A 72089-nucleotide genomic window follows, 5' to 3' on the forward strand; every position below is an offset into this window, starting at 1 on the left:
ATACTATTCCCTATGAGGTTAAACTAAAATATACTTGCAATTGCAACTCAAAAGGAGTTGTATATATTGCTTTTAGTGACTTTTGTCCCTCATTTTATGTCAGTAAAACTGAACACACCTTAGAAAAAGAATTGGAGCTTAATAATGAGAATAATACACTTTGCAAGCCCAAGCTTAACTGTATTGGTAATAAAATGCTTTTATTTTTTTATTTTAGAAGTAGTACCATTAAATCCAAGCTGTAGTCCTTGGGAAAGTAAGCTAGAATATTATGAATTGTTGTGGCAGCTAAAGCTAGATGCAAGTACCACCCTTGGGTTGAATAATATAGTTATATTGAGCGCTGTACTTAAATTAAAGGCAGCCAAGTTATAAACACTAGATGTATTAAGATTTTAGGTGTTCCATGTTGAATTTTTTAAAGAGATTTTCATTAAATGTCATATTTATGTACATGTATATACATGTTCTTAACATATAATAAGTTTTATTTTTACATTTTAACTTTTTATTAGATTTTAAATATTGCATTGTTCTTCAGAAGTTGGCTGTATATTACACTGATTGATTGTGGGAATGTGGATCATTTGCCATGTGACTCTACATTTATAGTTTAATTAATTGAAAACACTATATAAAGGGTGTTTAAACAATGTCATTAGTTCTGATGAAGTCCCAGGACCTAATGGGATGAAAGCGCTCAACTTTTAGTTGTGAATAAACTTGTTTTGATTACTTCCATGCTGGCAGTTGCATTATAGCCTGTGTGTTTTACTTCAGCTCATTGGTGTTCTCCTTGGGATTATTCCTCAGTATACTTTTGATTCATAGGCATATTATCCACAATGAAGAAAGACTTTATTATCAGCTAATATGCATGTCAATGAATTGCAGCTGCATCATGTTAGTAGAGGCACCCCTCCCCCCTCAGTTACTCTGATATACACAGAAGCACACAGTAAAACGCACACATATCCACACAGCTCATACCCCATAGCTGTCCCTATTGTCAGAATATCCATGATGTATCTTTTTCCCCTTCCCCTCATAATTCATGGATTGTTACAGTCAGTTCTTAATGCCAGACATTAGAGTTTCATACTTCATATCCTTCAGTAAATGCATACTAGAGCAAAAGCTGTTATCTTACAAGGTTGAGAAGTGTACTTAACATTTTCTGTTCCTCTCCCTCATATCTCACAAAATGCTGTAGATATTGTCTAATGCCTGGGATCATCCATCTAACTATATCTATATCTATCTATCTATAGATGTGTGTGTGTGTGTGTGTGTGTGTGTGTGTGTGTGTGTGTGTGTGTGTGTGTGTGTGTGTAACATACTTCTCAATTGTACAGATTTTCGCAAAATGTCCAGTTTTTTGCCTCATAGTTTTGGTTGTTTTTTTTCATAAAATTTTGTTTTTTTTTCTGGCAAATTAGTGGTAAATCATTAAAGACTGAGGTTAGAAAATAATGACAGACATTTAAGTTTAAGACTTCATACCCTTCAGAAAATTCATGCTAATGCAAAACCTGCTATTCTATCAACTTTCTAAGTTTGTAAGAACAATATTTAAAAATGTTCCCTATTTTTGGGCCTTTGTCCTACTTTTATTTATGGCTTTGTCCAGGTTCCTTGCTCTAGGAGGTTGAGAGGTATAATTTTATATATATATATATATATATATATATATATATATATATATATATATATGGATCCCTACAGTATATACCTTTTCCCCACTGTAGTACAATCTTGGAGTTAGTATATATAGTTAGTGGGGGTGTGGGGGCATAGCCTCCCAAATTGCCTACCTTTTCTGTCCACTTTGTAATTCAGTATGTTGAAATTTAGCATTGTAAGATTTCAGTATTATGGGTTTCAGTCAAGTGATTTTTCAGTATTTTGAAATTTCACTCTTATGGTCTCAGTCAAATGGAATTCAGTCAAATGAAATTTCTATCATCTGATCGGGATCCATATATATATATATATATATATATATATATATATATATATATATAATAGACCAAAGCAATCCTTATAATCCAGTGATTCCAGTGACAGTACCTTCCTTCTAATAGTTTTTTGCTGACATAGCCAAAGAATTGTTGGGAATTGCAGAAGTATTCTGTATTTTCCTTCTCAGGAAACCCATCAGGAGAGACTATGCCTCCATCTTCCTTGTTCCTCTTAATATAGTACATCTTCAGTTGTTTCACAAGAATTAATTAACCTTGAAATTCATGAATACACGAGTAAAGAATGCTGCCTGTTCACACCCCTCCAACACAGATTGTTTGGGATTTGTGGAGACACACTGCATGCTTGTGCATTGTTTTTGCAGCTCTGAGCCAGTATGCAGCAATGCATTAAGTAAATATCTAAAGTGAGCAGGCAGCATTTCCATGTAAGTAGCTGTGCTCTGCTCTACACAAATGAGCAGCACAGCAAATATGCAAACAGTCATATATGTATTGGGAAACCTCCATAGAAGTACAAGTCACAATCAATAGAGAAGCTGTAATGCACTTTGCATGAATCTTCCAAGAGCTTAAAACATTACTTTACATCTTGCTGTATATCACAATAAGGTACCTATTGAGGCTATTCTTTGACAGGACAGCACAAAGCAGCTCATAACAGTAAATAGCCATGCACAAAATGCAGCTTCAGTGCTATGGGCTCCACATGCACAGACACTAACCAGGTGTATACATGTAGAGGAAAGGGGTCCATGGTTAAACAGGTAAAAGGGGAAAACAGCAAACAAAGAGAAACATAGATGGACAACATATAGGACTCTGCATGTTGGGGAAAGGCAGAGCATCCATTTTTTGAGATATAGGTTCCCCTTTTCTTTATGTAGAGAGAAGAGAATAAGGGAATGGTGATAAGAAAGTAAAGTAGATAAAGAGCATAGGTCAGTATGCTGTCTAGACAGACAGACACAGACAGAACAGCACAGGCAAACAGGTGCAGATGTGCACACACTGGAATTGGGGACTTGGGATAGACAGAAACAAGTGGAGAACTAACAACTTGTGATGGAGAGGGCTGGACAGCACACAGGGTATGTGGCTGGGAGCAATATGCAGGGAATACATCAGGCTAGGACTACGGCGGGGCACAAGCAGTACAATGAAGTCTGCACTCTGGGCATCCTACTGTGATGCATCACCTGTGATGGATCAGGACAACTGGTGGTCCCTCTGTGGTCTTACTGTCTGGGCCAGTAATGAAAGCAATTCTGTAATTTGTTGCACTAGACTTTCCACTTTGAAGAAGTGCCTGCCCAATGCTCTCTCATCTGCAGCCTCTACCACCTGTACAAGGCATGGCTGTGCCACTTTGGGGAATGGGGTCAGGCCACCTGCTGTTGAGTGGTTATGACCCCTTCCAGCAAGGCACTCCCAGCCTGACATACCATAAGTGACCCTAGCCTACATATCAAATAGATTTATACAAGACAGGTCATCATTTGTCAGTAAACTAAGTTTCCCTGGCCACTAATCTCTCCAGCCTACTGCAGTGGTCAACAAGATTTGGGTCTATATTAGAACACCGAACATTCAAAATGTCAAGTGTTCTAATATCGAACCCTACCAATTGAAAATACTAAACATCGAACATTCAGAACAGCGAATTTATTCCTAGGGAAAAAATTTGCTGTTCCAAAACACATATACACAACACAAGCATACCAAACAAACAGCAATCCACACACATACACCTAAAGTCTTACACCTAACCCAACACTAAACTATACATACACCACTAACTATCCACTTACCTCAACCCAAACCCTAACCCTAAGGTCCGCCACTATCGCACAGTCACCTCACCCGTGCCCTAACCCTAACTCACCTACCCCGCCCGAACCCTCACATCCACACAATCGCACACTTACCTGACCCATGCCCTAACCCTAACTCACCTAACCTGCCCTAACCCTCACGTACACATAATCGCACACTTACCTGAACCCGACCCGTAACTTTCCACCAGAATGCTGAAAATACCAAAGCAATAGAAATGGACTTCCGAATTCTTTCCCTAGGAAAAAATTTGGTTTTCTGTTTCTTCGATATTTTCAGCGTTCGCTGAAAATGGGTCGATATTAGAACACTCGACATTTTAAATGTTCGGTGTTCTAATATAGACCCCAAGATTCATGTCTCATTCTGTTAATGCTGAAAGAGAAAGGGTTACAACAGAGAGCTATGAAAGGTAGAAGGGAAAATATTGGAATGGCAGTTATATCCTAGGGTCCCAAACCTATGTCCCATTAGTTCCATCTCAGGCAAGAGGTGAGTGTGTGTCCCCTGTATGTCAGTTAAGAGACCTATACAGAGATGTAACTAGTATGCACAAGGATATACCAGGTACCATGTTGGCACCCTGAGATAGTTCAGCATAACCCCACCACATACCTGGTCCCTGCAAAGCACCACAATATACGTAGCTGGAATATTACACTATGGTACAACCACCACTTCCACCTGACATAAAAGCGGCATATAATAAAACCACACATACATTTTTTATGCTTTTTGAGGAGACAAAGACTTGCCAGTATGAAGAATACAGCAAGAAATTAAAGAATACATTGCATGAACACAATCAGGACATTAAAAACAAAAAGACTATGAATGCCCTTTATAGACATATTCAAGTATATAACAATCATAGGTTTGAAATGTTAGTATTGAACCCATTTTGAATGATCCTAGGGGTATGTAAATGGATGAATATCTTAACAGGAGTGAACTTAGATGGCAGTTAAGGTTCAGTGCTACTTGTTATCCAGGCCTGAATGATTCAGTGTCCATTAACCTGATACTGAAGCTGAAGCACTTATTTATTATTTATTTATTTGACATTTGTTTACCAGGGTGGTCTGACTGGGTCTACACAACCCATTTTCAGCAGAGGCCCAGGGAGAAAAGCTCCACATGCAGTACAATAGAAATACAAGTTAGATTAGAAATGCTATACAAAAATAAGTTGAAAGAACAAACTATGTTACAAGATGTTGCAAGATATTACTACACATTTAGACAATGCTATAGTTTAAACATTATAGACAATAATAGTCACTCTCACCATACATGATGTAGATAGTGTCCAAAATGTAGTACGTAGGTATTGCATTGTGTGACATTGACTGTTATAGTACATGAAAAATAGAAAGTTAGTTTCAGTTAGGAAAATAGAACGTTAGTGATGCAGGTAGACAGTGAGAGTTAAGAAGAATAGAAACAATACAGCCTGAGCAGTAGCTTAAGGATACGGTATAGAAACAGAGAAGGAGTTAGAAGAGCCTTAGGATCTTGCAGACTGTGAGGCATTGAACTGTGACAGAAGAGGATGATGAGGCTAGTGTGGAAGAAGAGGAAGACCTGAGCATTAGGCAGGCTTTATGCCGGAGCAGAGCCAGGTATATTTCAGATGATTTTTTTTAAAGACGCTTTGAAATGGGTTAGGCCAGGCATGGACCTGGTAGCTAGAGGTAGTGAATTCCAAAGTATACAGACAGAGTATGAATACAGATAGTGATCTGGTTTTCTTGTGGGTTTTGAAATAGCTAAGAGATTTTTCTCTTCTGATCATAGGGATCAATTTGGTGAGTAAGGTGTGACTAGATTGGCTAGTGCAGCGCAGGCAGTAGGCTTGAAACTAAGGTTGTACAAGGTGGATAACTGAATAAAGGTAAGTTGGTTGAGGAGTTCAAGTCAGTTTAATTATAGGAGTGGTTTACAGTGGTGTGTGTGATATTTAGAGTTTGTGGCAAACTTTGTACCTTTGTTGTAGCACTGTTCCATCTTGCTTAGGGTAGAAGTTTGTAAGTTAGTTAGGATAGGGGCACCATAAAGAAGGGAGGGAAGTAAAAATATTTTTGCAAGGGTAGTTTTGGTTGCTGTAGTAAAGAAATGTTTGCTTCTATATAAGAGTCCCAGTTTTTGATGAGTTTTCTTTACATTTTACTGTATATGGGGGACAAATGAAAGTTTATTGTCAATGATAATGCCTAGAAGTTTGGTCTCCTGCACTATTTCTATGACAGTGTTGTCAGAGGCAAGGATGTTGAAATGATCAGTGACAGTGGAGGTGTTTTGGGGATGAAAAAGTACTAATTTTGTCTTCTTTGGATTAAGAAAGAGTTGGGCATTTCTTAGCCGGGATTCGACTGCAATAAATGACTGATGAGTTTTTGAAAGTAGTTCTGGTAGTGACTGAGCAGTACAGATTATGATGGAATCATCAGCATTTTGAATGAGGGTCCCAGGGTGAGAGGTAGTGTGAAGGTTGTTTGTGAAAATGTTAAAGAGTAGGGGTCCTAGAATAGAACCTTGAGGGACTCCAGTAGGGTTGTGGAGGAAGGGTGAGAGTTCACTGGACCATTTCACAGCTTGTTTACGATCCTTGAGGTAGCTCTGAAACCATTTTACTGTGTTATGTTAAAAGCCTAAGTTAGACAGTGTGTTCAAAAGCAAGGGGTGAGCTACTGTGTCAAAGGCCTTGGAGAGATCAAATAATACTGAGGCTGTATAGCATCCTGCATCTCTGGCCTTGTTCAAGGTGTCTGTAAAAGATACTAGGGCTGAAGCTGTGCTGTGGCTAGGTCAGAAGCCATGTTGGATTTTGTTTAAAAGGTTGTTTTGCAATAGATATTGCATTACCTGCTGATGGATACCTCTCTCAAGAATGTTGGATATGGGTGACAAGATGGATATAGGATGGAAATTGGATGGATCAAAAGAGTTGCCTCCTTTGTGGATGGGGGTTATGTGAGATTGTTTCCATATGGTAGGTACTTCTGATTCAGACAAAGACCTATTTATAAGGATACTGATTGGGTAGGTGACTGAGTTAGCAGTCAGTTTGAGGTAGTGTGGTCGAAGATTATCAACTGAGGTAGAGCAGGGTTTTAGTTTTTGTAGCAGTTTCTTAATGGGTCAGTGGGTATGAATTGAAATGAGAATGGGGTTTGTATGATGGTTTGTTGAGTAGGGGGGGTAATAATGACAGGGTTAGAAGTAGTTGATGGTCTGGGGTTGGCGTCTGAATAGGTTGAAGAGTGGGGGGATCCAGCATTAGGGGTGTTAGTTAGGAGGTCAAAATTTGATTTTATGAAGTGCTTGTTAAAGTTTTCGGCAATTTCTGATGGATAGGTATCAGCTGATAAGGTGTGCTCTCCATTTCTTCCAGGGTTAAATAGAGAAGATATAGAATGCCAACATTTACTGGGATTGATTCTATGTTGAAGTTGGAGCTGAGGATAATATGACTTCTTATCTCTGTTGATTAGTTTTGTCACTTTGTTACCTAGTGTTTTGAAATTAACACAATTTTGTTCAATTTTGTTTTGTTTCCAGGTTGATCAGGCTGAGTACCTTTGCTTCCTCGGGTGTTTACATTCCTTAGAGAGCCATGGTGCTGAGATATTTTTGAATCTTTTCATATGAATGGGAGTTAGTGTATTAAGTATGTGAAGGAAGGTGTTATTAAAGTATAGTACAGCATCATTAAGGGGTAGTTGTTTAATGGGTGTCTAGTCTATTTCATGTAGGAGATTGTTGAATTTATGCTGACAAAAATTAGTTGAGTTCCTAACTGATTTTATAGTGTGTACTTTTAGGTGTTGGGAGTTTGTTCTAAGGGAATAAGGTGGTAGATGATCACTAAGGGAGCTAGACTGTGTACCAGAAGAGGGGTAATTGGCAGGGTGGGATACTAGGATCCAGTCTAGGGTGGATTGGTAGGTAAGATATTTGCTGTATCTTGTTGGAATATTGATAAGCTAAGAAAAAACATACAGATTTATACTATTTGTGTTGGAGTTGGAAGCTATGGTTTGCCAATCTATATTTACGTCTCCTAAGATTATTGTTTTGAGGTTTATTGTTTGGGATGTCCAGGATAAAATATTTTCCAACACTGGTATATTGTTACCTGGTGGGATATATATTACTATTATGCAAATTATTTTTTATATGTTGAGGTTCAAAAAAGAGATTAGTACCTCAGCATTGGAAAAGACTGGTATATTACTGGTATAGGGTGTGATGTTGAGTGTAGAAGGATATAGAAGTGCTATTCCGTGCTCTTATTTTTTAGATTTATCTCTTCATTATTGCAAAATTTGGAGGTATTATTTCTGAGTCTTTTACATTGGGGTGTAGCCATGTTTCTGCAAGGGCTAGTATGTCAGGTTTATTTTGATCAATGCAGGCATGCATTGGGGCTATTTTATTACATATACTTCTGAGACTCAGTGTAAGCATGTTTAAATCTTTGGGGTTACTCTTGTGGTTAGGATTAGAGGGTGGGCCAGTGTTAGGATTTATGACTCCACATTTGCGTAGATAGGTAATGAGGAATGAGTACCATGGGAAGTGTTTTAAATTCATAGGTCATGGTACTGGTGTCAAGTGTGGTTTCATAGGACGTGAAGAGGCCAATTTGTGGCTTGAATAATATGGGAGGGTATAGGAGGAAAGCTGGGAGGAGATACGTGAGAAGCTGTGTAGTTTATTGGGGAGAGGGTTGGAGGAGGTTGTTGATATGTGTTGGTGTGTGGGGGTATGCAAGGATATAGCTGTAGCAAGGTTGAGAACTAAGAGTAAAGAGGTTAGGCAGGTTAGGAGGAGCATGTCAACTGTGATAGTGGGTTTAAAAATAGTAAAAGTGGAATTTGTGTGTTTGAATGTGATATCAGGTGTAAATAGAGATTACGTTATCATGTGATATGTGTGCAACTGAAGGTAAGGTTGGAAATATTTTGACTTCAGAGTGGCTTTGACAATGTGGTAAGGTGTTTTGCCATGCAGTTTGTGATAAAGAGGGGTGGGGGAGATGTGATTGGTCAGTAATAAAATTATGGTGCAATGTTAGTTTGTGTGTATAGTAGAAGAGAAGGTGGTAAGCCTGTAGTTAATGTAAGATAGTTTGAGGTGGTGCACTTTGATGTGTAATTTTTTTTATTGCATATGTGCACCATTAGTTTTTATCATCATATGATGTTTTAGTGTGCTCTTTTTAAGTGTTAAGATGTTAGTGTTTTTTTAGTTCTGATGAAGTTCCTAAAAATGAAGGAACAAAAGTGCTTAACTTTGTATTGTGTTTATTAAAATAGTTATTTTACTTCATGGCTTCATCATTGGTTCCATCAGATTGAGTGATTTCAGTTGTTTTGTACCCATGTGAGGTTACTAGTTAGTATCAAGAATAGTCCCCTTTCCCAAAAGGACAATTTCCTGCAGGACAGCAGTATTACAGGCCTTAGTAGCATTGCTTACACCTTTTCACTAACCTGGCAGTGCTGGTGACTCTGGTAAACACCTCAGCCAACATATACCAGACACAAATGTTTCCTAAGTAATAACCATAGGGCTCCAGTAGTCACTCTCTGAAATGGCTGTGAAGGAGCAAAGCAAGACCTTGTTCTCCATCATGCATCTGGCAGGTGCTGTTTGCTGGGCACTTGCAGAACATGCTGTCTCCATGTGAATATCCTCAGAAAATGGTGCCACTTTTAGGAGGAATAAAGTGCTAGCATATGATCATGCCTACAATGTGATTTCTAAACAACAGGTAGCACAACTTATCTCTGCTCTGACGCACCATGTTCATGCTCATGCAGGTTATCTGCATGAGCTTATTGACATGAGGTGTCAGACAGATGCCATAGACCCTAACTGTATTTGTTGCAGATGTACAGCAGTTAAATAAAGTGATTTAATTGTCATTCCTAGTAATTGACTTAATTTTCCAACATACTGTACAAAGAGATATAAAATTGCTGTCGTTTTGTATAACTCCTATAAATTGTGAAAGTTACTTTGGAGATCTCTGCAGCCGTGTTTGGAGAAATAATAGCAGTTTATGGAATTGTAGACAATTACGAAGAGGTGTACAGTAATCTGACAGTGTGTGATATGATTTATTCATCTACATTCCTAAGGATGTGTGCTCCTGGAAGAGGAATTCAGTTTACATAAAGGAAGCAATATGAAAATGTGTGAGCCTGCATGTGTTATGCACATATAGATTGATTGTGCTGGCAAAAAGGTTGTCTATGATATTAGGACAACTTGTCAATATAAATTCCTGTCATCCCTTATGGTGAAGGTATGCCATGTGTACAGTATAAGAGACAATATAGCATAAGATAAAAGCAGTGCTTACCGATATGTATGTCTATTTTCCCAGCTATAGTTCTGTATTGCTGTCAAGCCTACAATTCCTAATGTATAATCCAAAATGTGTCACCAGGGCATACTGCATTATTTATTTTATTTATTTATTTTACATTTGTTTACCGGGAAAGTCCGACTGAACATAAATCCTTTTTCAGCAGAGGCCCAGGGAGAAAAGCTCCACAGAATGGAAATTGTAAATATTTACATATATAAGAAAAATAGTAATATGCAAGCAATTGGGCGGCCACAGTGGTGCAGTGGTTAGCATTGTTGCCTCACAGCAAGAGGCTCTCTGGTTTGACCCTTGGCTAGGGTGCCTTCTGTGCGGAGTCTGCATGTCCTCCCTGTGGTTGCGTGGGTTCCCTCCGGGTGCTCCGGTTTCCTCCCACATCCCAAAGACATGCTGTAGGTGGATTGGACACTCCAAATTGGCCCTAGGTGTGAATATGTGCATGTGTGTGCCTTCAGTGGAAGGTTGGGTGCCGGGCTGGCAACTTGACATCATAAACCTCCACTGCCAATCATGAGCAGATAGGTGATCCACTGTGGTGACCCCTAACTGGGAAAAGCTGAAAGAAGAAGTAATATGCATGCAATTACAAAGCAATACTTAAGACAATTACATATATAAGAAAAGATTTCAAAGTGAACACAATTACAGAGCAGTACTCAAATAAGCATTCTGCTAAGTATGTACAGCATATGAATACAGGACACATAGTTATGTACAGTAATTTTAGTCAGATATATGTAAGTGTTACAAATCACTAGATGAGAAAGGTCTATGTCTGTTTTGTAAATTGAGGTAATTTACATTCAGTACTGTTAGCAGAGGAAAAAAAAAGCAGGAAAAATTGTGGGGATTTTAGGTGAGAGCTAATGTTTATCCAGGGGTATTGCATGAGCATAGCCAGTATTTAAATAGATGAGCTTTAAGTATAGGTTAGTGTGTGTGTGTGTCTTTTGGCTTATCCCGGTTAGGGGTCGCCACAGCGGAACTCCGGTCCACTTATGATTGGTAGTTGATATTTACATGCCGAGTTGCCAGCCCTGATGCACAACCTTCAACGAAGGCACGCCCATTCACGCATGCCTCCACACAGAAGACGCTCTAGCTGAGAATCGAACGGGACAATGTCTTGTTGTGAGGTGACAGTAGTTATTTCAGCAGGAAGTTTATTCCAATTTCTGGCATTAAAGTTAGAGTAGAGAGAGTCACCTGCAGTATTGTTGACTTCAACTGCGGTCAATAGTGTTTTGTTCCTTGTACGTACATTGCTGTTACTAGAGCACGGGAGTAGGAGATTTTGGAGGGAAGGGGTCTTCTCTGGGTGGTTTAGAATTTTCTGGGCTGTGGTGAGTTGGTTATAGAGTACTAGCAGGAAAAGTTCTAACCAGTTAAGTTTCTTGAGTGCTATACAGTGATGTGACTTAAATGGAGAGTCTGTGGTAAACCTGGCTATTTTGTTACAGCATGATTCTTGTTTAGCTAAGTCTGACTTTCTTAGGTTGATGAGAATTGACAAGGCATACAGTAGAGTTGAAATAAGATGTGTTTGAGCACTAGTTGCTTTTGTATTATTAGTGAGATATTGTTTGCTTTTTGTATAGGGTGCCTAGCTTTTTTATGGACTTGTTATTGTTTGTGCAATATGAATGTCAAATCTTAAATTGCTATTGATAACTACTCCCAATAGCTTAGTGTGGGTCATGGGTGAAATGGTAGTGTTGTTCAAGGACAATATATTGAAAGTGGGGAGGGGCACAGTGTGCCTTGTTGGGGTTCCCCTATACATACTTGTAGGTCCTATCTGGAAGGTCAGACCCTGGAGACAAAGCATTTGTGCCAATGTGTCTCTTTGACTTCAGTATAGTATGCTCCCATATTTGTTCCTTTGACTGTGGAATGGTATATGCATGTTACTCTTATATCTATTTATCTTTATCTGTCATCCTACAAGCCCCAGCAGTATACAGTCTGCAGCTACATCTCTTGTGTTTACAGGTGTCTCTCCCTTTTTTAATTTCTACAAATCTTTTGTGTTTCTAATACCATGATGGGAATGGACCCCATTTTTAAGTCAAAGTATGATTAAAGGTCATGAAATTAGTATTGTTTCACTCTTTGGATTCAAAGATGGCTGCTGTTCTTTGAACACTGCTGAACTGCAGCTCTACTTTTGACCTGAGGAAATCAAAACCCTGAGTGGATACTATAAAGTTTTTAACATCAAAACTTCGATAAACCTATTCTAACTACACTTATTTATCCTGGATTGAGAATAAAAACCGGAAAAAAGGAATATATTTCACTGGATTACAACAGATTAGCTAGCTCTGCAGAGAGGAATACACAAAGGAACCGTGTGCTTTTTATATTGCAACTTTTTGTGTTCCAATAAGATGTCAAAAGAAGACAAAAGCATGGATATAACTACGACTAAAACAAAATTATCGGAATTGCAATCACCAGAAAAAGATATGACTACTAAATGACAAAAAATTACTAAAGCACAGGAACAACAGAAACTAGGGACTAAAACTAAAGCTGATCAAGCTTTAAATATGGAGGATATCAAAACTGCACTTCTGCCTATACAAGAAGCTTTAAAAGAACTGACTTGTCAAATACAATCATTTGAAATTTCATGTACTCAGTTGCTGGAAAGAATGGATAAGACGGAGGCTCGAATTTCTGATATTGAGGACAAATTAGTTTTACTGGAAAAAAAAAACTAATCTGCATGATGTGGATATACAGGCTATACAAAGTAAGCTTACAGACATAGAAGCAAGAACCAGGAGAAACAATATCATTGTCAGAGGGATTCCTGAATCCATTCAGTATAATGAACTAATTCCATCCATACTACAAATATTTGCAGTGCTTTTAAATGATTCTGATAGTGTGAAACAAATCATTGTGGAAAGAGCACATAGAGCTTTGAGAGAGGTACAAGCTTCTAATTTTCCTAGAACTGTGTATGTTAAACTGCTTAATTATCAAGATGTAAATAGAATACTTATTACTGCAAAACAAGGTGGAGGCTATATTATATGGAAAAACAATAAAATATCTCTGACACAGGATTTACCTATACAGATCAGACAGGCTAGACAGTCTCTGTCTCCTTACTGCAAATTTCTTATTGAGAAACAAATTAAGTTTCAAATGAAATATCCTAATATGCTTATATTTACAGTGGATGGGGTTAAACATTCTGTTTCCACCAAAAATGAGGCAAGAAATCTGTTTCTTAAAATTTTCAAGGCTTTACCTGCATCAGAGACTTGAATTGAACTTTTGCTGGGACTGGCATGTTGATGAGGCTTGATTCATTGTTTACTGTGCTTCCAGGACTGGGTAATCCTTTGTTTGCATTTGTGAAGCTTTAGGCCTTTTCCTGAGTAATAAAACTGTTTGCTTTTCCTTATCTTGATCTCCTACACTTGTTTCCTGACATTTTATGGCTTCTAAGATCTGTTTTTGACAAGGAGGAAGACATGAAGTGCTTAAAATGCTGTCAAGGGTGCAGATTTCATTGTGGCACTTCCGGGAGTCCGTCTGCAAAAGCGGTCCCCCATTGCAAGCATTTCACAGGACTTCCTGGTTTGGAAACCGAAGAGAACTGTTTTAAACACTCTCTTGTTTATTTAACATTAAATAACACTGTTCTATAGTAATTTAAGCACATAGGAACTTGTTAGAAACTTCATTTATTAACTTTTAGTCAACATTTTGTAGTTATATTATTTAGAGAGGGTGCAGGGATTTAGCAATGTTTATTTAACCTGTCAGCATAGTTTTTAATGTTTTGTGTTATTTTTATTATTTTATTTAGTTAGAAGCTTGCTTTATTATGAAACTAGTATAAGGTGAATGTATAACAAAGGATATTAACAATTTGCTGTCTATTTGCTTTAATATAGGGTTATATATTAATATGTATTTTTTTTTCTCTTTTTTAATGCATGTGGTTTATGTATAGATAGCTAATCCAACTACTAATAGTGCATTATTTTTTTTACTTTATTCTTTTTACATGTACTGTACTGTTACATTTTTAATTTGATTTCTTTAAATAGTAATTAACCAAAGAGATGTAGTTTATGGCAGTGTTTGTTAGGGAATGCTTAGTTTAGGCTTTGTCGTAGTGAAGTTAGGTTTTATAGGTCTTAATTGTGATACATGTGTGAAATTTTACATTGTGGTGTTTTTATATCTGCTTTTTCTTTTAAACCCTTTGTCATTCTATATTATACAGGACCTATACATCTCCTGGTCCGGGGTTAGAGTGGATATGCACTGGTTGAGGACGGGATATAAGGATTGCTTCCAGATTATGTATGGTTTTGAATTTACTGTTTTTTGTTTTTTCTATGCTGTCTCTCCAAAACTTTCATTTTACAGTGAATTTTTGAAATGTGGGAAGTAGATTCATGAAACGTTAAAGGGCTCCAGAGCTTGAAGAAGAGGAAACTGGTGTTACATGTATTGTTGCAGGCTAAGGCGTGGTTTATCCTACTCCAAGAAATGCATTTAATGAATGATCAATGGGGTGATGTTAAAAAAAGAAATGGATTAGAGAAGTAGTAGTATCTGAAGGTAAGTCAAATAGTGCCGGGGTAGCCATAATTATTAAAGATCAATACAAGGAAAATACATTAGATTCTAATACAGATAAAAATGGACGGTGGTGCTATGTTATTCTTTCGTCTAACTTATTTGATAAACCTATTTTACTTTTAAATATATATGCTCCCTGTAATGATCAACAATTATTCATAGCATCACTATATTCAATTTTAACACAATTTGATAGATATTATGTAATTGTTGAAGGTGATTGGAATACCTACCAGAATCCGAAGTTGGATAGACCTTGTCCACAAAGAGCATTTAACAAGCATGCTGTATTAGCGCTGAATGATCTTAAAGAAGACTTTCAATTATATGATCCATTTCACTATCTGAATAACGATAATAGTACAAGCAATTTTACCTTTTATTCCCCATGTCACAAAATGTGGTCCAGAATTGATTTCTTCCTCATATCAAGAGTATTGATCAATCTAGAACCTACAGTTATTGTACATGCCCATTATATATCAGACCATTCTAAAATTTTGTTGAGATTTACTAAGGGGGTAAAGGATACTTTGAGACAAAGAGGTTATAATTGGTCTCTTAATCCAAATTTATTGAATAAGGAGGATATAATACTGGAAATTACACAGTACCTGAAAGACTTATTGATTGGTTTAGGGAAACAACAATTTGCCCCAGATATTGAATGGGCAACAGTTAAAGCTCAAATAGAGGGACACTTGCAAAAAGCATCTTATTATAAAAAGATATTAAACAAAGATATTCAAACTTGAGAAATAAAAATTAAATTACTTGATCAAGAACTGATTAGGGATTTTCGTGAGCAAACAGAGAAGGAACTGATTAAATGTCAAAAGGATCTCTTTTTACTTCAGAATAGTAGATTAACATTTGAAGAACACAAGACGTTAGTGAGGTATGCCAGTCATGTTCAAACACCATTGAGAGCGTTAGCTAGGATCATTAATCAAACAAAACCAACCGTGCGGATTTCGGAAATACAATTTAATAATAAAATATATTCTAAAACTGAGGATGTTCTTAATATCTTTGAGAAAATATACACTAATATTTATGCTGGACAAAAGGATATGACCCCTAACAGGAATTATGAACAATTTCTACATTCAATTAAGTTTCCAACAATAGGAAAGGACATTCAAAATGACTTGGTTAAACCGATATCTGAAGAAGAAATAGTATATGTAATTCAGCATATGACATCACATAAATCACCAGGTCCTGATGGCTTGACAGTGGAATTTTATAAAAAGTTTGCAGATATTTTCGGTAATATACTTTCAGTTGTGTTTAACTACATAATTAGGAATAAAATTAATGATCCACATCTTAACGCCTCAAAAACTATTTTTATACATAAAGCCAATTCAGATCCTCAAAATCCGGATAATTATAGACCGATATCATTAATAAATGTAGACATGAAAATTCTAACCTCTATTATAGCATCTAGACTGAAGAGAATCATGACTCATATCATTTCCAAAGAACAGACTGGTTTTATGGCAGGTAGACAAACCAGTGATAATACACTCACATTACATACTATGTTAGAGCATGCTAAGCAAAATAATTTAAATATTTATGCCCTTATAATTGATGCCCAGAAAGCCTTTGATAGGGTTGATACAAATTTATTGTTTGATCTTTTACCATATTTTAATATATCACATGAGTTTGTCCAAATGTTACAAATATTATATAGTAATCCCTATACTACATTGTATATTAATAAAAACTTCTCTAAAAGAATACAGATTAAGAATGGAACACGCCAGGGTTGCCCTTTGTCCCCTTTATTATTTAATATCTATCTTGAACCATTGTTTTTATATATTAAACAAAATGTTTATCATAATGTCCCAATAATTTATAGAACTAAAATATTAATGGCAGCTTTTGCTGACGATCTTAGCATTTATTGTGCATCTCCATTATCAGATACTGAAAAATTATTGCAGGCTGTTAATGAGTTCTCAAAAGTCTCTAATTATAAAATTAACTTGGAAAAAAAAACAATATCTTCCCTTTAAAGACACCTAAACCCTTTTCGTTATTGCCCTTAGTGGGACAGGTATCATTTAAAGAAAATATTAAATATCTAGGTATTGAGTTCTCTACAGATAATAAAGACTTTTACAATAATAATATTAAAGCAATCTGGGAACAAATAATTTCGGATTTTGGGAGATGGAAAAATTTATGACTGCCAATGTTAGCAAAAGTTTCAATTATCAAAATGAACATATTACCATGATTATTGTATATTTTTAGGTCAGCCGATTTATTACTTTTGAAGACATTTTTTAAAAAGATTCATAAAGAATTGGCTAAATTCATTTGGGAGCCAAAGAAAACCAGGATATCTTATGATAAATTAATGACCCCAAAAAATAGAGGAGGACTGGAATTACCTAATTTTGAAATGTAGTATTTAATTGTAAATTCTAATAGAATTTTAAGAATTAGGTTCATAGGTTCATAGGTTCATAGGTTCATACTAGGCTATCTGCCCTAGGGCATTTATAAGCCTAGCCAGAGTGTGTGTGGCTTTCACCACCCCTTAGGATGAGAATACTATACCCATTAGTTTGCTGTGCCTCTGTCCAGCAGTGACACAGAGATGATTCCCGGGGTAAACCTACGATCTCCCATCCACTCGTCAAGATTTCTCTTGAACAGAGTCAGTGAGGGGCTCTGCCTCACATGGACTGGGATTCTGTTCCATAGTGTAGGGAGTCTCTGGGTGATGAATCTGTCCCTCCAGCATGTCCTATTTATATCCGTGTTGAGGTTTAAGTCTCATGCTCTTGTGGCTCTGGTGGATTTGGATTTTTTGAGGTGGAGCATGTCCATTAATTCTGGGTTGGACATGGCCTTGTATGTCAGGCACAGATCACCTCTGAGCAGACGGTATGCGACTGAATAGAGCTGGAGTTTCTTCAGTCGGGCAGCGTATGACATATGTTTGAGCCCCTTTATCCTTTTGGTGAGGAACTTTTGGGGTCTTTCCAACTGCTGCAGGTGTCGGGTAAGGTACATTCCGAATGGGGCATTGCACTCAATCATTGGTCTGATAAGTGAAGAGTATAGGGGTACAATGACCTCTCCTGATCTGGATGTGAATCCCTTCATGATCAGGTGGGCAATGTAGAAGGTCTTCCTAACCACTTTGGCAATGTGAGTGTCAAAAGAGAGGTTACTGTCAACTTGGGTCCCCAGGTCCCTGATAACTTCTTCCGTGTTTAATGGATTACCACCTATGTGGTAATTAGGGGTTACCTTGTTTTTCCCAAAGGGTATGACTATACCTTTTTTGGCACTTAGCTTAAGGCCATGGCTCTGGCACCAGTTATCCATTTCTATGAGACCTCTCTGGAGGATGTCTGTGTCTGATGGAGTGTCAATTATGGTGCCCAGTTTGCAGTCATCTGCAAATTTTGTCAGCCACAATCCCCCTATGATTGCCTGCACTTCAGAAAAATAAATGCCGAACAAGAGGGAGCCCAGGACTGAGCCCTGTGGGACACCGCTCGTGACCGGCTTAGAGTCTGACATGGCATCAGCAACTCTAACCCTGTGGGTTCTGTCCTTGAGCCAGTTTGCAACCCATCTTGTGACATATGGGTTTACATGTAAGCTGGTGAGCTTTTCTATGATGCCCGAGTGGGGTATTGTGTCGAACGCTTTTGCTAGGTCAAGGTAGGCTGTGTGAACTGCCTTACCCTCATCAATGGCCTTAGTGACTGTTTCAAAAAAGTCGACCAAGTTCAAGAGGCAGGATCTGCCCTTGACAAAGCCAAATTGGGTAGGATCCAGTGTCTGTAGGTCCCCAATGTCTTTATTTATGAGTTCCATTATGATCCTCTCCATAGCCTTGCAGACAAGGCTCGTCAAGCTTATGGGGCGGTAATTTCCAGGGTCCATAGAAGCACTGCCTTTGTGGAGTGGGACCACAGTTGCCGTACGCCATTCTTTGGGTACATATCCTGTAGCAAGGCTAAGATTAAACAGCAGCCTTATGTGTGGGTTTAGTTCCTCATTGAGTTCGTGTAGCACACAGCCGGGGACACCGTCCGGTGCCATTGATGCTGTGTTTTTTGCTTTAGAGAGCAGCTCTCACCTGGGCATCTGAGATGTTTGGGAGGCTAGACTCTGGTGGGATAGATATTTCTCCTTTTGGGAGGGGGGGGGAATTTGCACTGAACCTGTCTGCCAGTATGTTGGCAATGTCTGTGGGTTCAGTGATTTTTGTATAATTTTGGACTAATTCTGAGCATATCTGGGAGTTTCCACCCAGGTTTCTAACATAGCTAAAGAAGGCCTTATGATTGTCTTTTGTGTCTTTAGCGATTTTTCTCTCAAAGTTGGCCTTGGATGATTTTATGAGTGATCGTAGTTTTTTGCTAGTATTGATCAAAGATGCCTTCCCTTTTAGGGATTTTCCTCTGTCATGCAGTAGCTTTCTCCTCTTGTTGTAGAGTTTATTTATGGCTGGGGTCCACCAGACCGGGTGCCTGCCTTTGGTGGAAAGGGTCTTGATTTTATTAGGGATTGCTTGATCCATACATTCCTGGAGGTGCTCATAGAAGGCATTTGTAAGGGTTTCAGCAGCGTGGGTTGTGGTTTCCACTGGCTCGGGGGCCTTGAAGGATACCACTCCAGTCTTAAGAAGTGTGAAGTTTGCTTTTGAGAAGTTCTTCACTGTGGTCTTTTTTTCTGGGGTTGGGGGTGGGATGTGGATCTCCAGTGAGATTAATTTATGGTCTGATCTCACCAATGAGGGATATACTTTTGGTGTGAAGCATTTTGTCCCCATGTTTGTGATGATCAGGTCTAGTATATTTTCTTCTCTTGTGGGAATGGTGACTAGTTGTTCCATAGCATTTGAGTTTATGAACTCCAGGAACCTTTGGGCTAGGGTGTTGGGGCTTGAGTAATGTTCCCAGTCTATGTTTGGGTAGTTGAAGTCACCCAATATGATGGTGTTTGGAGAGACATTCATACTCTCCAGTGTCTTCACTTTATTTACTTCTGTAGATAATCTACTTATTTATGATATAAATAATACTAAGTGGACACCACTTTGGGTAGTTCTGAATTATAAATATATTCTAAAGTTAAATATCAATCCTAAAGCAATACTTTTTTTAGGTAAGGATACGTTGAAATTCTATGGGATTATTGAACACATCAAAATGAACATATTTTCTTTACGTAACTTATTTCATTCATTAGATTTGGTTCAACATATGATGGTTTTTCAACCTTTTCATAAGAATCCTAATTTAAAATTGAATAATCAACTAATTGATCTCAACAAGTTTCCATTGATAGTTAATCTAACTTTGATTGATATATATAAACATCTTGACAGTTCGGCCAACCAAATAAGACAAGAACTTAACTTACCTAAAAAGTATCTGGTTATTCTGAGACAAATTAGAGAACTCACTATAAGCTATTTTAAAAGTTTTAAACTGGAAGAAGAGGCTATTAATAGATGCTCTTTGTTGTGGCAAGTTCTTCAACAGGATCTTAAATATATCATGACAGCAAATCAATTAATTAAAGAATTTCAATTTCATGATAAAATTTTGTTATCAAACTACTGGGAAGAGAAAATTTTACTGACAGATAGAAGTAATATGTTAAAAGCAATTGACTTGACCATCAAATCTACTTCTCTTCAAAAATTAATATATACCCAGTTGATGATTTGGAACAATGCATATTATACATGCCTTACCCTGCATAAATTTAATCCCAAAAAATCACCAACTTGTCCATATTGTAAGAATCAACCAGCTGACCTTCTTCATATGTTCTGGAGTTGTAAATGTATTTTCAAACTTTGGAATTCCCTTAAGAGTCAACTTCAGAAGGTGGGTTACCAAAGTACAACGTTATCATGGAAATTTATGATTCTGCATATTCCCCTGAAAGAGATCCCAAAATCACAAATTATTCAATATATTAATATTTTTCTATTAATGAAGCTTTATATAGCTTCAAATTGGTTAGACCCATCTAAAACTTCATGGCAGAACTTTAGAGTTCTAGCAACAAAACATATATTGGCTCATAAATTACTATTAAACCCACAAAATAAAAATGTTAATAATCCAAAAATTTGGGAACAGATTTTTAATATTATACTAGCATAGTATTTTCAACTTGGAAATATTAATAATTATTTATGTGTGTGGAGAGAATTTAGTAATCAACTGTCTGTTACTTGCATTTACTCTTATGCTTTTTTATATTTAAATGTATTACATGGAAGCATTCTTGTAAATATTGTATATAGAGTGTGGTTATTAGTGATATTAGTTAATGTTTGATTTGTGAATATATGTTATTTTTGATCTTACTTGTGTTTGAAAATAATATAACAATAAAGATTTATTATGGAAAAAAAAAGCATTGTTTCACTCTTTGATGTCAGCCAAAAGTGCTCTTCGCCGCACCCTCAATGTGCCCAGTAATGACACCTATTGCAATTTGTATGGAGTTACATGTATTGTTAACATAGCTAAATATGATTGTAGACTTTTTTTTATAAGACCCACTGCTCTTACTACTATTGGAACGATCTAGCTATTTTTTTTCCACACTGTTCTCATTTCTGCCTGCAAATCCTGATATGTTTTGACTTTTATGACACTGGGTATAGCGATTTCAATGATCAATGTTACTTCTGTCTTCCTTTCATGGACCACTACATCTTTTTTTCTTGCATCTATCTTTTGAGCTGTTGGCAATGGATGATCCCATGTGATGTAGACTTCATAATTTTCTATGATGCTTTGTGGCTCATGTTTCCAGTGTTTTTCAGCCACTTCAATACCATAATGTTTGCACAATCCCCACTGCAACAGTCTCGCCACATTATTATGCCATTCAGTATACAGTCCTTCTGCCGTTAATATGTCACAACCAGCAACAATAATAACCACACTGTAACTGTTTCCAATTCTGTTTTACAAAACCTATATTTGTCTGTTTCGCCCACATGTTCAATGGACTTTGTAAACCAATGTCTACATAGCCCACTATCTTGTGCTGCCAATATTAATCTTTCATCTCTTGGTTTGAATTCACCTCTCCTTAACCATTCCTGCATTCATTCCTGATCAACATGAGGTTCTTCCAGAAGTTTTCTATACTTGCAACTATATTTATGTATTTTACACATTTCTTGCCTTCTCATCTTGTCCTTTGCCTTATATTATTTCTTTTGTTTTGTGGCACATTCAGATGCTCCCTGGTTTTTATCCACTTGTGGTTTGATTTGCATTCTTGCTTGATGCTGATATGCTTCTGTTAGCCTAAGGAGAGAAGTCATCTTAGATTTATTTTTCTTGTGTTTCAAAACTTTCACTACATTTGGATCTTGTGAGGTCAGCAGATATGTATGGAGACCCACGATTGCAGATCTGTACATGTAATCAATTTCAAGGAGGCCCGTCCCTCCTTCAGAATGGGGACTGTATAATCTTGGTAGGCACTGAGTTTTATAAATCCCTTAGTGAGCATGAAGCATCCTTCTTGTTTTCCTATCTAATCTATCCAACTTGTTTTGGGGCCAATTAATAACTCCAAAACTGTAGGTTAGGACAGGAAGAGCAAATTGGTTTATAGCTTGGATTTTGTTCCTAGATATCAGCACAGTTTTCAGGATTAATTTAAGTCTTCTAAAGTACTCCTTACTAAGTTTTATTCACATTTGTTCATGTTTTATTATTGATCCTTCATCAGTTCCCAAATATTTATATACTCCCTCTTGCTCAACTTCTTTTATATCACATTCTTGTCCCAAACTGATGTTTTCTTGGTGCTGCAGTTTTCTTGCGTTAAAGGTTGCTTTTGCATATTTATCAAGAATATATGACATTCTTATATCACCTGAAAAAGTTTTGACAACTTGCAGTTGTACTTTCAGTTCCTTAACTAATGAGCTATACCGTTTCAAATCATTGACAAAGAGAAGATGAGAAGTCTTTAAACTTTGTTGTTTTCTAGGAGCCAAATTATAGCCATGGCCTAAGCGGTTAAGTAGACAGCTTAATAGCTTAAGTGCAAGACAGAATAGCAGTGGTTGCAGAGAGTCACCCTGGAATATCCCCTTTTGAATTTTTATCCCTGGAATAATAATTTGTCCTTTATCATTCCTTACTTGCAATGTGGTCTGCCACTGTTTCACGGTGATCGTAATGTAGTCAATCAGTGTAGGGTGTATCGTATACATTTTTAAGCATTCTTTTATCCTTGAATGTGGGATACTATGAAATGCTTTTTTGTAGTCAGTCCATGACATGCTTAAATTCTTCCCCTTTTTACAGTTCTCCACAATGACTTTAATATCAAATGATCCTTTGTTCCATATGGCTTTCTTTTATTGCCCTTTTGTTCTATTGCCACAATTTATTTTTCTTCTAATTGACTATAGACTCCGTTGGCATCATTTCCAGAGTATAGTTTATATGTCATCGGAAGGCAAGTTGTTGGTTTATAATTTTTAGGGTAGCTTGCAGGGTCACTCTTAAGTAGGAGCATTGCTTTTCTTGTTGTTAGCCAGGTTGGTGTCTGTTCAGGGTGCACATATAAATAGTTCTTACTCATGGCTAAATCTTCATGCAAAGATGTCAGTACTTGTAACCAGAAGTTAGGTACTGCATCTGGGCCTGTGGTCTCCAATTTGAGGCTTTTCTTAACTTTGTTTCAATCTCTCTGACTGTTACTTCATCCTATTTAATATTCTGTACCTTTAAACTTCTTATTCTTTCTTTTATTTCTTCTATCCATTTAGCATCCTTGTTATGTTCCACAGGATCTTCATATATACTTCTCCAAAATGTATCAATTTTTTTCTTTTTATGGTGTTCTTTCAATTCCTTTTACCTCGTTTTCCAATTCTCTATAAAAATTTTTTTGGGTCAAAAATAAATTGCCTGTTTTGTACTTTTCCTTTATATTTATCTGTGCATCTTCTAAGTTTTTCCGCCTGTGCTGAGATTTTTAGTTTATTTGTTATAGTCCATGATATATCCTGATCTGTTCTAATACTGTCCATTGCTTATATCATGTCTATCTTTCTAAGTATTTTTGTTCACCTGTTCCCTCTTCTATACCCTTCTAACAGTGACACTTCTTGTCTTCATTGCTTTATAGCTTTCTCTATTCGATACTTCCATGATGGTATTCGAGTTCTCCCCTATGTCTGTCTTTATGGAGGATGAGATGGGTGGTAGAAGTTGAGTAATTTCATTCCTGCAGAGAATGACATCCTCCTACAAGCACTAATGACCCATGGGGAGAGGTTTGCTGACCAGACCCTACAGATCAAGGCATGGTAAGAGACTGGCTCATGATATCAGTGTTGTGGGTGGGCAGGCTTGCACAACACAGACATCTTGTAAGTGTATTACTGACATAACCCTCTCACCAAAAGCAAAGCACTTTCCATGGAGGTTGAGAGGTCAGCTACAGGGTTTTGGGGCCATGACGAAGCAACAGTCTTACAGAGCTACGGAGTGTTTGGTGTCACCATAGGGGACAATAGTACTGGTATCATTCCAAAAGAGTGAACATTGGCAGCAGTCTGGATCAACACCCACAAATCTTGGGTGATGATGCACCAGATTAGTGACATGTAAAGTAAATATCATTGTGGCAACAGCATGCATAAACATTGTAGGCTGATCACAGAATCCATTGTTTATGTTTTATCACAGAAGCATCAGGTATGAAGTGGTATCAAGACTATAGGAGAGATGGGTTACGATGGTATGGTTATTACTGCATGGACACTCTTATCACGTGTGCCAGAAAACTACAGCTGTAGCACTGATAGTCATAGTCACAGTGGTGTGTCTTTTGTTGTGTATTCACAAGACAGACCACTGCTCTGGTAACGCTTATTGAGGCTTGGGCAAAACAACAGGCTGATGCTGGCACCTGTGCAGCTGCTGCAAATGATGACAAGACACAAATAGTTGTGTTACATTCAGATGACATAGTATCACTGTCTATCTCCCTTCTAAGTAAAGATGTGACCTTACCTTTGGGTGAACCTGAAGCTGTATAGTCAGAGCACTTATCATCCTAAGAGGGGCAGGTCTCCTTTGGCTGAGAATGCCTGCAGCACTACCCCTGCATGAGCAAATGAGTGCAATGATTTGATGTAAAATAACCATTGTTGTGCAACTTAGCAAGTGTGCCTAATGTAGTCACTTGTAGCAGATGACCCCTGACATGTGAGCAACACTCAGGTCAATCAGTAGATGTACCAGAGTATCATCAAGGCACAGTTTGCCACTACCCAGTCAAACATGGAGTTGACTGCTGTGCTGTGTGACATTCATAATGCAGTTGTCCATCACTATTAGTAGCTCCATGAGTACACAGAGTTCGGAGACACTGTAATGACTGTTTTTATGAAGATACCAGACTGGTAGTGTTGTCTAAGGTCAGGACAGGATACATACTAAGGATGGTCATGTATGGAGCCATCAAAAGAGACACAGTCCTTGCCTTCACCAGAATGTATGTGATACTATGTCACCCTAAATTCTGAGCAGTACTGACAGTAAAACTCCACTGGTAAGACACCTCACCAGTGTACTCTGTCCAGGACATGATCCTGAAGTAACATGCCATCCCTGACGTTGGATGCCATAAGTTCTACTGTAGCAAGTCAATAGAGTGGCCTGGGTCACAGTCATGTAGTGGCAACCCAATCCTAATGCACAAGGAGGTCATCTTTGATGCAGAATACCCATCACCTCAAGATGCACTATTTTTGGAACTTTTGCCAACTCCCCATATTTAATGTCTGTGGCAAGCTATGTTCCATTCTTTTATTGTATTTCTCAGCACCTGTGGATATGATGATGGCAGCTGTGTATCACACTGCCCTCTATCCTGTGCTGTGTATGTGGATATGCCTGATGCATTGTGTGACTTAACAATGCACTGTCCAGCATGGCCTGTTATTACTGCATATATTATGCTTATTTTATGTGGCACTCCATTGCCACTGCGTATTGATGAGGATCCTTAGTTCTAGACTAAACATTGCTGCACCATTTGTGCTGCTGTGTATTGTACCTGTTGCTGTCTGGAAGAATGTTGTGCTGCTGCTGCTTCCTCCTGTCCTGCAAATAATGTTGCTGCCCCTTCCATGCTAGTTGTGCAAGGCGTGGGTGTGTGTTGTCATAATGTACATATTACATGGGGAAGGCATGCTTGTTTTCTCAAGATAATATTATGTAGCATGGATCATTCTAGAAACATCCTGTAGACTGTGGGCAGGGTCATTCTACAGGACTCTCCTTCCCAGATATATTCTTGCAGGAGAAATGGACTATTAACTGAACACAAACTCATTGATATTGTGGGTTTATGCCTGTGCTTTGCTCTGTTGTACTAAAGTTTAGCAATGCTTTGTGGGATTCTGCACTGGAGTCATTAGCCAGGGTTGTATCAGTTAACTAACACTGCTTGCAACTCAGTTGCAACACCTATGGGGTGTTATCACTTATGTGCATAGTATATATATATATATATATATAGCCATATACATATGATATAGCCATAGTGTATGTGCATATCAGCTAGATAATTGGGTCATGCCAGCTGCCCAGGCACTCTCATACCTCTCAACTGTATAAAGTTTTGCAGAATGTCCAGAGTTTTAGCTCATATTTTTGGTCTGTTCCTCATAAAATTTGTGGTTTTCTGGCAAATCACTGGTATGTTCTGAAAACTGAAGTCACTAAACAATGATATACATTTGAATTTCAAACTTCAAACCCTTCAGAAAATGTATGTTAAAACAAATCCTGTTACTCTAGTAACTTTCTAAAGTTATAAGAGCAATATTTAAAATATGTCCCTAGTTTTGGACCTTTGTTCCCCCCATTTTGTCGAGCTTTGTTCAGATTTCTTGCATTAAGAGGTTGAGAAGTATGGGCACTGTGCAGCCACATCAGTTATAATCCCATGTGCATCCAGCACTACATAGTAGTTCACAGAATGGTAGCCTTTCCTATTCACATACCTGTGTGACTGTATTCCACATAGAGCTTTGGTTGCTACAGATGTACAGCCTGTGGCACTCTGTACCTTAAGGAGGTGAGTGATGTCATAGAAGCCATGCATAGTGGTGACTCATTCAAATATAGAAGCACAACTACAAGTAACTTGTTCAGCATTCAAGAAGCAGAGGCCAGTGAAATACCTACAGAGACCCTTGTTAGTCTCTGATACCATGGAGGCCAAAGTAAAATGTTATCAGCATTCAGAAACCACATAGCTGAAACAAGTATGTGAACCTATGAACCTATGTCATTAAAGGGTAATTTACATATTCCCCATGGGTCCCAATTACAGGAAGTTTAAGGTATTAGAAAGTAAAAACTCTATGTTGGCTGGGTTTTTCTTACAGTTTTTAATGAATGGTTTGTCTATGTGACCTTTTTACCTTTGGTCTTGATTCTATTTATACATTTGAGACTTCTTAAGAAAAAAAGAGAAAAACTCCTATGAGCAGTTTAAATACCTTTTGAAAATTGTCATGTGACCAAAACATGCAATAAAAAATTCATCTGTCTTAACATTCATAACAGCACACACAAACACATACACACACATATACACTAAATAAATAAATAAATAAATAATAGTTGCGCTACTTTATAACCTTTTATAGGTTCATAGGTTCATATGTGTTTACTAGGCTAAAAACCACAAGAGCCTTTTTAAGCCTAGCTATGCATCCCAAATCCCATCCCCAAAATAAGGTCATACTCAGTGGTAGATGATTGGGTACTAGGTTTTACCCAGTACTTGCAAATGAACTTGAAAGGTTTGCTAACATATTGCACTCAAAAATGAATGCAGTTGTGGGGAGCAACAAGACTCTAGGTGATGCTTACTGTGAGGAAAGTCATGGAGACCAACTGCTTTAGGCAGCAACTACTGTTTCTAACATTTTTAAAAGATAAACACCACATTTTTTTATAAATAATTGTTTAAATGTTCTATGAAGAAACAGAACCAGTTTGATGGTAGAAAGAGTACTGAATCAGTGTACATGTAAGGTGATGCGACTTATAATGTTCTCAGTTTAAGAACACAGTTAATATTAGTATGGTCATTGAAAACTATAGGCTGACTAGTCTCTAGTTTCAGTTATCAATGCAGTTATTGCTTTTCTATTGCACTATAATTATATATTGACAATATATATATATATTGACAGTAGTCTTCACCTATGATGTCCACACTTATTTTTTCTAGTATTGTAAACATTTTTTAATTGATACATACACCAAAGCACTATTTTCATCTTTATGGTCTGATAATCCTCGTATATCAATTGAAAGTTTTCTTGTAGTATTTCATACACAGATGCTGTCATATCCAGAAAACAATGAAGTACAGTTTCATTGATTGTGGACTTCTCAATGTAATGTCATAAATAGTGACAGAAGTCATATTTAATTAACATTAGGTTAGCTGTTATGGTATTCTAAGAGAGAGATTTAACATTGACCCCTTTTCTGAACGCAAACACCAGCTCTTTACTCACTAGATACATGCATCATTTCCTCTAAAAATGCTTCATTTGCAACAGAGAATTATTCCGTTGTCTGCTGAAGCAGTTGTAAATGGAATCTTGATATGTTGTAGCATAATACTGAACTTTTTTATCTTTATGTTGTACCAGTCATGTCTGTGATCAGAAACTACCTTTAAAATAGCATTATCGTAAGTCTGAATAATCCTTCTCAATAATCATCATTTTAACAGTTCTGTCTCTTTACAAAATCGACTATAGTGCGAAGGTGACCTAGAGACTCTAACAAATCTACCTATTATCTACATTAATTAATTAATCTACATTATTTTTCATGTGTTTGGATGAAAACTACTATTATACAAATACATATTTAAAACAGTAGGTTTTTCATAAACTGTAAAAGAAATTTTGTGTTCCTTGTGGGTAGTTATAATCACATCCAAAAACACTTGATTGATTGAGTGAGTTTGGTGGTGTTGAAATGTAAAACTGAAATGCTACCATTAATTTCCTTCAAATGTGATTAAATATCTTCAGGCTACATAATCACCCAAAATAAACTTTAAATAATTCTCAGAGACCCATCACAATGTTCACAGAAGTGGGTGAAAAATGTGCACCCAGTGCTACTCCATTAATCGGCTGAAATAACTTGTTCTGAAGTAAGAAAAAATATTTTTCTAGTATTAGCTCTAGAAAAATATGTACAATTAATTTTCTTGTTTGTGAGCTTAGATTTGTTGGACAAAAAACAAATCTTGTTCACCAGAATTGCTCCATACATTATATAGAGTTTACTTGTAATTCCAACAACATAAAATATACTTTCTAGACACTATTTTTCAGTTCAAAACAGACCTTATTCAGAAAACAGAAAGTAATACAGGCTTGCAGAAATGGTGAAAATAAAACAAAGTTATCTGTTCAACAAGTGCTCTCATAATGCTAAACTTTACACACAAATGCCAAAATGTTGGGTATATTCTAACACCACTTAAAAACGGGACTAGGTTTCCTTGCTTCCAAAAAGACAGTTGTTTTCAAACTCAGTCAAGAGACTCCTCAACTTAACTTTCCAACCCAAGGATGGCTTCACGCTAGTGCCTTCTTTTCAACATGTTGCATGATATACTGCCTGCAGCTAACACCACGTCAGATGGCATCCTCAGCAGTGTCCTTGTAATTCAGCAGCCTCCGCTGCCACTGCTATGGGATGTGAACCATCACTCTGATGCTGCCAATAGCCCATATGCACTAAGGTAGCTGCAACCCTGATGATGGCTGATTATAAAACTATATGGCTAGGGGAGGGGGGTAATGGGTTAATGCAGACCAGGAAAGCTTAAATTTGTTATCTTTTTTCTTACAGTGATATGCCACTGCTGCCTGCTAATTCTCAGTTTCATTTCAGCTAATTGGCCTATTTGTTCTATCATGACCAGAGATGAGGGTCAGTTTGATAGGCCATTCTTTACACAGTGTTTTTTTTTCCTTTAGTCCTAGTAACTACCTATGGGTGAAGCATGCAGTGAGTGTCAGTACTAAGCACATCAATGCACTGCCTCTCAACTTTACAAAGGGGGTGAAATCAGCAGGATGATGGGCACCACTGTGTGTTTTTTTCTCCAGTCTTCACCACAGAAAACAACTTGGATGCATGCGCCCCTGAGCACACCCCTCTCTCTTGCTTAGGATAACCACACCCATCCTCTATCATCTGTGCTATCCAGTACCAGAGCCATTACTCAAACTTTGGTCACCTAGGTTGTAGTCCACTCTTTGTCCTTCTATGCCACTGGTGCTAGGACAGCATTAATATCTTTCTGCTTATATAGCTACTGAAGGAGAGCATTGTCTATAATGAATGTGAAATTCCTTCCTAGTAAATAATATTTGAGAGTGCTAAGGGTTTATTTAACTGCTACACATTCTTTCTCTATTACTGAGTCCCTTTTCTCAGCATTACTTACCTTTCAGCTGCCTGGGACAAATCTGCAGAGATGTCCACTTTAGAGGAATTGGAACCATTTGGAGAAGTAAAGGGCCATTAAAACAGGTTCCAAATATAGTATGTTTTCAGTTTTGTAAAGGTCTTCATTTGACCATTACACTTTTAGTGGAACCCCGCCTTTGGTTAAGTCAGTCAGAAGGCAGACATCAGCATGAACTTGCTGTTCTATCTGCACAAAACTAAAATGCTTTTATCTGCTTCATTGTAGTTGGCCTAGCCCAGGTCTGGACTGCATCAGCTTTGTTAGGTTGAGGCTTCACAATCCTTATTACTATGATACACCCCAAATAGTCGGCTTTCTCCTTATCCAGTTTGCATTTGGCTGAGTTAGCTATTAGCCCAACTTGGTGGAAAAAATTCAGAAATGCTTGAAATTTCAGAAGATATCTTTCACAGTCTTCAGAGAACATTAGAACATCATCCAGTTAGGTTATGGTACATCTGGAATGGCATCTTAGAATCTTTCCAATCAGCAAGGTTGCATATCCTCTATGAAGACCAAAAGGCAGGTCTCTTCAGAAGAGTCCATCAGGTGTAGAGAATGCTAGCTTTTCTTTAGCTTCTGGGAGCTAATGGAATTTGCCATAGCCTTTGGTTACATCTAGAGTGAGTAGAAATCTAGCCTTGTCTAATTTGTCAATAAATGTGCCCACTCAAGGCACAACTCAGGGCATAGTGTATGAATCAAACTTGGAGATGCTATTCACTTTCTGACTGTTGCAAAACCTTATATAGCCATCAGCTTTGTGAACCAATACAGTGGGACTTTTCCATTCACTTTGCAATTCTCCTATGACCCCTGTTTTAAGCATTTTCATACTTTTTGCTAACTGCTTCACACCGGGACTCCAGTCTGTGGTAGGTTTTCAAAAGCACTTTTTCACTTGTCGATGTTTATGCATTGTGCTTTGTTAAGCTGGTTCTGCTATGTAACACCAAGAATGTGCTGTTATTCCTGAGTACAAATTATTTTACAACATTTGTTTGACAGCTGGATAATTTCTCACGTTTTAACTTTAGGACATGCTGACAAGTTCTTAACCTCCTCTATAAGCATACTTTCTAAAGAAACTTCATTCTCTGTTCAAGGTCTCAAAACATTAATGTGGTATAACTGTTCTTTCTTCTTACTGATTATCTCACCTTATAGTTTGCATATTCTTTCGATATATTTTCATATAAATTTATATGAATGTCATTCACTCAGTGAAGTCAACTGCTAATCTATGGTGTAAATGATTGTGAAATGTGGTTGATTGTTCCAGTCATCGAAATTAAGATTTTGGATGAATGGAACATCAAGTGCATGTGAGTAAGGTAAGCATATGTTTAGAAAAGTAACATTCGGAAGGTTTCAGCCTTAGGGAGAAGTAGTGTTTGTACAAATGTAGGCAGGCTAGGTTTATTGTCCAGACAAACCATTCAGTAAAAACTAGAAGAAAGATCCAGTCAGGCTAGAGTCTTTACTGCATAATACCTTAAAATTCTTGTAATGGAGGCCTGTGGGATATATGCAAATCATCCCTTAAAGACATACCAATAATTCAGCTAGATGGTTTCTAAATGCCTGTAACTTTTTACTTTTGAAGCCTTAACTGATGATTTCAGGCTAATAAGGCCAAACCCATTAACTGTAAACATGCCATGTTTCAACCATTTTCTGTATTCATTGGTACAGTGTAAGTGGATTCCTTGCCTATAGTTTGGAAAGACAGAACATAAAACCAAGCCTGATGTCTATATGTAAACTATCCAAAATAACATCCAAACTAAAGGGTAAAAAGGCCATGCAGACAATCCACTGATTAAAAACTACAAGAAAGTTCCATTCAAGCTGGAGTCTTTACTCTGTAGCACTTTAAACCTCCTGTAGTGGAGGCCATTGGGATGCATGCAGATTACCCCTTAAGGATATGTTAGTACTTCAGCAATATGACTTCCCAATGCCTATGACTTATTATGTGTTTCTTAAGTCTTTACTGGATAATTCAGACCAATAAAGCCAAAGCTCACTAGTTGCAGACATGCCATGTTTCACCCTTTTTCTGAGCTTGTCAATACAGCACAAGTAGATTCATGTTATATATAGGTGGCCACTGTGGTGCAGCGGTTAGCATTTTTGCCTCACAGTAAGAGGTTCTCCAGTTCAATCCTCAGCTGGGGTGCCCTCTGTGCGGAGTCTGCATGCCCGTCATGTGGGTTTCCTCCGGGTGCTCCGGATTCCTCCCACATCACAAAGACATGCTGTAGGTGGATTAGACACTCTAAATTGGCCCTAGGCGTGAGTGAGTGTGTGTGTGTGTGTGTGTGTGTGTGTGTGTGTGTGTGTGTGCCTTCCATGGAAGGTTGGGTGCCAGGGTGGCAACTCGACACCATAAATACTCTATTGCCAATCATGAGCGGACATGTAATCCACTGTGGCGACCCCTAACTGGGAAAAGCTGAAAGAAGAAGAAGATTCATATTATATATGCATGATTGTACTCGTGTGGGTATAACTTGCATAATGACAAAGAAAGTGAAGATGTAGCATTACAATAAAATAAAAGATAACACACGCTATGGCTTTTGCTGTCAAAGAATATAAATCTACTAATATAATAAATGACAATACTTTGATAACTCAATTTTCAAACTATTTACACATGCTTAGACATTGCAATATTTATCTAATAGCAACAGTTAGTAAGGGTATGTTCAGGTGGACCATGTGTGGTAAATGAGAAGATAAGGGGAGAGTGGAGAAGATGTAGAAGAATAGGTTAGAGGGGTTGGAAGTGCTTAGAGAAGGCTGTAAGTAGGCTTAAGTAATAAAGTTCCTTAACAGGGTAGATGGTCTCACTCTCCATGACAGAGTGAGGGACTCAGCAGTCTTGGAGAACCTTGGAGTACTGCCACTGCTCCCCTGTCTGTGCACATTGTGAGAATGCCTGCTAGATGCCTCACACAGGAGATGTGCCAAGCACAGTCCACTAAGGTGATGGCTTGGTCAGACCCAAAGCACATTACAGGGGACTACATGTGTCAGCTTCCTTAGGAATGCCTGGGAATCTCACAAGATAGGCCAAAGTATGTTGCTAGGTAGAAGAATATCTGTCTTCCCTGTTTAGCTTGCTACCACTGTCACTCTCACCAGGAGAGATGGTTTAAAAATTATAATGAATGTGTTGATGATGATAATAGTCATGATGATCAGAATTATAACGAGGTGAAATAGTTCAAATCTGTGAATGGAGTCTGTTTGTGTATAGACTGCACTTTTAGCAAGTAATGTTCCATTCATTAACATTAATTTCAGTGACTGTAATGACTATATTAGTCTCAGTTGTCAGCACACTGACATCACTATTTCCTTAATACCTTGTTCTGTGGCTGTGGAAAAAAGTGCTTGTTTCTTAGGGACAAAAATATGCTTTGTTTTAATGCATATTCTGCACAGAATCTGTGAAGTTTGGATTTCTGCTATCTGGATCGAAACCTATATACAGGCAAGGGTTATTTAACTTCTCCCTTCATTTTAATTGCTTGCATGATATGGAGTAAATATTTACTTTTAGGACATTTACTTTATTTAACATCTGTTTACCAGGAAAGTCCAACTTGGAACAAAGCCAATTTCCAGCAGAAGCCCAGAGAGAAACTCTCCAGACACGTCTTTGAAACCTGAGCACCCAAAGTAAACCCACACAAACAGAGGGAGGACATGCAGACTCCACATAAAAGGCAACCCAACCAAGAACCAAACTGGAGACCCCCTTGCTGTGTGGCAACAATACTACCACTGAACTACAGTGCCATCTGCACATTTTTTTGACATTCTCAGTTTCAGTCTACAGAACAGTAGCAAGAGGTTGCTGATAGTTCTCCTGTGCTCATACTAAAGGTAGCAGCTTTTCTTTTATACTTTCTTTGTATTTTAGTGTACAGCTAAGTACAAATTGCCACAGAAAACCATTTATTCACAGCACAGACGTCCATCAAGCCATAGTTTTCTTTTCCCTTCCTGCTGATGCATGCAGTGATTATCTTCTCTACCTTTCATAGGTGCAGTAGCAGCAGCTTCTGCATTGATGTCATCCTCTAAAGAGCTTGCTCTTTTGACAAATAAGAGATTTAATGTGCTTTTTTATATGTGAAGCTCCAACCTTACTAGAAACATTCAAATGTTGAATAGAGGCAATTCTCCTCTGCACTCACCCATTCTGGAGGACTTTACATCCAACACCCCCTGCCTTTAAATATACTACCGCAGGGTCACTATTCATTTTCTGAAAGGCTACTCATTTCAAAAATAGTGCACATTGGGATTCCTTTATACAGAAATACAATATATAGGTGTGCATTGATGGAGATACAGGTCCCCTGTATTACCAAATATTTACATATATTTGTTTTTAAAATAATGAATGTTTGGGGGTTCTTCATACAACACACACACTGGAGTAAATAAAACCCACCTAGGTGGGAGGCTATGCCCTCCACATCCCCCAATGAGAGGGACTACATCCCAAAACCCCCCAACTATACTGTATATACCAACTCCGGGATGGCAGTAAACTGGAGAAAAGGACATGTTCGGCAAGTGTTTACTTGCCCTGGGAAAAATTCGCCATTTGATTTGTAATGTTTTGCTATTTTCATCTCGCTAAAATGCAGTTCGGTTATCTGCTGTGCTTCTGACATTTTAAAGGGGATCCATGCACACACACACACACACACACACACACACACACACACACACACACACACATATATATATATATATATATATATATATATATATATATATATATATATATGAGTTTATGTCAAAGGAGTGAAAACCAAAAAGATGAGGAGCTGATACATTGAAAAAAAATTGACTCCAGATCTGTCAAAATAACCAAAGATAGTATTTTTACAGTGGTACAAGCCTCTCCATACCCCAAACATCCCTTGCTACTTAGATGCATCAACTCTGAGATTGCGCAACAGTGCAGAAACGGGTATTCAATCTTACCTGCATTTTCATGCAATTACAAATATGGTCTCTGACAAAATAAACATACAAACCACCCAAAACCTAACATTAAACCACAATGTCTCTAAACAACAACCCCTCCCAGTAAATACAGCATATCCCACCAAATATAAACCTGGTTCCCCTAACATAAAACTTAAAATTATAGACTTTGAGATTGGTGTTCATCCTTACATATTAGGCTCCTATTTAATTTGACTAAATTGTAACTCAACCAACTAACACATATCCATATAAACAGGTAGATATGGCCCACAGGTGTAGGCAGAAAGTGTTGTAAGATCTATCACACAATCAGATGGCCTGTATGTGCATGGGAGGTAACCCTAGCAAGAGTGCATATCCTATACTAGGAGAATGGAAATAAGAAGCAACAGAGTTTAAGCTGCAGAATGCGCATTACATGGAAAATATATTACACAGAATGAGCATACCTTACTTAACTATGGGTAAGAAATAAACTTGGCACTGCATGGTTGGTCCATTGGTATAGATGCCAATTTTATTCTGTTTTAGTACCCATCTTTTCTTGTTTTAAAATCAGCATTAAACTAGTCTTAAAATAAGAAAAATAAAATTATTTCACTTTTGCAGCATCTCTGCAAGGTAATTATTTGGCTAGTACAGTAGCTAGTGCTACCATCTGTTGCTCTCTCTACAGGAAGGACAGTCCCTATTTGAACAGTTGTGTCCTGCATAAAGCCATGAAATATAACAAATATCCAGAGATTATAAGACCAAAATATTTCATAGGTCTCATAGGTCAGAATGGTTGCATAAACATTTTATACCTGAAACATCTAAATAATATAAGAAACAATATAACCAAATACAATTGCACAGCAATGGGCTTTGGGTATAGTTTACCCTATAAAATTTCAATTTTCCTTAAAAAGTCCCAATTTTGGCATTTGAAAATACAGCAGCCTTGGTATTAGCCAAATAATTAGCTCTTTAAAACTGTTGGGAGCTTTAACCTTGAAGTAAAAAACCATGCTACTTACTAGCATGGATACATACTTTTACTCTATGACTAAGGAAATAAGATATGGATAGCCATAACTATGCAGTCTAAGCATTTGTGATCAGTTGCCTTTATCAACAGATTGCAGTGCTTAACTGTAAGTCTCTAGTCATATTTCTAGAGACTAGAAGGAAGTGTGGATGCAATATAGAACTGCGGGAAGCATTAATAGTAGACATGCACATCAGAACAGTATTTTTCTACTTTTTCCACAATCAATGTAAGCATATGTGTGTGTGTGCGTAGGGGGGTACTGTAGGAGCAGCTTAAAATACATTACCGGGGCTATCTCCACCATGTTTAGTAATTACCTATGATCTTCAGAAGTGGCTATGGGTTAAGGCTTGGCTGGAGGAAGAAAGCAAAGGGCATTTAGGGTAATCAAAAAAAAAAGATCATTGTTGTGGCTTGGTGGAGCTGAGCTAGGGGAGTGACTCAAAATTGTGTCTGAAAGCTTCAGTGAAAAATACATTTCCTGTGATCTTTTTTTCTACTTTTTTGGCAGAAACCAGATACTGGCTTCTTGCGCAACATAAAAAAATCAACTGATCTCATCTAGGATATAAATGCTTTGAATACTGATGTGGAAGAAGGGGGTTCAGTAACAGATTTTATTTTTCTGGACTCAAAAAGATCTGTGAAGTTGGTAATTACAGCCATGAAATTAAACAACACTTGCTTTTTGGAAGGTAAGCTATGGCCAATGTGTATATGATTTTAAAGAACAATGACATCACATTGTCATCAAAGGTCTGTATGGTCAAAGCTATGACTTTTCCAGTACTCAGGTCTCAGTACCATAAGCCTTCAGATCTCAGTACTCATAGCTACTCTGATAGACTAGAAGCCCTGTCCCTCAACTCTGTATCATACAGAATTCTGAGGTGTGATTTCTTCTTAGGCATTCTATGCTATGAATGAGCCATCACTCTTTGAACTGCTTTTCTTAAATAGAACTAGCAGTAAAGCAAACAGGCACTCCAGAGACCTAGACCTATACTTTTATGTCAACAACACCAAATGGCTTGACAGATAAAAATTACCCCACATTTCTGAAACAGACTGTCTTTACCTAGCAAACAGAGTACTTCCTTAGCAACCTTTAACACCAGTCTGGATGACTGGATAGGTGATTACAAATTTTCACCAGAGATATGTGGAGAGAATTTACTTAATGGTGACATTTATAATCTCCCACCAGTACTGGTGGATGTGCTGAGCTTCTCAATGGTTTCTGGCCATAAGCTTAGTAAGAACATACGGAACTATGAAAAATGTGACTGTGATATTTGGGCTATAAGTAAGGCTGTGCACTGGAAGATTGTTCCTTTGGAACTGTAGTGTTGGAGGAAACTTTTTGTGAATTCCATGGACTGCGAGAAGATCAAACTGATTAATACTCAAGGATATAAATAAATTGTTATGTGGAAGGCCTGATGGTGGGGTCTAAGATGGATAGACAGCATTAATGAAGTAATGACTATGAATTTGCAAGAACTTAAAGAAGCATCTTTTGACAGACAGGCAGGACTGGCATACTGAAATCCTTGAGGAAACAATTAAATAATATCAGCAGCATAACCAGCTTTGTTTTTGGGGTCAGGTTATGAATTAAATGCTGTTAGTTCTGACAAAAAAAAGCAAATATTTAGTGTCAGCATCAGACAGAGTATATGTCTTGTTTTCATGATTTGAAAAACATTTCTACTTACACCTCTCCCTCAGGGGCATAGGTGGAGCCAGTAATGGAGAACGCATTCAGGGTGCAGTTATCATCATCTACTTTTTCAATAATGAACATCTGCAGAAAAAAAAATTGAAAGAAAAAGAAGCAATGTTAAATCTGACTTAGGAGCATTAACAGATCTGTGTGAAAAATGACTGGAAACTTGTAACTGTACCTTGCAGACAGACATCTGGTTGGTAGTGAGAGTGCCAGTCTTGTCTGAGCAGATGACTGAGGTGCACCCAAGGGTCTCAACGCAAGCCAAGCTTCTTACAATTGCATTCTTCTTGGCCATACGGCAAGTACCCAGAGCAAGACAAGTTGTGATGACAGCAGGCAAGGCTGAAACAAGGTCAAGAAAATATTCTGTTAGTAGAAGCATGAATACATAGACAGTGACAGTCGATAAAGGCCTATTGGCTCATACATTCTGCCCTCCCTACTCAAGTACCTCCATCAGTTTCAAGGACCATCTGTCACTCCTCTTCTTCACTTTTGTTGCAGCTAGCTCCCTGCCTGTCCTATTCCTGTGTGAACATAATCACAGTCTCTTTACAATTTCCATCTGACTGTTGCACTTGTTCCGCACTCTTTTATTTGTGTAAAATAAATAATGCTTTAAGTGACCATTCAGATCTGCTCTTTATGAATTTCTTAAGTTCTCTGACATCTCGATAAAAGACATTGCAGATAATACTTTCTTAGCTTCCTGTTAATGTAGCTGCCTTATATATGTGTCAATAATAGCTAACACTTGTGTGGTTTTCTTCTTGTCTTTGACTATTGCTTACTTTGCAGACCAGTTTTTCACATGGCTTCCTCACACTGTCATAGATGAGTTTTAGAATGGGCTTTGGATTCTGTGATGAACACAAGAAAGCATTGTAGCATAAGCATGGCAATGTTTCTAGAACGGCATGCCCTGTGCTTGGTTCAATACAGATAACTAATGCTTAGAGCCTTAAAACTGTCTGGAATCGGTGTATAGAGCTCACTTTGCAGCACAGTACTGCACATGCATTCCTCTTCAGCTGGACAGTATACTGTCATTGCAGATACTTTTTTCTCACTTGGAGATCTCTATGTCTTCTGTACACTAATCTATGTAAACTTTGTTGACCTTTCAAAATCAACATATTCCACATTAACTGCCTCTTGTGACAGAAACTAAAGAAAGCTAACTCCAGTTTTTTGGGCAGGCCTTCCAGATCGTCAACCACATGTGGGATGTTGTGACTCAGCTGTGTTCTGGACTTCTTTTGCTACACTTCCTCAATAAATGCTAGGTAATCTTTTCTATAGTGGACATCAGCCTGTCAAGCTTATAGCCCCTCCCACCACACTTCTTTCTCTTTTTGTGGAAACAGAACATATCTGTGGTCCTTGTATCCAACTTTCCAAAGTGTGTGCACAGTTAACTTTTTAGCCACTTTATTTTGTATTTCCCATTGCAATCTGTCTGGTCATTAAAATATTTAGATTTATGAATCGCTGTTAAAAAAAAAAATTTACTCACGTTGACACTAGAAGCTTGACTCAGCACGACGAAGCATCTAAAACCTGAGTTGAAAAACTCTTATCACAAGGTACAGATATGCTGGCATTTCCAATGTGCATGAAAATTTGACCACACATATGCATGCATGTAAACACATATGGTGGGCTTTTGCCCACTGCAGCCTGCAACTCTGAATAACCTCAATGAAGAATGCAGTGATTTAGGAAAAATATCCCAACTGACTTATAGGAGTAATGTTTCTTTCCCTTATTTTTGCAGAGCCACTATCCTGCATCCCTGTTTCAACATTACTTTCAGCCATCTGCTTGCTTTGAGGCGTAGTTACTGCCCGACTTGTATTGAAGGAGTGTATGTCTGATTGTAGATGGCCTTGGTAGTCAGTGGAGGATAGCTCCATCTGCTAATTCCTTCTAGACATACATGCACTATGTCTTAGATGTGTACATTTACTTGCTGACAGGCACACTTACACTCACATATACTGACATCAAAGTAAGCATGTGTGCATGCGTGTGCGCACACACACACACACACACACACACACACACACACACACACACACACACACACACACACACACACACACACACACACACTCAGACCATTCTTTATTGAGTGTTTGGAGCGGTTTCAGCTAGTACTAAAACATTTCACTTATAACTGCACCCTCAACGTATCTGTAAGCTTTGTCAGTTTACTTTTCCATGTAGCTTTCCCCTATAGTTTCAACTTTCATACTCCTGTCTGCCTCTTTAAGTATGTTGTCAGAGACACATTTTACTGTATAGTAACTGAATAATTGAATTGTCGGTTTTAATGTCAGCTTTTTTTATCTTCCCCATCTTTCAGTCATTATATTCTGTTAGAGAAATATCTTATGGTATAGCAACTGCAAAATTTAAGTTGCTTTTCTCCTTCTGCTTTCCTATTTATCTCCCTACCTGTTTTCTGTTTTATGTGTAATGCTTTACAAGAGATATAACAAACTGAAATAATCTCAGTGTGGCAGACAGTGATTAACAATTTTACAGTATGAATAGACACTGGTGAAGGAAGCACAGGAACTAACACTATCCTACACTAACACTATACTATACATGCTTACACTTATCAAGGGTATCAGAACTTGTCAGAGATTTGAGATGCATGGCTAGGCTTAAAAAGGCCCTTGTGGTCGTTAGCCGAGTAAACACCTATGAACCTATATACATACACGTACGTGTATATTTATATATATATATATATATATATATATATATATATATATATATATATATATGGTTCCTGTTATATAATTGAAGACACAGTTCTTCGAATGCGACTTGATCAAACTTGAAAGCACGAAACAGCAAAATAGCAAAACAACATATAAGCTTGCTTGGCCGCCTCGGTTACTTTTCCTCACTGTAGTGTGATCTCAGAGTTGGTATATTTAAGGAGGGGGTGTGGGGAAAAAAATCATTGTTCCAAGTGTTCGGGATTGTAAGCTTTCACTTACATGGGGTCGATAAATCAGCATTCACTTTTTTAAGCATTCGCTGATTTAATTTAGACCCTATATATATATATATATATATATATATATATATATATATATATATACACACAAAATTTAATATGTGGGGGTAAAAAAAACTTAACAACGAAGTTGTTAGCTACCTGAATATCATCTCTGTTCCGTACAGAGGAAAACAGCAAATGCAGGCCACATGGATTTTGCATTCAATCATTGATCTGTATTCCAAAAGCCAACTGCCAACATAATGAAAAGTCATTTACCAGAGAAAAAACAGAAATACCCTTCCCCCTCAAAAAAGTTAATTCAATAAAAGTCAATGGTAAACACCAAAAAATTATACATCCACTGTGCTGTGATGCATTTTGTGATTTGTTAGTGATGTATGACAGAAATTTTTTGACAATACATAAAAAAAGACAGATAAGGGTTGGGGTAAGAGAAAAAAAAGAGATAATTAGTACCATCATATGTGCCACTCAAAGCATTATCACAATAACAATGCATTCATCTCTTCTTTTACATTTAAGTATACTTCTTAACAACTGCAAACTATGATTGCTTGAAGTAATCCTTGCAATGTATATATTGCACATATACTTGGAGAGATTATGCAGATTAAGTTAACAGCAGGGCATTTATGCCACTTTTGTTGAAATTAAATTATGTAATATATATTTGTCACTTGTAGCATTTGAACCCACAATGTCTGAGAACAGTATTAGCCTTGACTCCTACAGTTGGCTTGTGCTACAGACTGAATTGTGCATGCTTGCTTTTACAGTTAGGATATGCATGCTTAATTTGCTAGTACTGTATAGAACAACAATACTTTCACTAAAATAATAGTTACGTTGTGCTGCATACATACAGCTTGCTTTCCTTAGTCTTTCTAAATATTCAGCATGGGCCTCCCTATTCACTATAATCTCTTGGTTGGCTGTGGAATAAAAAGAAGAGAACAAGAGAAGAGCATTAAGCATACCAGTCTTGTATATATGCAGCTGCCTATCTAGTTTTAATTGTCTGTATCGATGTACTTACACAGCTGCGGGATGACAGCAGTGCTAAACACATCCAGCCACTAGCTGACTGTATCCTGCTTGCACCTTTTGCGATCATTATAGTGATGCCTACAGTGTTCTGTAGTGCATGGAATGCCAATTGCACTGGATACAGCCTTGGCCAGACTATTCCATGCCTCAGATTTGTACTGAGAGCAAGTATAGTCCCTTGCAAGAACCTTGGCTGTGGTGCTTTACAAGGAGCCCACTGAGAATTCTGGACTCCTCAACACCACACCTCTGCACCCTAGATTTGGCACCTTCCTTCTACCGCGAGACATGTCTGATCAGGGAAAACAGCAATAATTAGGAGTGATTTTCCACCAATGCATGTTATTGCATTTAGTGTGCAAACCCAAACAGTGATGCCAACCGTATTTACATGACATTAAGTAGAAAGTAACAGTGCCAAACAGAGATTAAAGCATTTTATGAACTAAGAAGGATAATGTGGCAATTGGCATTAGTTTTCGGTTTGGATGCTGCTGTACCTGTTACTTGATTTAACTTTGCAGACTTGTATTTGGGTGCCTAAATTATATGACCTGACACATTTTTTTATATGGCTTTACATACTAATAAAACTAATTTGTACAGTGTGGTATTCAAACCTATGCATTAGACACAAAACATACACATATGTGATTTCTCATCCTTGGCACAGAAGAAGTGCTTGTTGAACATGCTCATTAATTTTATATATATATATATATATATATATATATATATATATATATATATATATATATATATATATATATATATATATATATATATATATATATATATATATATATATATATATATATATATATATATATATATATATATATATATATATATATATATATATATATATATATATATATATATATACACACAGTCACACACACACACACACACACACATTACTGACTGAGGAGTTAACCAGGTATGTGTATGACCTGACAAGGTGCTGGTTTATACATTCATGTGTGTATGAGTATCATTGAGGACTGAAGGCCATCCAAGGCCAGAGAAGACAATTATAGTTACAGAAAAATAATATTCAGTATGCCCTCTGTCACACCTATAATTCATATCAGTTCCACTGCTATACTTACTTATTGTTATTTATAATTATGTTTGAATTTTTTTATTTGTTTTTTAAAATTGAGTGGATAAGCATTAATAAAATTAGGAGTGTGCTAGATTAGACTCAAGGCTTACCTGTATTGCAGCCCTATACTTACATCTGCTTCCACTGGAATAGTTAAGAAACAGCGGTATACTTTCCTATTCATTATTAAGTATGTGTGTTTAAATACCATGCATCACTGCTTAGCATGTTTGTACAGCTGCAAACCATTGAGGATACAATGTATCTGTTTTGAAATTGTCAACTGTCTGCTTCCTCTCTGCAGGTGTTCTAGACCTGCAGGTGTTGGGGAAAGTTGTTAACTGCCTCACAATGCTGCTCAGCAAGTTTGCACGCTGGAAAGCAAAAGAGGCGACAATTTATCCTTTCGAAATCGCACATGTCTGCATCCTGTCTGCACCATTAGTCCAGGTTTGCACGAAGGTAAGCGATGTGCAAACGTGACAAACAAAGCTCACCTTGTTTTATCCTTGTGAGCACAGTTAATTAGGCTTGATCCTTAAAAGACAAATGTGGGACTTGAACTCTGATCTACAGATTGTAGATACTGTGTATATCATCATGTTTAGCAGATGTGCTATGCACACACATGATTCACACATGTAGTTTATCATAGAAATATATTACATGACATTTATTGTATTTACCTGTTTTCCATATTTGCAGTAAGTCACACACTGTGCAAATAGTGGTATTTAAAAAAATATATATATAAAATAAACAACATTACAAAACAAATTCTAGTATACATGAAAGGTTTTGCACAAGACTGGATTTGAATTCTCACAGCAATGAACCTAGAAAATGCAGTAAGGGTGTCTTATCCCTCTTTGCCGCAGAAACCGCTTTGAAGTACAACTGAAACAAATTGTGCATGCAAGCAAGTCCCAGATCATCCACATTATCAACAAGACATATGGCACTTGGACACGTGTGAGTTTTTTTTACATGTGTTAATTTCAGATGTAGTGCAATGAGTGATAACACAACCATTTTTGACTATTGCTTGCAGCAATATAGCTTTGTCTTATCTTTGTATCGTGTTCATTCTTCTCTTACCTGTGCAGTAATTTGAGACTTGCAGACTGTGAGGCATTTTGTATCATTATGCTTAAAATGTGTGAGAATATTAAATGGTAATAATATACAGTTTCAACCAATGCAAGGAATGTTAGAGGTTACTGAACAGAAACTGTAAAATGTGTGCTGCTTACTTACATTTAAAATCTTGATACAATTACTTCTACACTTTGTAATTCTAACCTGGCTGATACACCCACTGGTGTTAAGGGAGTCTGAATTGCTATTGTGTTTTACTTCTCCCTACCAGTAATCATTCACAGTTGCAATCCACTGGCAACAAACACTGAAGGACTGCCTGCACTATGTTTACACCTGATACACAGAGCCAAGAATTTGGGATAGTTCTAATGAGTTCACACATCACTTGTGTCTTCTCCATGCTCACAGGCCTGAATCTACACCATAAAAAGAGAACCATGTAGGTAGGGAACCTGAAAATGAGGAGAGTTGTGTATATGGATAACACAGAGGATGATTGCTATCACTATGGATGTATCTGCACAGAAGACTACTGATCTTCATAAGGTTTGATTGAAATTTTCAATTATATACTGGATTTTCTCACCCATAACCTTTTAGAAGTGTACTGGTAGCATAAGCATGTTTTGTCAGGGAATTTTACTGTCTCAGATACACAGCCTTATTAACTTTCATCACAAGTGTTACTGTTACAACTGTTCTTTTTCTCTCTTCTGTGTTATTTCAGTGAAATGTAAATGTCCTATACTGTCAATGACACAGGGGTGTTAGCCTTCTAGATTGGCCCACATGCCTCTAGGGGAGTGCTGGACATAGGTAGAGATGACTGGCACTTAAATAAAATGTCTCTTCTATGGTAAATGTGTATATATGTTTTAGGGACTGTTTGAAAGCCCTTATAACAATTAACTGATGTGTTATTCCTTGTTTGGTACAAAATGTCAGATACATGTTGTTTTGGGCATGTGGGAGCAAAGTTCCATTTCTGTGTCGCCATAATCCAAAAAAAATTTTTACAGAGGTTTACTTTGCTATTATTAGTCCTTGTTTGGGATCAACTCTTGGTTTATGTGAAACTGTGATATGTTACAACCACATAACACTTTTTTATATTTGAATGACTGTAGCTTTTTGTTTTGCCAGTGGGTAATATTGAAAAAACTAATATGTGTTATATCTAAGCCAGACTTTTATTTATGTGTAGTATCTTTATTTTATGTTTTATGTCACCTAGGACTATAGCACCCAAGCTTCACAATTCCTACTAACCTCCCTTCAGTAACTCAAAGAATGACGTGATTGGACAAGCCTTTCATCAATATAGTTCCTATGTGCATAACAGAGGACATGGGGATATATCTGAAAGAATGCAAATTTGGAACCAGATAGTGAACAACTTCAGTGCTGTTGGGGGGGGGGGGTGTGGCAGGACATATGATCGGGAGCATCATGGGGCCACTGACATAATTTCATCAGCCTGGAGGAGAGCAGCTGCAGTGGCCTATGGACAGCTGGTTACTGGGGGGTGGGCTGCTACAGAGCCACCACTGATGCCAAATGAAAAGTTCCTGTCCACTGTCAAGGAGTGTAAAGTGCACAACAGCATGTGATTGGTGTTGTGGTGCTGTTTCAAGGAGGACAACTATGTCCCAGAAGGAGCTTTCAGGTAGGCTTACCTATTTCAATTTTTAACAATTTCCTGTAGAATAAAATATTAAAAACAATAGTTAAAATGGTTTAATAACATTTTGTTGAGGGAACTATTAATAGATTGATAAGTTAACAACGCATTCTGGTTCATTGCACATGGGTTTGGGGTGGAGGTGTCATCCAATTTTCAGTTAAATGTATTGTTAATGTACTTATAAATTCCAAAATGTTTCCCTCTGTGTTATTGCTATTCTGATGATGGTGTTCTTACATTTTGCTTAACTTCTTCCAGGACCATCCCCCCTACCAAGTGTGAAGTCATCTGCACATGGTAAGCCAAACATTTTTATTTCAGTATTGATGAGCATTTGACAGAAATATGCATTTATCCATATGTGTGAGGTGGGTGTCAGGACTGTGTGTGTATTGCTGTACCGTCTGTGATAGTGGAACCAATGTTAGCTTGTTAGCATATATTAAACTGTAGTAGTGCAGCTGTTAATTTCTTTCCTGTGTTTGTTGCTTATTATTACAGGTGATCCTAACAATGAAAGTGTAGGACTCTTACCACCTGATGTCAGGGAACTGGCAGACTCTGATGACGATGGTGGCCAAACACAGACACATACAGGGGGTGTAGAGGTTGAATATGACACTGAGATTGACATTCAGCCATCCACAATATTTCCATCAGACACAGCCAGTAGGCCTACACATACCTATTCCAGTGACCCCTCAGATACTGGACAGGTGGAGGATGCCTATTGACTCTGGCTGTAGCCAGAGTGTGAGCGAGGTGTCACACAGGAGGATTGTTAGGGATGATCAGAGGAGGCTTGCTGTCCATCCTCCATCTGATCCTGGTGTGTCTTTCCATGCCACTAACGTATATTTATGGCCATTATGGAGGCACATGCACATTCCAATAGGGCCTCCAAGGAAATGCTTAGGATTGTAGATGTGGGATAGGCTGACATTCATGACTTTCTCCACCATGTTGCTGAGTTAATGGATCAGATGAATGATATGTTGTCATGGGCGGTGTCTGTGATGGAACGTCTGCTGGGAGGGGGACAGCATCAACATCTGATGTTAACCTACTTGGCTGCACCTGATCATGCTCCCATAGTGACACTACTTCCACTGCTCTGTCAGTGGTTGGTGTGTCACCACCCAGACATGGCAGACCATGAGGTCATGGTCCTGGATGTACTCGTGAGGAAAGCTTGTCCAGCAGACATCAGTCATGTTCATGGAGAAGCACTGCATCTGACCATTGACATGAACATGCCAGTGCAACTCCTGGCTGAGCCAGTTCTCAGGGTTGGGGATGATGAGAATGAACTGTCACCTCTATCATGCACAGTTCACATCTGTATGACATACCATGATGTACAGCTAGTACAGAGCCTGGCTGTGTTCTTGCAGACATTCACACATCAATTTTACCTGGAGTGCTCATACAGGCACACACACAAACACACACACACACACATAACAGTTACATGGGTCAGTCGTGAGGCTTAAAGCTCCTTCTGTCTCGCTGGCCATTTGATACTTTATCAAAATGATTGCCTGTTTCTCTTTCTTACTCACATGCACTCCCTACCTTTTGTGCCAGCCTAGGCCTCCTGCCCCTCCCTCCACACACAACACCCTGTGCGTGATAACTGTGCTATATCCTTGTTTTTTATCTTTTGGATTCAGGGATACATAAGTCTTTTGTCAGATGCTTACTATATATGTGTTTGTAATGCTGTTTTGCAAATTGTACTGCTTTCTTACAGGTTTTTGTAATGTGTATATACCTCCCAAACTCTTAGACCAACAAAGCTGGACCAAACCATAAATAAAAGTGTGACAAAGGCCCAACAATGGGTAGAGTTTTTAAACACTGTGGTCTTACAAACTTAGATAGTAGGTGGAATAACAGGATTTACATTACTATTTTTATGTTTGTTCTGAGGGGTATGAAGTCTGAAACTGAAATGTGTGCCATTATTTTCTAACTTCACTCTTTAATGATTTGCCAGTACAAAAGTATGAGGCCAAACTGTGGACATTTGGTGAAAATCTGTACATTTTACATGAAAGGCCTAATATTTGATAGAGGATACATGTACTCTCATAAGTCACTGCTGTCACGTCTTGATGTGATTGCTGTAAAATCACACACCTTATACTTACTTACAGTACCAAGTAACAGTATACAAGGATATGCCATTCACTTGTATTCTTAGACATTTATTTTTGTATTCCAGGTTCAGCACTTTTCTTGGCAATGCAGCAGTTGCAAAAGTTTTAGTTCAGGGCTGACACTGCCTGATGCTAGCAGTACACAACCATTACATGGGTAAGTAAAGGTTGTGAGCGTTGCCTGGCATCAATGTTACCGTATGTATGTGCACAGGATGAAGGTTTTAGCCCCTTAGGTGTTGAGCGTGTGTACTACCCGTTGCCTCTTGGCCAGTGCAAGGGCATATTGTACACATCTATGTATGTCTGCACACACAGTGACTGCTGGTTTCCCCTCTGACTCCTCAACTGCATGTGGCTGTGGTGATCTTGCCTGTGGTGGTGAGATTTGTGGCCCTTCCCCTTGCTGTTCCTGCTGAAGATGTTTTCTCAGGATAATGTTGTGAAGCATGGGAAAGACGGTGAATATGTCAGCACATGTATGGGGAATGTACTGCAGGGCTCCCCAGATTTATCTAGGTACCCAAACCATGACTTCAGCAGCCCAAACACATGCTCTATGATATTTTCTGTTTGAGTGTGTGCCTCGTTATTGTGTTCTTCAGTTGGTGTGTGTGCGTTTCTGATGGGTGTCATCAGCCATGATTCCAGTGCAACCTGTATCCCCCAGTAAATGATCCCATGGGATATCCCCCAGTAAACATCTCATACAGTTGAGAGTTGTGCCAGATATGTGAGTTGTGCTAACTACCTGGGTTGCCAGCACACACACACATTCGGGATGATTCCCTTAGCATTACACACAACCTGGCAGTTAATGGGGTGGTAGCCCTTTCTATTTATGTACACCCTTCCCTGTTCCCCAGGCAGTGCTTTGATTTCTACATGTGTACAGACTATGGAACCCAGGACTTCAGGGTAGAACTCCTGCATATTTCTGGCTCTGTCCTCAGGTGTACGGGGAAAATATATGTACTCCCTGTCATGTTGTAGCATAGCATTCCGGAATTGATGATCCTGGATGCTGATACCTGTGACACCCCATGCATGTCCCCTGTTGGTCTCTGTAAGGTTTCTGTACAAAAATTCTAAGTGCTACACATACTTAGTCTCCACTGGGATTGGTTCTCCTCAGTTTGCCCTTGTTCTCAGTTGAGGATGACAGAGGTTACTGAGCTCCTGTAGTTTCTCTATCCACCCTGTAGAGCTCTACAATGGCCACCTCATGCAGCTTGTTAAACGTTAAATGGGGTCTAAACACCTTCTCCTTCTTGGCCATGGTCTGTTAGCTGCAGCAGCATAGACATGGGCCTGCTGCACATACGCATGAATAACAGCAACAGCAGCACTGACATTCTTTGTGTGTAGCCTAATTTCTGTGGCTGTATTCCAATAGGTGTTGGAATTCACAGGGGAGTAGTTGCTCTATAGCTTGTTGAATAGCTCCTCCATCTTGGATTGGTTGATTAGCATACAGTTCAGCTGCTTATGCTATAAGTAGCATGCCACAATGTTTACTGTGTTTGAGCAGCTCTACACACAGGGTAGAACATACAAAACTGTGCTCTGTCGTGTGATTTAGCAGACTGTGTAGGTTTTATTGAATCTGTACATAAGTTGTCAGTATTTAATATTTGTAAAACATCTCTACATTTTACTTATTTTTTATTTAATTCTGGTCTCACTTTTATTGCTTTAATTTTTTCTTCCTTAATTTTTTCCCATGGATCAAACGATGTTTGTTCATTATGTTTAAATACCATAATTTCCTATTTTCTTCTATTTCCCTTATCTTTATTTTCCCTGATATTATTTTGTCTTGATAGTCTTTTGTTTCCCCATTCATACCTTCTTTTTCACTCTTAAATTTACTCATCATGCACCATATTCTTTTTATACTTTTCTTTCCTTATTATACTTATTAATGTTCCATTTTCCTGTTTTATCCATCTCAACACTTCATATAGATTTAATGATGCTGCACATAACATTGGATTTATTAGACCCAACCCTCCTTGTTCTTCCTTAACATATAATGTTTCTCTTTTTACTGTGTTCAACCTGGAACTCTTTGTAAATGAAAACACAATTGTCATTATTTCTTTTTCACATTTTGTAGGGCTCATAAAATCATTTGCAACATATCAATTTTTCCACCTAACACAGAGTTTACTAAATACAGTTTCTTTTTGTATGACAGCTTATAAGTTCTCCAGTATAGTCATATACTTCTTACTTTATTAACTCTTTTTGTCTTACTTACTTTAAATGTCTTTTCTATTATGTCTTCTTTTAGTACTCTTGTTGACTTTTGACAATTTCTTCTTTCTCCTTTCTCATTTCTCTTATTACCCTTTTATTTTCCCTTACTATGCTACTCAAATAATGCACCATGTCTTCTGTTTTACCTTGTAGAAAATGCCTTTGCTTAAACAAATGCCTTTTAATCTTTTCTTCATTCATCTTGTATATTTCTTTCTATCATATCATTATTTATTTTTCTTACTAGATCTGCAAATGCCTTGCTGCTTACATCTTTATATTTTTTATTTACCACTTTTCTTTTTATGCATTGCCATTACAAGTAACATTTTTATATTCATCTTTGAAACATATCTATCTATCATAATGTCGATTTCTTGTCGAATTCTTTCATTCCTACAGGATCTTTCCACAATTGTCTAGCTATTTCTACACCTTATTTATTTTTCATTCACTCTCTTAATCCCTTTAACTATTTTTATGCATCCATTTCTTTCTTGTTTCTCTATCCAAATAGCCAAATGATCTGAAAATCCTGTACATTTTTTCCTTTTTCTCTTCAAACTCTCAGAAATAGTAGAATAATATACCTCTGTTCTTAGATTACTTCTTTTGTTTATCCACTGTCTACTGCCCAGATATATCATTTTCCGTTTTTAATCACTTCTAACGCTGTTTTTACATCACCACCCTTTTTTCTTTTTTCTTAAATCACCATTAAAGTCATCCACTAATATTACATCCATACTCACACTAACATAATCTGAATTTTCTTGAGCATACCCTCTCTTTCTTCATCACATGTGCATAAACCACTATAATGCTATAAAACATCTGCTGATGTCTTACATAATATTTCCATACCTTTCCCTATATTCCAAATCATCTCACCACATAATGTTTCTGTTTGTAATGTCTCTTATTTATATTGTCCTATTTAACCTTTCCCTTTCTCATTTTCTTTCATGCTTAAACCAATGAATTCTCTTTTTCTATCTTTTACCCCTTTCCCAATGGATCTTTTTCCTTCCATTGTATTCCATTTCTAACATTCCCTCGTTTCTTTTTTCTTTTACTATTTCTCCTTCTATCTCAGTATTATCTATCATTATCTGTTTATCTCACTCTTTTTCTTGTGTTTCATAGGTTCATAGGTTCATAGATTAGTACTAAGCTAACTGCCCTTGCGAGCCATTTTAAGCCTAGCCAATTATCCCTTGTGAGACTCAAACCCTGCACCTTGTACTTGCAAGGCAAACACCTTAACCATTAGGCCACCCTCCCAACCCCCTGTTGTTTCCTGTTGTTTTAATTTAGGCTCAATCTCTTGCTCACTAATTACTTTCTCTTCGGTTCTCCTTCGGTTCTTAACATTTTCCTTAAAATTCATCCATAAATGGCCTATTTTTTCACATTTAAAACATTTCATTTTGCATCTTTTCAAATCATGAACCACTTTCCCACAAATATAGCATTTCTTTTTATCATAATTATTAATTAAATGATCAATTTTTCCACAAAAAAAGTTTTTTGTTTCCACCCATATTTCACTGTACCTTTGTTTCCATCTGCATTTATCATACCCCCTGACAACAGGCCACTAGCTTAGTGGCACTCACCAAATCAGTAAATGATAAATTTTACTCCTTTACTCAGCCCTCATTAGGCTAATCATTGAATATAATGCCCCCTTTGGCATGGATTTGTCCAGACACATGCAACAAATGAAGCATCCACAGAAGATAACTTACTATATACACACTTAAGCAAGAACTTACACTGCCATTACATCTATTATTCACTAGGTCATATAAATATGGGGAGATTCCTCAAGATTGGAGACATGCACTTATTAAATCTGTCTTTAAGGGAAAGGGGGGTAGGACAAACCCAGAATCATATAGACCCTTAAGTCTACTTTCATGTTGTGGAAAAATAATGGAGAGGGTAATACTGGTTAAGTTATTGTCAGAACTGGATAGGTTGGGACTTGAAACCATATATCAGCATGCATATGTTGAAAATAGATCTATTACCACCTGTAACATGATGTTCTATAACAATATAATAACAGCTATGAATGAAAAATTGTGCTGTGATGTGATTTATATAGATTTAACTTCAGCATTTGACAGGGTCAAGCACAAAACATTGATCAATAAATTAGTACAACTAGGTATTGATGTACTGTTGATAAGATGTATAGCTGCATGGCTTACAAATAGAACGTGGCAAGTATCACACACCAGCTGAACAGGTGAAATCTGTGGTTACAGTCAAGGTGTCCCACAGGGCTCTGAACTAGGCCCTTACTTATTTACATTGTATCTTTCAGACCTTAATTTTTCATCTGAGGTGTTCTACAGTTTATATGCTGATGACCTGAAATTGGGTAAACTAATTACAAGTGTTACAGATAAGGCATGTCTGCAAAATAATTTGACTAAATTGACCATGTGGGCACAGGAGAATAATATGCTGATAAATACATCAAAAACTAAGCATATGAGATTTGGGAGACATAAACTGAAAGGTGAATATTTAATACAGCACATAGTGATTGAAACTGTAGACTCATTTAAGGACCTGGGTATATGGGTAGATTCAGCTATGAGTTTTTCTAATCATATCAACCAATTGGCTAATGATGGTTATAGAACTATAGGTTGTATAAAAAGATTTATAAAGTCTAGGAAATCAAACATAATGAAGTTATTGTTTGTTAGTTACATTAGACCCAAACTTGAGTATGGAATAACAATATGGAAACCCTATAGGAAAACAAGCATGAATAAACTGGAAAGAGTACAGTGGAAATATAATAAGGGCATCCATGGATGTGAAAATCTAAATTATTATGAAAGACTAAAATATCTGAACTTGTACAGTGTCTCTTACAGATATTTAAGAGGAGATCTTATTCAGGTACATAGGGCATTTAGGGAATGTTTGGGGTTATCAAAAAGTACTAGAGAATCATCAGATAACCTATGTAGACGATTCTATAGGAATGCGAAGTGTACTAATTGGTTCTCTGACAGAGTAGCTGATGCTTGGAACAGACTACCAAATTACATTAAAGCAAGTACTAGTTTAGATATTTTTAAGAACAGCCTGGACATTTATTATGGGAACAAGTGTTTTGGCATATTGGCAAGCTAGAAGGGCTTTAATGCCAATGCTTGAAACATTTGTATGTATGTAGTAAAAGGATACAAGGCCTAAACAACATGCCTTAAATGAACTGACTCTTGGCCCGTGTCTGGCACAGAAGACATTTTCTGACCCAATACTGATGGAGTTACAGCACATCATCAAGTCAAAAGGCACCTGAAATACTCAGTCTGTGGATATAAACCTCTTCTGCAACATCATAAGAATGGTTTGGAGGGACAGGTATATCTAGCAGAGGATACCCCTGCTCTGGAGCAAACTCCCCATCCACATAAAACAATGTTTATCCCTGTCCATATTCATGTGACACTTGGATCTATTGATGGGTAAAATAATATTTACTAGAGGACTGCCCCTGTTCTACTAATGGACAGAGGCAGCTCCTAATTACTTCATCCCATACATGTGTCCCCTCAAATTATCTATGGTATGATCCCAGTTATTCTCACTACGAGTAATATATATGATTATTGACCATGGGATGGGGATGGGTAAGGCCAGTCTCTAGCCAATTCAGATGGGTTAATTTGAGCACAAAAAGGGAAACTGGCAAGGCTTAAAATGGCCCACAAGGGCAGCTAGCTTAGTACTTACCTATAAACCTATAAATAAACAGTATGATTCAAAAATAGTACAAACCTATTGTTTGCTACAGTACACAATTATAATAATAAGCAGTATATGATTTCAGTATAACAACACTAGTATAAGGACTGAACAGGTAGTACAAACTGCATACAGTATACTATAGAATAGCAGACTCAGATGCCATCAATTGTGCAACTAGAGACTGGCTCAGATGCCTCATGCCACACACATCAAGGCAAGATTTTCACAAATGGAATGAAGATAGCTTGGCTCTGATGGCACAAAACTCATGCTTCAAAGAGTCAAAAGGCTTGTTCTATGTTTTATCAGACTCACTTGCCACATACCTGGATGCAACCAAATATAGTTTCCATCAATTACTAGCCTAAGGGCAGTGGGGTTGTAGATATGAATAGCTGTTTTTGATGATGTGAACTGGTCTTGGAGCAACAAAGAGCTAGTATAACAGGAACAACAATCTGAGCACCCAACCTGCAGACAGCAGATTTTGTTGAAATGCACCTTACATTATGGTGGGCTGGAAATGTGAAACAGTTCAGCAGCAAATAAATGATAAATCTTTAAACAATGGTGGAATTTGATTACTATAGTGCTGGGTGTGTGTTTTGGATTTCTAGGACTCAGTGTAGTTTTTTTTTCAGTGCAAGTGAGCTATGGTTTTAGCTTTTCAAGGATAAATTATTTGTGTAAGTTTTTTTTTGTGAAGTGTGGCATGTTCAAGTGATTTTGTTTTCATGTTTTGGATTTCATTGGAATGTGACTATATGTTAAATCAGTGATATTATATGTATAGGACTGGAAAATGTGAGACCCCTGAAACATAGAGATGGTAAGTTAAACTGTCTTGAAAAAATAGATTCCATATTTTTCATTAAACACTATGAAATACTATGGTTTGTACTATTTTTAAACTTGGGACTTATCTGCTACTCTGCAACTGATTTACTTGCATTCTTACATTAAAGTATTTAATTTTACAGCATCTTTACACTGAGGTTATATTGATTTGAATTTTCTTATCTGTCTTTCTTGCTTATTTTTAAGGATCTTTTTACCTTTTTTCTAATATTATTTATGATGTACTTATGCATGGCTAACTGATTAGATAAAGTTGAATTAATATAACTGGTAGTATAAAGAATTATACTTTTAATAACACTGAAGCACAGTAGCATTTGTGGATTTCTACTTTGCAATAAATCTGGCAACCATTTAAAATCCCTTTTATTCTTGGTATGTTTCCTGGTATTACTAATTACCTGTTCAGAAGATAGTCTATGGTTTTATGGCATAGAACAAACCTTCCCTAGTTCAAACTTGACTGAACATTTTAGTCAGAAGACATAGATAGTGGGTCAGAGTCTTTTTGAAAATATTAGTGAGATGTGTGCAGGGTCTTCCAGATTAATTTTTTGACTGATACATTACTATAACAATTACCAAGGTAAGGCCTATTAAATGAAGACACAGAAGGCAGACAACTCTTTACTTCAAAATACACAAATTCTTAGTGTCACACGACTTATCTCCTCATGTAACACCACCCTTAATGATATACTATGTGCCCTTTTTATTAAAAAAAGAAACATGATAATAATTCAACCACCAGTTGCTTTGAAACTGAAAAGAAACCCATCAAAAACTAGAAGTCCTGTATGCAGACTTTTCAGCTGTATCTCATTGTAAGTGGCCATATAGAAAACTAGTAATGGTCAAATGTGTTGTGCCTCTGTATATCACAGGTGAAAGTTCAGCAGGTAGCACACTCACCTGTGATGGTGAAATATCAGAAGGCTATGGGTTCTATTCTCCCACTCGGTAGTTGGACTAATTTTCCAAAATAGGCATTGCAGTGCTGCATAAAGGGGTACTGCACTCCTGAGTATGTTGTCCTTCAGATGAGGCCTTATCTGCCTGAGTTGCTGGTAGATCAGTTGGATGTAGAAGACCCCATAGCAGTTATCTAAAAGAGTTGGAGAGCTTTATAATAACATAAATCAATTGCAATAATGCACTATCAATATTGATCTTATCTGGAAGTATATGAAATAAACATATTAAAGTATCAGAAAGTTTAAAGTTCAACATTTCCAACCCCCAACCTTTCCACCATAGCCAAAAGCAAAATGTATCCATAATCACATCACAGTCCCATAGTGTGGTGTATAATAACTCTTCACATCTAGTCACACACACACACATACACACACACACACACACACACACACACACACACACACACACACACACACACACACACACACACACACACACACACACACACACAAAACTTCTGTCCTACTGTCATGTGGAGTGGGTTTGCCATATATGATATTATCTAATGTAAAAGTATTACATATTTTACTATTAAAGTCAAGGTAGCATTGTCGCCTCACAGTAAGATGCTGTCCGGTTCGATTCACAGCTAGAGCGTCTTCTGCGTGGAGACATGCATGAATGGGCGTACCTTCATTGAAGGTTGTGCATCAGGGCTGATAACTCGGCACGTACAAATCAGCTACCAATCATTAGCGGACCGGAGTTCTGCTGTGGCGACCCCTAACCGGGAAAAGCCGAAAGACACAAACACAAACAAACTATGCCACTCAATAAGTGGCTCAGAGACACAGTAAATATGACATGGCTTATTCTACATTGCATAATTGATGGTGTCTTTCTGAAGGCAAATTTATATTTCATTACACCTTTCACTGTTCATTTTCACCAGTCTCCAAAGGAAAATCTGTATTTCTGGAACATTTTAAAACCAAGGCTATTTGTTTTTAGTGGAAGTTTAAGTCTAAAATGGTGAATTATCCTGAATATGCCATTGTGTAGTTTTTGAACATACTTCTTGCTAATATTTTTTTCACAACACTTTTTTCTTTTACCTAATGATACACTATACATGTTGAGGTATACTTAATACATAAAATATTGCCCGAACGATCAGTATTTCTATTTTATAACTTCTCTAATGCCAAATGTAAATTTAATAAGCTGGACAGAAAATGGGATTTGTAAGTCCTATGCTTCCTTCTTTTGTACAAAATATTATATCCTGTTTAATAAGGTTCAGTCAAGATTTCCGTACACATTGGAATAAGTTTGTAACAACTGTGTTTCTTTACACCTCAGGAAAGGAAACATACTACCTCTATATTTCCAACATTCCTAAACTAGTAGAGTAGATATTAACATATTTGAGAAAGATAACTTAAAAGCTTTCCCTAGAAACTTTTTTTTATTTTTAAGGAGTATTATCCCATTGCAATATATATTGACCCCAGTATGACCAACAATATTATATTTTTTTATTTCTTTTAATTTAATATTAATTCCACTAATAATAGTATTTCGTTTATATCATTGACACTTAGATGAATTTTAAAATAACCCAGCCTGGTCGAATACCTGATATAAAAGGGTAAGATTGCATTGAGCCACATAGATTTCTTTGTAATAGCAGTGCAATCATCTGCACATGGAAAACAAAAAGGAAAAGTATCACACATATTCCATCTCACCTCTGAAAAGATATAATCACATTGAATTAGAACTGCATTCATGTCTAAACTAAATAAAAAACTACTCAGTGGGTAGCCTTGTTTTATTACTCTATTTTTAATACTTATTTCTTTACTTAACCAAACATTAACTGAAATTTTATGTTGAGTAGATTTCTAAGCACTTCTTATTATATATATATATATATATATATATATATATATATATATATAAAAATTTATCAGTGATATTATAACTTTTTTGCATTTTCTATAACCCTTCATGATCAATTGAATCAAATTCTGTTTGTATATCACAGGCTAACACATGTGCATCAGTTTTATATTTGTTAATTAAATGTATCTTTTTTCTTGGGAACCATAACATATTAACATTTTTACTTTACCACCAAAAAATCCTGCATGTTAAAACTTGTTGTAGAAAGTGTCTGAACCTAACCTGTGTGATTTTTTTAATCTCATAATCAATGTTATTTAAAATAATAGGTCTCCAATTTGTAATAATCTATTTACTTTTTTTAATACACTTGATTACACCCTGACAAATCTCTTTTGCTTGTATCACACAAGTAAGCCATTCATTTAATAGAAGAAGGCAATTTCAGTTTTGAAATGACATCAGGAAACCGAGGCTGCAAAAAGTAGGTGTCCTTTATTTAGGGTTAACTAACCCAGTGGTATATGCTGCTTTATTAAATTTGTTCAAAGTTTTAAAGTGGATACATGGATTTGTGAATCTAAGGAAAATGGAAAATGAACAATTTAGAGTGCTGCCTGTAAATGTGAACAGTATTAAAAATACAGTAAGAAGAATAAGGATTTTGGAGAGTTGTAAAAGAACTCTTATTTATAACACATTTACATATTTACAAATATTTGCAAATGTACAAACATATAGATAAACAAATATATTTACACATATTCATAATTTCCTTTGCAGTCATACTACATTGTCATCCCTATTAGACCCCCACTCATTTTTCCATAACTACAGCTGATTTTACTAAATACTGTTGCTAAAATCCATTTAACATTAAATATAATTTCATTTATTCTTTCATTCCATAAAACCCATATGATAGAAAATAACTTTGTATCTATTCTTTTAACATATTCTTTACTAATATTCTTATAATATCTATATTTGATCATACTCATGTTTACTTTATCCACTTCTTTTATATTTTTTGAAAAAAAAATCTTCTTTACATAGTTTTCCCCAATACTTTTTTACTCTTTTAAATTTCAAAAAACACATTCCGCAGTTTCTTCTACTTGACAATGTAAACATATTCTATCACTTTTCTTTTTTATGGCCCATTTCCTTTCCTGTCTTATACAATTTTTCATATGTAGCTCTTGGCTTAACCAGACATTTACAAATATTTTTACTTTTTCATTACTATATGCTGACATTCAGAATTTCCTAACTTTTGCACTTATATTCTTTCATTACTGTCCATAAGATTTCATGTCCAGTTGTATCAAATGCCTTATGAAAGTCTCCTGTCATGATTTCACTTCTTCTTTTCTATTTATAAAATCATCCACAGCTTCTCTGACTATCATTAATAATGCTTGACAACCCTTCCCCTTTACACTATATAAGCTATCTTTCATAATATTTTGCATTTTAGTTTCAAATCTCGTTTGTATTATTTTCATAAAGATAATTAATCACTATAATTTAATACTATTGGTCTACAGTATTTTAATTTTCTTCTAGCTTCCTTCATCCATATGAATTTAAGTATTCCAATACATCATTCTTTATACATAAAACCTTCATTTAACAATTAATTCAACATTTTCAAAAATATACTTTTTTGCCAATTCCTTAAATTTTATACATTTCCTGCCCTATTTCATCTGGCCCTGCAGACAAATCTGTATTTACTTGTTCTAATAGTTTAGCTAGCTCATTTAAAGAAATCTCCTTTTCCAACTCTTTATTCTCTTTTTCTGTTAACCTTTTTACTTTCCATGTTTTTCTTACTGCCATCCTTTTTCTTTAAATATTTCTTGTACATATTGTGCCATACTGTTCAGAATCTTCTCCTGATTTATTTTCTATTTCTCTTTTTACATTTTTTTATTTTTCTCATTGCACTACCGTATTCCTTTACTAATCTGCTTAAGTAGCTCAATACTTCTCTTTTTCCTTGTAAAAATATATTTGCTTATATAACAATTCTTGTATTTTCTGGATTTCTTGTATATAATTATTTTTCTTTGTCAAAGTACTTTATATCATTATGTTCTTAATTTTCCAATGTATCTTTATATAGCCATTTATAGTATTCTTTCTCTACTTTTATCACATTTTCCTTAAATATCATCCATCATTCAAACCAATTTTTACAAAAATGTTCTCATAGTAATATGATCTTTTCATAACTGTATTAGTAATATTTTTCCTTCTTCATTTAATGCTTTCTCATTATCCTTTTTATTCCTTTGCTTATTTTTGCATATTCCTTGTTTTCCTTTCTCTCTAGCTATAATTCAAGATGATCAAAAAGTCCTGTTTCAAATATCTTCCCTTCTTCTACAACTAAACTGTTTGATACATTTAAATAATCTATTTCAGTTATATGCATACCCCTTTTGTAAGTCCATGACTTTTTGTCCCAAAATTTTAACTTGCCACATCTTAAAACTTCTAACATTTTTCTTATATAATTTTTTTATGCTTCCTTCTTAAATCACAATTAAAGTCTCCTTTTATTATAATATTCATAGTTATCATGACATGGTCTAAAACATAATGAAATAAACTTTCTCTTTATTTACAATTAGAATAAGGATATAATGTTATAATTTTATATACTTGTTTCTATTTTAAATCTTCCCATTTTTTGCTAAAGTTACAGCTAATATCTTTACTGTATTTCTATAGTATATTGCTATTCCAGAACATCTTTAATTCCCTAAATTCCATATTATCTTTCCTTCCCATAGTTTCTATGACTGTAGTCTTTCGTCATTTCGTAAACAATCTTGTGCATTCTAATATAATTACATCTACATCACATTCTTCTTCTTCATAATATATTCTTAATAGTATTCACATTTACAGACAGCACTCTAAAATTTCCATTTTCCCTTTTCCTTAGATTCATGGTTTCATAAGTAAATAGCTTATTACTAGGCTAGATTTTTTAATAGGCCATTTGAAGACTAGCTAATTTCCCTCCCAAAGGTGAGAGTCAAATACTGTACCTTATGTACCTTATGTCTGTAAGGCAAACACCTTAATCATTACACTAAACCTCAGTCATTAATTGTATATATTATTTTTCATCCATTACTTTCCTTTTTTCCTTTTGTACTTATCCCTTTATTTTTTTCTGTCTTTCACTTTTTTACCATTCAAATTATTTTTTTCTTTTACTACCTCCCAATTTATGTCTTCTTTGTCACTTATTTCAGAACCTTCTTCTATGTCCTTTTTATTATTTTTTCTCATCTAATTTTTCTTCTATTTCTATACTTCAGAAATTTCTTCTTTGTTCATGTTATTCACATTCTTTTTCTTTTTTCTTACTGTTATTTTGATTTTTGCAGCCCATCCATAAATGTTCACTTTTATTGCATTTATAACATTTCAATTCACATTTCTGCATCATGTCCTACCTATTTCTTCACAAATATAACATTTTCTGTTATCATAGTTACTTATCAAATGTTCTTTGCTTCCAAAAAAATAAGTTTTGGGTTATCCCCAGTAATTTACAACAGCTGTATTCTCCTCCACATTTATCATGCTTGGTATATGTATATTTCTCCTCTGTTTTTAATACAATATTACAATTCCTTCCACCAGTCCATAAACCTCTTTTATCATAAACATTTGTAATGTCCAGTATTTATTTACATAAAGTTTTCAAATATCCTTTCAAAGTCTCTCTATGCACCTCTGTTTGACATTGTACATACATTTTCTTTTCTGCTTCCTTTTTGAATGTTTTTTTCACCTAAATATTCCATGGGTTACATTCTTTCTTTTTTCATCTTCTCCAAGAAAAAATTCCATTGAAAAAACTGTCTCAAATATAATGTCACAAAATGTCTCTGTTAATAGAAACAAATGCTCTTTCCTCATGTGCTTTTACACCCAAAAGAGCTATTCATTTGTCTCACACTCCGTTGTTGTTGTTGTTGTTTCTTTCAGCTTTTCCCAGTTAGGGGTTGCCACAGTGGAGCTCCGGTCCACTAATGATTGGCAGTAGATTTTTACATGCCGAGTTGCCAGCCCTGATGCACAACCTTCAACGAAGGTACGCCCATTTATGCATGTCTCCACACAGAAGATGCTCTAGCTGAAAATCAAACAGGACAACATCTTACTGTGAGGTGGCAATGCCACTGCAGCACCACCACCAAAGTCTATTTGTCTCACACTCCATATCTGTCAATTTCTTTTCTTCTTTACTTTGAATCCTTATCTCTTACTTCCATTTTTTACTTTGTTATGCATTTTTTTCTGATGCTCCTCTTTTGCCTTCTTTTACTTCCACTGCATATATTTTGTTTTCCATCTCAGCACTATTCTTCAGGATTCTCTCTGCACCATCCTTTTGTATTTCTTTCATAATGTCCCCCCAGGAACCATCTACTTTATTTTCTGTCTCACTCTGCATCATCATTTAAGTAAATCATCCTGCAACCCTCCCTACTGGAACATTATAATTATATATCCATCATTTGCAGTCTTATCTACATCAAACTAATTTCTTTGAAACATCTCCTCAGAATCCTGCATACATTCTCTGGCCTCAGTATTTGCTTTCTCCTCCATTTCCCTCACCACTCCATTATTTCCTTCTTTCTCCATCTGCCTCCCTGTTTCCCCAGGCTGCCTCTACACCTGGAATGGAAACAGGTGGTGCTCATGCAAAATGGGCCCCACTCATAACAATGATGAGTAGGAGAAGTTCCCCAGTATCCTCACCGGATTTTCTCTAGGAAGTATGAATACCACCTTGGGTCTCCACTTAAAAGAGATCAGTAGCCTAGTGGGACTAACATAGTCAATAAAGTGAAAAAAATAAATATCTTTTTGCTAAGTAAGAAAGAGAAAGGACATTTGGCAGTACTGAAACCTAAGTCCCAGGCATATTGTAAGTCAAAGAAGAGCTTACCCTATGTCAGGCTCTACTGACTGCTTTACTACTAGGGAAGAGATATATAACTGCAGTTATATCAGGGTGGAATAGCAACTTCCAAAAATGATTTCTCATTCAGACTAATTACATCTTGTTCAGGTGAAAATAAAGGAAACATATAGGAACATGCCATAAAGGATCTTCTGATTCTAGAGATCAGAACCATCATTATAAATGCAAGGGTTCATAATATTGTCGGAATACCTCAATTATTTTAAGTGGGTGATTGTGTATGAGCAATTAACTATTTTGTAAGAATGAAACATTCGACCTGCTTGTCTGATCCTTGGCCCAAGGGATAGTAATTTACTTTTTTTCACTCCTGTTTTCCACTATGAGCATTAAAATCCAGCCAATGTTAGCTCAGTCTTATAGAGCAGTAATGTGTTTATCTGTCCTTATCGTTTGAATGCCTGCCAATAATAAATGCCATTCAAGCATATTTATTTTTTTGTCAATTTATCTTGCTCTTATAGACTGTTAATATTTTTACTAAAGACAATGACTACAGTTTCAGACTTTCCCACATCAGAGATATATGAAGGACTGCTGAGTAGCCTTGCTCTAAGTCTTCTAATCCAGACTAGCAAGGAAGAAAGATATTGCCTGTGTTTTTAATAGTGGTAGAAACAGTACCAAGTATATTTCATGGGCAGATTTATTTCTGTTAGACAGGGAGGACAAAGCATGGTCAGAAAATGCTTAGTTATTCCACAATATCCAACACTGCATTTATTATCATAAGATAGAAACTCATGTCCAGTTTGCTGCATTAATGTATGCCAAGGGCATAGAAATACACTACCTAGCTCCTGGATATAGAAAAAGCACAGATACTCACAATGGTTAATTGATTTATAGGTTCATAGGTGTGTACTAGGCTAATTACCACTGGGGCCTTTTAAAGCCTAGTCATTAATCCCAAATCTCTGACAAGTTCTGGTACCCAAATTGTAAGCAGGGGCTTGGGAGGTGAAACATTTACGATCAGGGTTCTGGGAGATTAAGCATTTATAGCCTGTCTGTGTCCATTAGAGACATAGGTGCCAGTCTGGAATGAATTTTCTGTTCCCCATCCATTTGTGCAAGTTAAACTTGAACTGGGTTAGGGAAGAACTCTGCTTCATATGGATGGGGAGTCTGTTCCAAAGAAGGAGTAGTCTCTGGGATACATGCCTGTCTCTCTAGCAGGTCCTATTTATATCAAAGGCAATGTTTAAGTCTTTAGAATGGGCAATCCTGGTATTATTTGTTTTGTGGATATGCAGGAGGTCCATCAGAGTGGGGTCTGATGATTCTTTGTATGCCAGGCATAGATCTCCCCTCAACTGCCTGTAGGAGACAGAATATAGGCATAAAAGTTTGATCAGTCTGCGGACATTCCAGTTTTTTGATATGCCTGGTTAGGTACATACAAAGGGGTATTGTAGTCAATGATAGGTCTGATGAATGCTGAATACAGTGGAACAATAACCTCTTTAGACCTAGATGCCATACCTTTGTTTATAAGTTGCACAACATAGAATGATTTCCTCGCTACTGTAGGCATGTGAGGGTCAAAGGTTAAATTACTGTCTTTGTGTGTCCCCAGGTGCTTGACTACTGGGTCAACTGTTAGCGGTACGTTGTCAATATGAATGTTACCTGGGGTAGTTGACTTACTGAAGGATACTATTATGCATTTGTTGGCATATAGTTTTAGTCCATGGCTCTGACATCAGTTATTTGTCTGTGTCATCCTGTCTTGGAGAACATTAATGTCAGTGAGGGATTCTATGACTGCTCCTATTTTGCAGTCATCTGTTAATTTGGTCATCAAGTGATCCTTGTTATTAGACTTAACTTCAGAGAAGTAGCTGTCAAAAGGATCAGTCCCACATCTGACCCTGAAGGACTCCTTTGGTGACTGACCTCTTTGTAGAGGTGGACTCCCCAAGTCCATCTTCTTGGGTCCTCTCTGTAAGCTAGCTGGCTATTCACTGGGTGACATAAGGGTTTGTACATAACCTCTTGAGTTTGTCACAAATGCCCATGTGCAATATTATGTCAAATGCCTTGGCCAGGTCAGGGTAGGCAGTGTGAACCATTTTTCTCCCTTCCATTGCTTTGGTGACCTTCTCAAAGAAGTCTACCAGGTTGAGTTGGCATGACCTGCCCTTGACAAAAGCAAACCGGATTGAGTCCAGGGTCTGGAGTTTTCCTATATCATTATTGACCATTTTCATGATAATCCTTTCCATGGCTTTACATATGAGACTAGAGAGACTTATGGGTCTGTAGTTTGTAGGGTCCATAGATGGCTTGCCTTTGTGCAGAGGGATGATGGCTGGTGTTCTCCTTTCATGAGGCAGAAAGCCTGTTGGGAGGCTATGGTTAAATAGGGATGCCAGAGGGCCAAATATGTCATGTTTTATGCTAAATAGAAGGCAACCAGGGATAGTGCCTGGGCCCATTGATGCATTGAGGACCCATTCCCTTGTGATATCAAGGGGAGATGTGTTTGATGGTATTTCATGAGGGGAGGGTGGGGTGAGGACAGAAGGGTAAAGTTAGAACTGAATTTGTCTGCCAGTAGGTTTGCTATTATTGGTGGCTCCATTAACGGTGAGCTCTGCACACAATTGTGTATTATCTTGAGGTTGCTGAAATAGGTAAATAATGCCTTTTGGTTGTCCTTGGTCTGAGAGGCCAAATTTACCTCAAATTTGGCTTTGGTAGACTATTTGTCCTCTGAGTTGTTTAGTTTGATTAGAGCAGTTTCATCCTGCTGGGTGCTATACCTCCTAGGTTTGCCATGATTTTCTTCATTTTTTTATGCAGCCTATTAATGTTGTGATTCCACCAGTGTGGCTAGTTTTTTGACTTAGCTCTGTACTTATCCCTGGTGAATACAATTGCTTCTATGCAGCTATTATCATATTTGTACATGGTTTCTGTGAACAGTTCCACATAGGTAGCAGTGTTCTTAGGGCTTAGGGGGGCTTGAAATTTTAAATGAAAGCAAAAAGGCCAGCACTCTATAGTCTGCAGCAAATATAAATATAGTTTTGATTACAACAAAAACAAATCATCCTGTAAAAAGGATGCCTGATACACAGACTGGTTTTGGCACAATGCCTTCTTCAGTGCAAACCAAACCAGAAAACATAGAACTAAATAAAAAAAAACATATGCTACCAATAACCAATCACAAGTGTTCATTTAACCCCAGTGAAAATAACTCCCCAACCTAATAATCCAGGATTTTTCTCGGCGATTTAAGATATTGTGCCAAACAATTTTATTATGTTTATTACACATAATTCTTTCAATCACTCAAAAAAATAAATTTGGCTGAAGAATGTTTTTGGACATGTCTGGACAAGGCATTGGATAGTCATCCATATCTGACGTCACTTAAATGTTCTGAAATCTGTGCCCTGACAGTGCAAGAAGTCTATCCAAAATAAAAGGCTAAACATGTGTAAGTGGCCAAATAAATGACCTGATCCAAAATACAGTTACCAAAGACATAGATATATATCTTAGGAGTATTCTTAGATGTAAATTGCTTAGTTTTACAAACATATTTACAAAGTGAACAGTGCCCGCATTGTTGACACCTTTTTAAAAAAATTTCCATCAATGGTTGTTTGCTGTGAATTAGCCTGACAAAAGGTTTTTTTTAATGGTTAAACCAATTAGCCAAAGTGTTAGCCCTCCGATAAGAGAAAAGACATCTTGAGGGAATTAATTCACATAACCTGTCATCAGTCAATGAAGTATGCTAATGTTTTTGCACTATGTCCACAAAAATTAGTGTATTGTTATCATAACTGGTAACTAATCTAATTTTACTATATAGAGTTTTTTGTCTGTATATGACAATAGTTCAACCCTAGCTACTTTGTTTACTTCCTGCAAAATTGGTGACATATTATGGATAGTCATAACCCCTATTGCAGAATCTGTTGGTCATATTAGCATTTTGACAATCTAAATCAGTATAAGAGGAACAAATACTTTTGAGCCTCAAGAACTGAGATTTTGGAATATTTTTAATAATATGGCGAGGATGGCAATTGGTAGCATGTAATAAATTGTGGATATTTCCTATGAACATTACTTTTTAAAGCACCATCATCATTTACCATTACATCAACATCCAAAAAACTAATATGTTTGAGGTCAAACTTAACTGTAAAATTGACCCCCCATTTATTTTCATTGAAATAGTCAACAACCTCATGCAAATACTCCAGATCTAACATCCAACAATCATCCAGGTATCTTCTCCAAATGTCCATTGCATCAAGAAAAATATTATGGGAATTATCATATATAATTTGTTCTTCAATATACCCCATAAATAAATCTGCATATATTGGGGCAAAAGAAGCCTCTATTGTGGTTCCCTTTAGTTGTAAATAATATTCATCATGAAAATGGAAGACTTTTATAGTTAGAACATGCTCTGCAAGACAAAGAAGAAAAGTATTAAAGCCTGGGCTATGTAAAGGTCAAGCCAATATGGGGAATATTAGTATAAAGTGAACTGACATACAGAGTGAATAAATACCACCCTTTATCTATCTATCTGTATGTCCTGTATAATATTCAAAAATTCCATAGTAGCTTGGATGTATGAATGTACCCCTTCAATAGTGATTTCAAATATTAGGTTAGAAAAACAGATAATGGTTTTGTCAATGTCCCACGCTCAGAAACAATTGGTTTTCCAGGGGGATTGCTAAAATCCTTATGGATTTTTGGTAGTAAATAAAAATATTGTGCAACTGGATCCTGTACTGTTAAATGAAAAACAACTTTCTTTGTCATTATATCCTCCTCCAAAGCCAACTGTAAACATATATCTATATCAGTCTTAAATTTCGGAATTAGGTCTGTTTACATTCACTGATAAAACTATAATCTGAAAGTTGTTTCCGAGCTTCATCCAAGTACATCACCCAATCCCAAACCACTACCACACCCCCGCTTATCAGCTGTATTAATCACCAATTGTTTATTATTCTTAAGATCTAGGAGAGCTGTTGATTCCAGGGAAGATTCCCTTTATTATAACAATAAGTGGATCCAATGATAAAGTGCAAATATTTTAGCACTTGCTGTTGAAACAGAGAGACATATTTATTAGTAGGTGGTCAAAAGTAGATTGTCTAAAAGTGAACTCCCTGTTAACTCCATCAAAAAGGTATTCCTTTTCGTAAAAATATAACTTGAGATTCAATAATCTGCAAAAAGACAACAAATCATGCACAAAAACTTCTTCAGAAACATAACTGGGTACAAGTCCTAAACCTTTTTTCAATATTAAAATATAGTCTGGACTGGATTGGTGGCAGACATATTATGTACATTTTGCCCAACTTTTTGGGAATCAGTAGAGGTAACAATGTCTCCAATGTTGGCACATTATTATTTCTGTTTTTAACTATTGGGAAGTTTGGCTTAATGTCAGTATTAGTATCAACAAATGACGAGGACTCATATATTAGATGTACTGGCTATTTTTTCTAAGGATGAAATTTTCCTTTTACATTTCTGTAAACCTGTAGTTTGCTCACTATTGTTAGCAAATTTTACTGTCTTACAGTCCTGGATTATTAGGTTGCAGGGTGTATTTTCACTGGAGTTAAATGAACATCCATGATTGGCTATTGGTCATGTGTGTTTTTATTTTATCTAAATGCTGTTTTCTGGATTGGTTTGTTTGCACTTAAGAAGGCATTGTGCCAAAACCAGTTTGCATATCAGTCATCCTTTTTATAGGATGATTTGTTCTTTTTGGAAATAAAGCTATATTTATATTTGATGCAGACTATAGAGTGCTGGTCTTTTTGCTTTGATTTAATGTTTATTTGGACTATGCACAATACCGTGCTCCCATGGAATTGTTGTCTGGGATTGAAAATTTGCCAGGTTAGCACTTAATAGTGGGAAGTTAGCCTTAGAGTAGTTTTTGAACATTCAAGGGCTAGCTGGGTTACGGGTTTTATTTTTACTTCAGAGGAGACCATTATCTGGTCTTACCTTACCAGAGAAGACATTACACTAGGGGGTGTACAGCACTTTGGCTATGGTGCTTTAAAAGTGGAGAAGCTCAAGTGCATCATCCTGTTTGCCCAACCTTGAGGTATATTTATTTTTATGCAAATCAAGACACCTCCACCTTTAGTCCCTGCCTGTGTTGTAGCTGGTCTAAATATGTGGAAGGTATTATAGCCTTGCATTGCTGCAGTGCTGTCTGTAGCTTTAAACCAGGTCTTTTTGATTGTACAAACATCAGCAGTCTCTAGGGTGAAGAGAGCTTGTAGGGAGTGGAGTTTCTTGCTTAGACTTCTAGCACTGAGCAGTAACACCTTTAGATTTTTTTGGTTTTAATTTATTATGTTGGAAGTATTTTCAATTTGGCATTGCCTAAAGAAGGCACTAGGGGAGGGGGCCAATGTTTTAGCTAGTATTTGAAAGCATAGAGAGGGGAGAGTTACAGACCATCCGTGACAAAGCAACATGGTCTATTGACCATCTCTTTTCATGCTGACAAATATTGCAGCCCTTCAGAATGACACTAGAATGTAAGCCAATTAATAAAGCCAATCATCTTCTGTTTGTGGCATCATCCTTAGAGAAGGTATAATGCTTCTCAGTGCTAGGCTCATACCAGCCTGGAGCACATGATGTCTCTCTTCATATAGTTTAGGGAGGTACATCTCATGTCATTTGCACCCACATGGACTATGACTAAGTCATACTGGTACTTGTCGTTCAATGAGTGCATATGTAATATGGCTGATCCTGGCTCCCGATAAGTAACTGACAGTGACTTTCACTTTTCTTAGCCTGGTGAGAAGGACGTCAGTGTGTCTCACAATAGAGTCTCCAATGACCAGAATGTTGGATTGTGTGGTGGCTTGCCTTATGTGCTTAGAAGGAGATACTCCATGAGATGTGGCTGTATGTGTTGATGTGGGTGTGCTTTGAAAGAGTGTATTAGGGGCTGCTTAGGGCATTTGTTACATGTGCTTCATCTAGGAGGTCTTTGGAGTTTAGGAGGTTTACAGTCAACTGCTTCACCATATGTGGATCGATGTATCTGCTTTGTACTGTATGTGATGGTTGCAGCATGTGTACTACTGACAACCTAACTGACATTAGGAGTGCTTTTATGAGAGAGCTTTGCCTCCAGCAAAATTGTGTAAATACATCTTTAACATAGCTTATTAGCTTGTTTGAGTCAAGAGTATTTAGTTTTCATCTCTGAGGGCAGTGCTTGTCACTGCACAAGCTAGTTGTACTGTCTGCTACTAGGCATTGGTGAAATTTTTAGGGTGCTTTTTCAGGAAAAAACATCAACTCAAAGTGACTGCATCTATACAGGGCAGTGGAGATTTACATCCAAAAAGAATAACTTAAACTGACTTACGACACCTGCAAGACAAATCATCTGATCTACCAAAGGCCCAGACAAAATGAAAATGAAAATCCCCAACCCAAATGACCAATATATATGAAGTTTTTGTAACCCTAAAATTGTAAAAAATATGTTAAGTTGCCATACTCCAAAATGGCATGAAGGGGGCAGCCGTGCTAAGTGATTTTGTTTTATAGTCAAGGCTTTTGCATCCTTAATGTCATCTCTTAGGTACCGACAATGTCATGATGAGAGGATAATTTGTTGTCGTCCCTCTCTTCAGCAGCATGCAAAAGTAATGTGATGCCAACAACAGCCTGAGTTTTCTATTAATCTACTTCCTTTGATTGTTTTATTATCTTTGATAAAGCATTTTAAAGTGATTTGTTCATATTCATAAGTACATTGTGACATCCAATGAGAAGACAATAGCAAGCGTACTGAACCAAGCAGCAGCTTGGTTAATACTACTCCTCGGAAAGAAGCTTGGGATTATTTCTAGTTTTTGTTTCTAGTGAGAGAAGGAAGTAAGAAAATTGATTCCCAGCTGCAAGCATCTGTGTTGAGAACAACATTATCTTTACTACCAGATATATAGTGCCTTCGGTAATCAACGTCAAAACTTATAGGCACTACCCCACCTTCAGCTCTCAATAGTAAGCACCTGGAACCAAGGATTTTCACTTTTCAACCATCTATGTAGCCAGCTTGGTTGAAATGGGCATCCTGAGACAAGTCAGCAATTGTCTCATGTTTATTGACAACCAACTACTACTTACACAAAATGACACAATATGCAAGTGTTACAGTTATTTAATGCTATTGAAAGCCAAACTCTCATATGAAAAAAATACAGATAATAAGCAGGATGTCAGTACCACACAACAGCACACTTAACCTATCACACAGAGATCAGACCAAACACGTAGACCTACATATGTTGCGGTTCTTAAACATAACCTGCCTAAACCACAAAGGCCTATTAAATGTAACCTAAGAAACAATTACCCTCATCTACCTCACAAACACACAATATGGGCAGTACCCACCCTGAAACACACATCCATGAGTCACATTATCTCAAGTCAAAAGCACATAAGGCAAACCTCTTCTTCCAACTTCCTAGTCCTAGGTTACTCAATAAGCATCTCAGTTATAAATATTAATGTTTTTAAATATTTACTTCATATGCAATTTTGGTTTTAAAATAAGGTAATTATTTCTCTCAATGTGTGCATTTTAATATTTTCAACTTATTAGATATTTTATTCTCTGATACGAAGTGTTTTATAAAAGAATGTTTTAATAATGCATTATTTAGATTGTTAGATCTTTGCTGACAATACACTTTTAAGGTATGACATAGTTGATTAATATTATTTAAATTTTTATTATGTGCGATAAATGCAGATATCTTATTGAATTAAATTGTTCATGTGATTAAGTGATGAAATGCTTTCATTGTGAAGGACGTGATGCAGATTTATTCTAAAGACGCTCTGGTTAATTAGTGGAACAAAAGTGATAAACTTTAATTAATAAATTGCAACACTTGTTGGTTCTTTTTTCATCAGGGTACATCTGAC

Source organism: Protopterus annectens, chromosome 2.part2, assembly GCF_019279795.1.
Source record: "Protopterus annectens isolate FY-2018-M chromosome 2.part2, PAN1.0, whole genome shotgun sequence".
In the NCBI taxonomy this organism is placed as follows: Eukaryota; Metazoa; Chordata; order Ceratodontiformes; family Protopteridae; genus Protopterus; species Protopterus annectens.